The sequence below is a fragment of the Tupaia chinensis genome, unplaced genomic scaffold (assembly GCF_000334495.1).
Source record: "Tupaia chinensis unplaced genomic scaffold, TupChi_1.0 Scaffold147580_1, whole genome shotgun sequence".
Lineage (NCBI taxonomy): Eukaryota > Metazoa > Chordata > Mammalia > Scandentia > Tupaiidae > Tupaia > Tupaia belangeri.
The window spans coordinates 353,048-425,136 of NW_006207432.1; the positions used below are offsets into that span (position 1 = coordinate 353,048).

The 72,089-nt window shown below is 35.2% G+C and overlaps 2 pseudogenes; one reads left to right on the forward strand and one right to left on the reverse strand.

The window, feature by feature from the left end:
- Positions 1–21,134: 21,134 nt before the first annotated feature.
- LOC114006409 (poly(A) RNA polymerase, mitochondrial-like) lies at positions 21,135–40,051 on the reverse strand (annotated as a pseudogene).
- A 14,877-nt stretch (positions 40,052–54,928) lies between these two features.
- Positions 54,929–57,729, forward strand: LOC114006410 (bisphosphoglycerate mutase-like; annotated as a pseudogene).
- The last annotated feature ends 14,360 nt before the right edge of the window (positions 57,730–72,089 follow it).

The following is a 72,089-nucleotide window of genomic DNA, read 5'->3' on the forward strand; positions in this document are numbered from 1 at the left end:
AGCATGGAATTGGCAGGAGAAGCTTTATTGTACTGAGGCTGGTGATGAGTGATAAATTCATTTCAAAACAGATCAGTTCTGTATTATCAATGGCCGTCAAGATGGAGGTAGGATGATCATTTGGGATACTGGATATTGGATATTTGAGATAATGAAATATTTATCATGTTCTGACTTTGGAGAATAATATTTAAGAAAGTGAGAATTCGCAGACAGTAAGAAAAGAATAAAATCTAGAAAAAGTAATGTACAAGAAAATAAATAAAAATAAAAATAAATTCTGAAGCTAGAAATGAAAAGTCACATAGACTAATTTTGTCATTATCATACTCAGTATTTCATTATACTACGTAGTTAGAATGTATTAGGTTTCCTAAAATTTCATGGACTTGATTCCCTAGCATTGCTGGAAGTACATGAAAAGAGCTTGACTCTTTCATACAGAAACAACCAAATTAAGAATACCTTGTCAAGGGGACCAGCAGATGGTGTGGTGGTTAAGGCACTGGACACTCCCACTTGGTCTACCATAATTCAATTCCCGGACTCGGTGGCTTGCTTTCTCACTTTCTCGCTCTCTCTGTCACTCTCTGGTCAAGTTAAAATAAGTGAATGAATAAATAAGATCAAATAAACAAGAAAAGAATTCCTTGTCAAAAATGATTATTATTTTGGGGAACCAGCAGTTAGCGTAATGGCTATGTCGCTGGACGCCTACGTAGTCGACCCTGGTTCCCGTCCCAGACCCAATGGCTTAAAACTCACGCTGGGCGCATGTGCATGCGTGCCCAAGATCCGGAGAGAATGGAGGAGAAGGGATTGTGGCGTGACCATCCCCCCTGGGGGGTGATTTCTCATTTTCTGTCTCTATGTCTCTCTCTGTCTGTCTGGCGAGTGCACACGCCCTATAGCGAAAACCTCTTCAAAAGAAGAAAAAAAATGGTTATTATTTTTAAGGATATGTAAAGCTGATGCTTTCTTAAACCTTAATTTCAAACATGACATGTTGACGTTATTCAGGATTATATGTAAAAACACACTGGAATTTTGTTCATACTATCACCATTATACACACATCCACACACTCTTCATCTGATCATGTGAGATTTGCAATCTGTAGATGTCTGTTTATGATACATGTAATTTCAGAAAGAATGTCCACCCTTTTTTAAGATACATGAATCTGTATCTCTGATTCTATACTAGATTTATGTTTCATATAGTTGGGAGGAAAAATAAAAACAAAGAAAAGCTAAGATGGGACAGAAATTCATCCATAATAAGGTGACAATATTCATAACTGTTACTTCTTATTTACATGGCCCGAAAGTTTTTTTAAAGGTTGTTTGAAACTCCTGGAAAATCAAAAAAGAAAAAAAAAAAAAAAAGGTAATCTGCTTACAAATCTCACAGTGATCATAGAGACATAAATGCAGTCCAGGTAGTAACTCCATTGGTTTAGTCAAATGCGGTAGCCTAATACAGTATAATATATCCTCCATTATAACTCCATGTATTCCTTATTTATCTGACTATGAAACAAATGTGTACTCAACCAATCTCTCTAGTTTAATTCTCAGTTGAACACAAAAATCTGTGCTTATAATTGTTCAGGCATTCAAGATGAATGGCTTTAGCTTGTCTTAAGCTTCTACACCTTGGGATGCATATATTCTGTCCATCAAGGAGGAATTCATGCAGCAAGCCTTAGAAGGAGAGAAGGAAAGACTAGAAATTAAGATACCAGTCTGTTTCAAGTTGAAATAATTTTACAAGTCTGTGAATTTGTAACCTGAACTGCCTTACACATCCTTTAGCAAAGCATTCTTTTCTTAAGTCAAAGAAAAAAGCACATTCCAATTTATTCAAAACTATTTTAAATGTCAGAATACAGAAAATTTGTGTTGGGTATAGATTTAAGTCAACATGACCAATTTACTTACTTATAATAGAATTATAGTAAATTGTTCCTGGCAAATGTTTTAGTACAAACTGCTATGATGCATATACAAATGCTCTGTGGAGAAGCATCTCAATGTTTAACTATAAAGTCTAATTTTATTAATACTATAGGAAAACATACAATCTCTACTTAAGTTTCCTGTACTTTTTAAATTTGCCAAAGCGTATGTGTACTCACTAGAGAGAAACAGTGAAAAGGTGAAAACAACAAAGCACCCCCTATGGGACATAGATATGCCAAAATCCTTGCTTTCAATTCTGTCCATTTGACAGATGAAATCATATAAAATCTCTTTTCTTGAGAATTCCCTATTGAGTATGACCATATATATTTTTCCCCAAGGTTTTTGTCATAGAGTGGGTTCATTTGTCAAAGAGAGAGAGACAAGGAGAGGGAAAATGAGAAATCAACCTCTAGGGGATATAACCACTCTGCGATCCCCTCTCTTCCATTCTCCTCCTGGGATTTCGGCCATGCACATACACATGCCTGACATGATTCCCAAGCCTCCAGGCCTGGGATTCAAACAGCGATCATCCATGTTAGAGTCCAGCATCTTAATCACCACACCATCTGCTAGTCTCAGTATGACAATATTCTGCTATGTTAGGTCCATGTTTGTACTTTTCCCGTTACCAACTATCTTTTCATTACACTTATTTATTTTTCTAATAAGAAAGTGAGAAAAGAGAGTCCTTTCATTTCAAAGATGCATGTGTTTATTCTATCATATTTGCTGCAATTGGTTTTCCATTATTCGATGTTTAATATTTTCCATTAAGTTAAAGGACTATTACGAGAAGCTATGAGTCTTCTATTTAAATATCTCTGTCATTTTTGAAAATACGGTTATTTCAGTAATAAAAAAAACTAAAACTGGATTTGTACATATATAGGATATATAATCATCTTCCAATGAATTTATTCTCACTTTATGAGATTCTATTGCTTGTGTTAACCTGAAAAGAAAGCCTTTAAATGCTTCTCCCAGAGAAAGTGATGAAATGATTGGTTTAAGAAGAATGCTGCAAACTAAGGAGATTTAGGCGAAGTAACATGATTCAGAGTTTGACTATGGAAGTGAGGAGAAACAGCCAAATATAGATACAATATGAAAATTTTGCTGAAATAATCCACACTCACCTCCTCTAAATGTGATGGGATGTATGCCAATGTATTTGCAAAATACTCTGTATCAGAAATAAATCTTGATTCTAATCTATTGCGTAATTCAATGATAAATTGTATTATAATAAACATAGGTCATAGTTCCATCAATGTTTTAGAAAGAAGAATTTAAAATAATCTTTACTAACAGTGATTTTAGTACTCAAAACCACCTCTAACTGGTTATAGCAGCATGAGAATACAATTGTGCAAAAACGCAGTTATATTGCAGATCTGTTCTCTTATTATTGCAGAATTGAAATTGGGCATTTTGACATCTGGGAGATTTTAAAAAAAGGAAATTGATGGGATGTAATGTTAAGAATAATCACAGTGTAAACCAGAGCATTTTATTTTTAATTTTGAAATGAGAACTTTTTTAAAAAAATATTTAAAACAATGATTTATTTGTTATTATTATTATTTTTTCAATTTGCTATAGGGCACATGTGCTCACTGAAGACAGATAGAGAAAGAGAGAGAGAGGGAAAATGAAAAAAGAAGCCACCAGGTCTTGGACTTGAACCATGTGAAGCTACGTGGGAGTCCAGCCTATTAATCACCACACAACTTGCTGACTCTATTAACAAGAGCTTTTATGTGGGTGTCTCCTGCATGTTTATTTAAATGTGTTTAAAAATTATCCACAATAAAATAGTATATCATTGAAATGGATTTTATTGATTGTGAAATCCAAACTAACCTTAAATCACTTTACAGAGTTTTACCATTATCTCTTATGGATCGGATTTTTGGTAGCAAACAAGAGAATTGAGTACATAAATAAGATGGTGGACACCACAAGAATGAGAGACTATGGAAAGAAAAGGTTAAGTGATGAGTAATAATCATTTTATTTTCATTCATGTAAGAAAGGCAACTTGTTTAAAGAAATAATCCTTACAGCTTTGGTATGAATCTGAGCAATAATGTTTGCTTAATCTTATTTTGAGATCCCAAACACTTGATGCATGTAAGTACTTTCATTGTGAATTGTATTTGTTATTCTTTACTCAATAAATCTTATTTACATATATTGGATGCCTTAAAAAATAAGACAGTAAATATGGAAATAAGTTACAGAATTCCTGTGGCTTATATATCTGTCCATAGAATATTAGTGGGAAATGATCATTTAGAAAATCAAGAGTGAGTCACTGAGAAACTATTGCCAGGAAAAGATGAGTATGAGTGATTAATTATCAATATTAAAACCAATGTAATTACAAAGGATTTCTCAAAGTAGTGATTTATTTTAACATTGAGTTAAAGACAGATGATGGAATAAAGCTGAGATAAATTGAAATAAAGTAGACATTAATTGGTTTTCTAAGAAGAATTAAAGTTTACAAATGTTAGAAATATTTGTCAATCTTATTTACACGAAGGATTTCAAGGACCACTTCATTCAAACTGGCTTGGAGAAGACAGAAACTTTTAGTAAAGGAATTCATCATAATTGATTGGAGTTAAAATTAGAAACATGTATTTTGGGAAGAATGAGAGCAACACATGGCACCTGACACAAATCTGGAGTTTAATAAATGGGAAATAATATTAAAGACTGAAAATAGGTGGAGAAAGGCAGATTAAAATTTCATCTGCTTCTGAAAAGTATTTATGGAGTGTCAGATTTTAAATTGCTACTCAAATATAAGATATTTTAATCAATTAATCGACATCTAATTTGATATTTATATCTTACTAGGTACAAATTAAACACCTGTATATACTTCTGAAGGTTAATACATTCATATGAACGCAGGTACAATTTCAGTGTTTATCACATTTTAAGTTAATATAAATAGCACAAAGACTAACTTATTGCATACATTTAAATGAGGCTTTCAGTGTATTGTTATGACTCTTTTTTAATTACCCCATCAGTTAAATGTCCATGTCCTCTAGGCATATGTGCTTGGTAAACAGACAATGAGATAGCATTCACTGGAGAAATCATAAAATTGAAATTAGAAGTTGATTTATACTACATGTGAGAAATGCAAAAAAAATAAGGACTGGAAAATCCTTCATTTAAATAATTAGAAAATTCAAATAAAATGTGAAATGCTCTACTGTGTTTCTCATTCAAAACTTCACAGTGAAAGACAATAAGCTTGGATTTGCATAAATATTTAATTTAAGCATGTGTTTGGGCCTCTCAAATATATGACCATAATTAGAATGACCATAAGTCATATAACTTATGCTCAACTTTGCTTTATTGCACAAACTACACATTTTGATTTTCCAAAGCAAACTTTTCCTAACTTTCAAAGACTAGCTATGGATAATTAAATTCATAGAGCAAATTAAAACTGCCTAGTCAGTTCATTTTATATGGAGAATTCTAAGATACCAGCCTTTGAACAAAACTGTTCACCCCAGCCTCATCAAGTTTCTTTAGGAAAAAAATTCAGAAAGTGCTCACAAATAGTATTTATTGTAGTCTACCTGCATCTAAGTGAGAATATAGACTAAAAAGGATATTCTATATGATATTAAAGTTATCCATATATTTGAATAAATTTCTAGAGAAGTTCATTCTCATGTCCTGAGCATTTCTTTATTGCATGACATTCAACTTCTAGTGATTTAATGGAACCTAAAATAAACAGAGGTAAGTTTAAGATGAAATTATCCTGGAGTAGCAAAGATACTGAACTGAAAGGATATAAATCTAACATAGCTATTAAACATTATCAAATTTACCTCTGAGAGGTTGGACCATCTTATTATAGATCCAAATCTGTAGTGTCTTACAGAGTTTGTTTCTCAACACTTGCCAACTAGCTATCTTTTCTTTTTTTTTTTTTTTTTTATTTTTTCAGAGGGAGGCAGAGGTTTGTTTCTCAACACTTGCCAACTAGCTTTTTTTTTTTTTTTTTTTTTTTGTAATTTGTCAGAGTGAGTGTACTTGTCAGAGAGAGACAGAGAGAAAAAGACGAAGACAGAAAGTGAGAAAGAACCTCCCAGGTGGGTGACCATGTCATAGTCCTTTCTCCTCCATTCTCTTCTTGGAATTTCGGGCAGCACTCACAGTCACTGGTTCTGGGACTCAAACTGCACAGTTGGCTATGAAGGAACCAAATACCTTGACCAGGATGCCACTGGCTGGCCCAAACAGCTAGGTATTTTGGTAGGTGTTAGTTTAATCTTCCAATCTTATAGATAAGGATGATATATCAACTTAGTTTTAATTTGTATTGCTCACATACAAATTTGGTTTTCATTTATTTCTTATATTTTAGCTCCTTGTGATTCATCTGTTCGTGAGTTGTCAGTATCTAATAATACCACAGAAACATTTATTCTTCAGTCTAGCAATCCTCTTATAGATTTTTTGTTTATTTATAGAAATATTAAAATACATAGTTGTATTATATATATATTTATTTTTTCATAATCTTATACAAACAAATAACACTATTAGCACAGCATATTGAAATGTGAATAAGGCAGTCATTTCTTCTTTCACCATGATACTCATCTTTGTATAAAAAGCACAAGCTATAGCAATAAGACAAGGAAAAGAAAAAGCACACATTTGGAAAGGAACAAATAAAATTGTCTTTATTTATAAAAGATGTGAATGTCAATGTAAACTCTCCCCAAACCTCTCCCCAAAATGCATAGCAATAGTATTGAGGATGACAACAACACTTGTCATTAAGAAATTTCAAATTAGGTATTACTATGATACCACTACATACCTATTAGAATGTCTAAATTACAAAGAAAAAAATAAACAATACAAAACACTGGTGGGAGTGTGAGCCATAAGAACACTTGCTTATTGCTGGTGAAAATGCAAAATGTAAGTACAAGAGGGTCACAAGATTCAAGACAAATATACAAGGAAATTCCTTTCCTATAAACCAGCAATAGGTCATTGAAATTTGAAATTAAAAGAAGTATCATTTTTATATTACTAAAATCATATTATAAATTTAACAAAATTTGTATAGAATCTGCATGTGGGAAACTACACAAGAGTCATGAAAGAAATCAAATGTCCAAGTAAATTGTGATAGAGTCTGTATTTATGGGTTAGAAAATTCAATGTTTTTAAGACATCAGTTCTTACCAGTTGATATATAAATTCTATGTAATTGCCTTTAAAATTCGGAAAGATATTTGGAGATAACAAATAAATTCTAAAGTTTATATAGAAGAGTAAAAGACCTGGCATAGCACTTAAAATGAATAAAAAAGAACACACAAGCTGGAAGACTGACACTACCTGATTTACGATAAAGCTACAACAATTAAGACAATGTGATATTGGCAAAGACGTAGAGACACAGATAAATTGAATGGAATGGAGAGCCCATTAATATACTAATCAAAGGGTATCAAAAAAGACAAAACGGATTATTGATAAGCAGAAGCAAGTCACTTAAAAAAGCATATTCTTTATAAAAATGATGCTAGAAAAAAATGAATAATCATATTCAAATAAATGAGACTAGATATAGAAGTTAAAACATTCATGGACAAAAAAATGAATAATAGACCTAAAAGTAAAACTATAAAGCTTCCAGAAGAATACATAGGAGGAAAATTTATGGGACCTCAAGTTTTATAATGAATTTTTAGATATGACAGCAAAGCTATAATTTATAAAAGAAAAACAAAAGTGACATCACTGCTCTGCAAAAGACAATATAAAAATAATAAAAGGAAGCCACAGAGGCCTGCAGGTTGCGTGGTGGTTAAGGTGTTGGACTCCCACATGGTCGACCCTATTTGAGTCTCAGACCTGGCAGTTTGCTTTCTCACTCCCCACCCTCTGCTCCTCTTTGGGCAAATTAAGATAAAGAAATAAATAAAGTTAAATAAAATAATTCTTTTTAAAAATCATTTTAAAAAGAGAAGCCACAGATCAGCAAAAAATATTTGGAAAATATGTGTCTGATTAAAGACATATATTCATATTATAGGTAAATACATTTAAGCTGAACAATAAAAAAACAACCCAATAAAAATGATTAAAATATCTAAATAGATACTTCACTTATATATGAATTGAAAGTAGCATAAGAAAAGATGCTCAACATCACTTACCATTAAGAAATTGCAAGTTAGATATTAATATGATACCATTACATACCCATTACCATGTCTAAAATTAAAAAGTAAATTTAAACAGTGCAAAACCCTGGTGGGAATATGAGCAACAGAACACTCACTTGTTGCTGGTAAAATGCAAAATAATATAGCCCCTTTTGAAGATAGTTTGAAACTTTCTTATAAAGCCAAAGATAATACCCAGCTGTTGCCCTCCTTTGTTTGGCATTTTCTACAGCTAGGCATTTGTCCAATAGAATTAGAAACTTTTGTCTATACACAAATGTGTATGCAAATATTTATAATGGCGGGTATTTTTAATCACAAAAATTGGAACCAACAATAGGTCTTTGAGGAGGTGTTTCAGTCTGCTTTTCTGTCTTAACAATTGAATACAATACTGGGTAATTTTTAAAGAATAGAGGTTTATTTAACTCACAATTTTGGAGGACCATCATCAAGAGGCCCCATCTGATGAAGGTCCTCTTGTCATTGGGGATGTTTTTGCAGAGTCCCAAGGCGCCAGAGGGCATCACATGAAGTTGAAAACAGCAAACCCTGCCTGTGTCTGTATCTGCTCTGTTATTAGGAATCAAATCTCTGGTTATATCCTCTACTACTGGAATATAACTGCTTTTCAGCAATTATAAACCCACTAGAATTCCACCTTGGAGACCCTCCTCTGCCGACATTACCTAATCTTTATCTCTTCTCACAGCCCACCCCCCCCCAACACTTTGGTCATACTAGATTTTCACTCTCTTAATCCCATTACAGTAAAATTTTTCATGTGAATTCTTGGAGGTGCATTTAAACTATAGCAATAAATGAAAGGAAATATGAACTCAGATATAACCAATGAAATATTGCTCATAAAAGGGGTCATCAATACATGAAAAGATGGATGGATTGGTGTATATTGATATGAATAAGTAGCATCTGAAAACTACAAAAAGACATTCAGACATAATTCATGGCCACAATCATGTGCTCATGTACAAGACTGGGGTTTGCAAATGCAAATGTACGAGGCTTAGGCAGGTTGCTTTAAATGCCTGGATCAGGGTAAGTATAAGAACGTAGAGATTGTGGTGTAAATAAAGTATTGGCGAGTTGAGGACTTACATGAGACCATTCTTATTTACTAATTTTAAGACTGTTTTAGAGAAACAAAACATTTGGGAAAATGGTTTAGCCTAAGTGTGCCAGTATAGAACCTCTCTGATAGGATGCACCTTTTTCAAACAGGAAAATATTGTGCTTCTACTTTTTTCTTATTGTCAGAGGGTACATGGAGCTGCTAGAGAAAGAGAGAACAAGAAAGAAGGGGGAAGAGAGACAGAGAAAGCACCTCTCAACAGGGCATGATCATTCCAGTCATTTTTCCTCCATTTTTTCCTTTGCATAACGATTTTGGTCACACATGCACATGCACCTGGCCTAATTTTCGAAGCCATCAGGGCTGGTTTCAAACCATGGTAGGCTATGTGGGATCTGACTCCCAACACACAGCACTTAACTACTACACTACAGGGCCAGTCCTTGACCATTCTTATTCTTTTTAACATCTCCAATGTTCATTCCTGGAATTGATATGCAATAGGTACTCAGTATCTTTGACTGATTGAATAAATAAACAAAAGGAATAGTTCTCTCAGATCTTTCACTAATTATCTCTAGCTGAAACTGCTCTGGCAACGACCATCTGCACTTAACATTATCATGATCTCAATGTTTACGTGGGTCAGACTGACAAGGTAAAGTAATTATATATACACACACAAACACACAAATTGTTCAAAACCAATCAAGAAATATTAAGAATTAGTGTTATTGGATATTTCAAGTATATGAAGTGTTGAAATGCTGTCCTCTTAAGTAAATTTTGTTTTAACTATTAGGTAAATGGAAACCAAATAAAAGTTCCAAAAATGTATGCTATAATTATATGAAAATATATTAATAAATAAAGAAGGCTCAAAATATTTATCGGTTATATATTTTACTTGGTCAAAGTAGGGCAAATATTTTCAATTTTCATCAACAATTGCTGATAGCTATGTCATTTCCAAGAATATCTCACTTTAACTTGTCAAATCTGAACCATTGGGAAGTGTATCATTTTCAATTTTATAGTGTTTTCGAATCCTAAGAAATAATACTTTCTACCATAAATCTCAGAAGCTGTTGATTTCTAAGTTCTTTATGTACACAGGTGTTCACTGCCTAAAATCCAAATGCAAATGGAAATATAATGTCAAACATTCATCTGCATTATAAAAACCTGCTGATAAAAATGGATGGATATACTAAGGGTAAACATTTTGGATTCAGTTTGAAATATAGCTAAATATGAGTCATCATAAGCAAAATAACAATCCTCTTCCTTTGGATGGTTTGAACAAACATTACTGAAGATCAAGCATTTAAAGGTAATCCTTCAAGTTCTCTCCAACTGTTACCATTCTTTGACTTCAATTTCATTGAATAAACTTCCATATGTTCTTATACTGTTGAGAAGAAAAGCTACCACACATTAGTGTTCAGGACTTTTGATACTATCAGAACATATTTTAACACACATTATAAAGCATAACATCAACATGACACGTTTTCTCTTTTTCACAAATATTCACGTAGGGACTGAAGTGAGCAGTATATGGAGAAACATACATGGACTTTCAGTTAATACAATTCCTTCTGACTTCATTGTGAGTCTGATACCAAGAGACCGTATCTCCCCATTACCATCAATAAAGCTATGTATTCTGCTCTCCTGCCAGTTACCAAGAATGAATGAACTCTACATGACTCCACATCAATCCCATCTCTCCACATGGCACTAAGTGCCACCTTATTTCACCCACTTAAGAACATTGTCTCCAGTAGTTTTTCGTCTTTCTTCCAATCCAACATTTTCTTTCTACTGAATCATTCACATTGCTAATCAAACATGTATTTATGTCTTTTATGGAAAAGAAAAAAATATCTCTTGATCACACGTATAAGATGCTATTCACTTTTACAACAAAATTTCTCAAAAGGATTGTCTATACTTGTCCTCAATTTCTCCTCGCCCATATTCTTAGAGCCATTTTTTCTCTGGCTTTTACTCCCAGCACTCCAACCAAATTCTTTTAATGACAAAAGCCAATGTCTCCTACATTACTGAACCCAATACTCAGTTTCTGGATCTCTTTATTTGATCTACCAGCCAATGTTGGGTTGATCATTTTCTCTTCCTTAATACTTTTGTTCACTTGGTTTTCTAAACATGTTTTGTGTTCTGTATTATTTTAGGCAGTTCTTCAGATGGCCTGGGACTGACCCAGTTCATTCCCCTTACTTGTAGTTATTCTCAAGAATAACTGTACAGGGACCAGCAGTTAGCGTAATGGCTATGTCGTTGGATTCCCCCGTAGTCGACCGCGGTTCGCGTACCGGACCCAGTGGCTTAAAACTCACGCCAGGCACCTGTGCGTGCGTGCCCAAGATCCAGAGAGGAGAATGGAGGAGAAGGGATCGCAGCATGGCCATCCCCCCTAGGGGGTGATTTCTCGCTTTCTATCTCTCTGTCTTTCTCTTTCTGTCTGGCGAGCGCATGCGCCCTATAGCAAAGCCCTCTCCAAAAACCTCTCCAAAAAAAAAGAATAACTGTGCAATGTGCTGGGAATGCAGCACCTTGAGAAAAGGGGGATCTGGCTAGAATACACAAACCAGCCCTTCCCCATCTCTCCAAGCCAATTTCTGGGACTCTTTTCCTCAGCACTTTGCTGAATATCCTTGTTACAGTTCCTCAAATCAGGAGATTTTCTTTAGTTTTAGTTTGTTTGTTTGTTTGTTTGTTTGTTTGTTTTTTCACAGCTATAAAGGCCACAAAATTTTGCCAGATATTTTTCTGGCTAATTCTAACTCCATCATCTTCAAGATTTGATCAAATACTACTTGTTTTGGGTTTTCTTTCATCGTTCTCCCTCTTGCTCTTCTCTTCTTTCTTTCTTGCCTTGTTTTTGAAATGCAATTCTCATCTCAACCTTGGTACTCTGAATTTCCCTTACAATTATCTACATTTTTCTTATCCATTTAAAAACTACCTTGTAACATGATGCCGGTATTGTTTATACTGTATTGTTCATTATTTAACCAGAAAGTTCTACAAGTGCAAGACTCTTTATTTGCTAACTCACTGAAATATTCCAGATACCAACAAGTGGCTGGAACACAGCAGTTTCTTTAATAATATTTATTGAATAAATGAACAAAAGTTCCCCTAGCATGACTTTATTTATGTTATGTTCTTATTACCCTAATTGCTCATTTGGCATTTCATGAATTACTCTGTGTGCATGTGTGTTCCTACAATTTGCCTCATGCTTATTATTAATGTACTGCAGTGGTGATGAATTTCTTATTGTGTGTAACCAAGCACAACAGGAAACCAAGTGCTTGCTGTTTTTACCAGCTAGCTGCATTATACAATGATGTATTTGGGGTTCACTTAAAGAACTATTGATTTGTTTTACATAGAATTTTGGTTAACATATACATGTGCTTTGACTCATGCTACAGTAAATTCCAAAAGAAAAACCTTTTTCTATTTCTGTCCTCATCCCGTGCCATAATTTTCTATAGTATTTTTAATATCTTGCTGTGGTTTCTCAACATAGTGGTTAAGTATGCACCCTGGGTATAAATCATTGCTTAAATTCCAGATCTCTTTTTTCTAGTATTATGTCCTAGGACAAGCTGGTCAATACCTCTGTGTTTCCGGAGTCCACATCTGGAAATTCCAGATAATACTTGACTTTCAGTGATTACTAAATGAGTTAAAACATCTAAAACACTTAGAAGAGTGTCTGTCACATAGTGTTATTTTATTTTTATTTTAAGAGAGTTTTTTTTGCTATAGGATGTGTGTGCTCATCAGAGAGAAAGAGACAGAGAGACAGAAAGTGAGAAATAACCTCCCATGGAGGATGGCCACACAATTATCCTCTTAGGTATTTTGGGCATGCACACACACATACCCTGTGTGAGTTTTAAGCCTCCAGGTCTGGGACTTGAACCACAGTCAAATACATGGGAGCCCAGCAACATAACCACTACACCATCTGCTGGTCCCTATAATATTTCTGACATTAAGTTCCTCATGTCATTTATTATCTGCTATAATATTTCTGGCATTAAGTTCCTCATGTCATTTATTATCTGCTGGAACACTTAATTCTTACTGTTCTTTAGATGCTTTTCATTTCATTTCACTTGTTCCCTTCAGGACAGTTCTTTAAAGCGAACCTCTAAGAAGTGAGTCTTCAGAGTTTAAATGATAAAATTTGCTTTCTCTTTGTTAATTAAAAAAAAAAATCACATTTCTGTGGTGTGAGTTTCTCCCTCTATCTCTTCTTCTTGCCCTCATTCCCTCTCAAACCTGAACATTCTGTTCTACAGGCATGGCTTTCTTTCCAGGCATGGTTTTCTTTAGCGCCTAGATACTTAAGTTGTTTTTTTTTTTTTTTAATGTGATTATTTTTCAGATATTGTGGCTATGCTGAGAAATGTCGGCACTTCGACACCTCTTGTGAAATATCACTGGGCTTCTAAGCAGCTGTCACTAAGGACTTTTTTGTTCGATTATGTCATACTTGATATCAGAAAGTTACACTCATGAGCTGTCATGCCACACCACTACAATGGTTTCGAAGTTTCTCTAATCCTTTTTTCAGATAAGATGATAGTTCAATTAACTGCTTTTCAATATAGTACAATAGTCTCAATAACTGGGAGGTTGATAACTCTTTTATTAATGCATAATGTGTTCTCTATGAGGAACTAATATGGCTGAGACCCTGAAAAAGAGAGCTAATATTTGGCACCATTTTTGTAACAAATTCTGAGTTATCATATAGGCTATCTTTGCAATTATTAGCAATAAAGTTAGCTCACATACTTCCCTATCTCTTATCTAGATCATAGTATGTAAAATTAAAGTATGTTCCTTAGGGGCTAAATTTCTTCCCCATTTTATTGTATGTGTTCAATATCTGTCATAGTTCCTGATTGCAAATGGAATCAGTTCAGGCAGACAATGTCCTCTGGAGATTTGGGGGATGCATGCACACTGGTCCATGTGTTTTTCAAGCCACCAGGTCCAGGATTAGAACAGTATTGTATATACTAATTAATATTATTATATATATTAATTATATATTATATATGTTTATTATATATAAATAATACATTATATTACAAATTAACATATTATTCTAATTATATATTCTATTTATTACATTGTATGAACACATTATATATACTCATTATAAATTGCTATATACTAATACATATTAATATACTACATGCATATATAATGTTTCAAGTTGCAAGATGGTGCTTGTGCTTGCCAGAAAGAGACAGAGAGAGAGATACGGAGAATCATTTCCCAGTGAAATGTGGCCATGCCATAATCCCTTCTCCTCCAGTTCTCCATCCTCTCTGGATTTCTCTTGTTTTTGGCATGAACATGAACACATACCTGGTGTATTTTTTCTGGCCGCTACAGCAGAGATTTGAACCGCAGTTTGGCAATGTGGAATCTTAGCCATTCTATGGACCTGGTCTTACATTATTTTTAATGTAGCCAGATTCATTAATATTTCTTTTATGGTTTTATTTATTGTCATGCTTAGTTTATTAAATTTTAGTGTATCATTTTCCTATTCCAACTGTGATTCTCAAATATTTTCAGTTCATTGAGCATTTAAATAGGTTTGAATATTCTCTATCATCCTGATTGAAATCTAATGAGCACTAAAAATATAAATGTTAATGACTAGAATTAAATAGGATATATTATTATGTTTTATGTGGTTTAAATAAACTATCATTATAGTGGTCACTTATGTTCATAAAAACATGATTAATCCATGCCATAATTAGATAAACAGTAGCCACTGGTTTTGATTTGTAATGTTTTATAATATTGATATTTTATTTTTAAAATACATTAATTTTATTGTATAAGAAAATATGGAGTAAATTTATAGTTGCGGAATGATAAAAACTGTTGCTAAGCATCATATAAAAATGTTTGAATAAGTAATTTCTAAACCACAAATCAAAGTGACATAATACTGTTCTCCTTTTTGTTTGAGGGGTTTATAATGCATATCCTGCTATATGTCTTTTTTTTTTTAATTTGTTAAAGGAGGAGTTATGCTTACCTGAGAGAGACAGAAAGAAAGAGAGGGAAAGTATATATAATAATATCACAATCTTGATAGATACGAAGGTATATAGGGGACCTATGAGCTGAAAGCATCATTTATATTTACATAATATTTTCTTATAATAAAAGAAAACTTTCAAAGAGAAATATTTCAAGCTTATTTAAATTTATTTTAAACAATCATTTGACCTTTTCCTAATTTCCTGCTTATCTTCCCAGTATTGACTATGTTTAACAATATTTGTTAATTAAGTTAAAGCGATTTATGCAGGTAACAACTTAAAATGAAAACATGACATTAATTTAATGAACTTATTCTCAGCAATAAAAACTATTCTTAAACAGCAATTATACACAGTCATTATGGTGATTTTATCACTTTTAATGATATATCTTTAAGATATTTTGGGTTTTGATGCTCTAATGTCAAGATCTCTCACACTGAGACCTTTCTAAGGTCTTTTCACTCACAGAAATGGGCACGATACAACATTATAGGCACCTGTATTTTATTTAATTTTTTTGAGAATACTATACATGCCATCATCAATAGATAATAAACCATTTCTGTGCCCTACTAATGCCTTACCTCTCTATTTTTTCTCCCTAATTATCTTCCCTACAATTTTTTTTTAATTTTGCCTCATCCACTTCTAAAAGTTACACCACTATCCCAGCCTGATGGTGAACTCAGTAGGCATAAGATCAACTACAGGTTCAATCTCCAGCTCAGTCTGGAAACATTCAGGAGGCCTTCATGCATGCCCAAGATCCTGGAGGGCTAAGGAAAGGGGATAGTAGAGGGATGACACTCCACACTCCATCAATGGTGATCTCTCTCTCTCCTATGAGGACTTTTGCTCTATCATGAGAAAATTAAGTAAATTTTAACAAAAAGTAGCTACAGTGCTGACACTTGCTTTATTTGCAGCTTAACTCTATATTACTCCATTCTTTACTTATTGTATCAAGGTTCTCTTTCACTGAGGAGGATATCAAACTTTACTTTCTAGTGTCAATACCAACTTCTTCTTTGATAAGGGCTAAGACAATTTACATAGTTCTCGTAACGGTCCTTACTCTATTTTTGTGTGTTGCAGTATTGCCTCATTTTATTGGGATCATAATGTATAGATCGGACTTCCAGTTTCAGCTCTGACAGATAAAATGCTTAGAAGTCATCATTTCCATTGGAACCAGATAAAAGCAAACTGAAAATCAGTAGTTTCTTAAACTCCTCAGAGAATCGAGATTGCAAGGAAAACCACCACCTCAAAAATCTGGAGAGACAGATGACTGCAGGGAAATGCAGGTGACATGAAGGAGACATTGCCAGGTCAATAAACCAGTAAATAGTCATTAAATAATACTTTTTGAAAAATCACTAGACACTAAGTTTGGACTATCTTGAGAGTAAAAGCCTCTCAAAGAAAGACAATTTGAGGGATAGGAGTTTCCCATAATTATTTCTATAAAAATTGCTGTAGTGCATATGCTATAGATGAGTTCTGTAGAGAGACACAAAAAGAGAGAGAAAGAAAGTGAGAAAGCACCCCCATTCCTTCCCACCACTACCAGCATAGGGGATGGCTCTTCTTCATCTTACTCTTGGAATTTTGGGCACACACACACACACACACACACCCCTAGAAGTTTTTTAAGCCACTATGAGATTTAAACCACACAGTTTGTCATGTGGAATCAAGCTGCCCCAATCACCATCCCAGTGGTTGGTCTAGTTCCCATACTTTTAGGGAGCATTTAAATGGCTATGATAATTAAGCTTTGGAAACCCAAAATGTTCCCATGTTAAAGGGTTAAGAATACTCACCTCCTATCTTGGAGGGAATGAAGAACCCTTGTGAAATACACCTGCTATAACAAGTGTGTATTCCCATAAGAGGCCTTTTTTTTCCTGTGAAAAAGAGCTTATTAGAGCTTTATCCCCCACAGACAGAGGCAAAACTACTCAACGCAGGCATTAACTGACCTTCTAATCTCATGTAAGTGGGAGAGAGGAAAAGGGTAAGAAATACTTTTGAAGGTCACAAAGGATGAAGGCCCATTACAAGATAGTCTTAAATGATTTTAAGATACTTACCTTTCTCAACTCCTCATCAGCACTGTGATAGAAAATAACAGGACAAAAAGGTGCCAGGCACATATTCTGTTTTGAAATGAGTTCTTATGGAAATGTAAAGGCAGTAAAAGAGAAAAAAAATAAAGACATTAGAAACATTCGTTGCCTAGACCCTACCGCTCTAGCAAACAATAAACAGTGTAAACCCATCAAAATTGGCAAAAATCTCACAATAACAGCCTTTCTGCCTCACTTTCTCTTACCTGATATATTATGTATAGCTTTCAACAACAACAACAAAATACAATTTAGGATAAAAGGTGGGAAAAAGCACAAATGAAAGCTATAAGGCCAGCGTTAGAATCAGACTCAGCTAGGGTATCAATTTGGGATTATTAAACAGGGAATTTAGAAGACATATAGCTAATATGTTAAGGACTTTACTGTAAAAATTAGATAACTTCCAAAAATAGGTAATATCAACAAAGAAATAGACATTCTAAGAATGAATTAGAATGAAATGATTAGAAAATCAAAAACATTTATAGAAATAAAGAGAGCATTTTAGTGAAGTTAAAAAAATTTAAAAAATGAATTAAATTGGACTTTTCTCCAGAAACCATGCCTGCAAGAGATGAGTTCAGTAAAATATTTAAAATGCTAAAAGAAAAACAATCAACCTAAAATTTATATCCAGTCAAATTGTCCTTTAAAACTGAAACTGAAAAACATTCTCAGAGAAACAAAAAGTAAATGATTTCAACATCAGCAGAGTTTCCTGTAAAAATAAAAATTTTATTATTATTTTATTTTAGGTAGTTTTTTGTTCTTGTTTCTTTGTTTGTTTGTAGCTATAGGGCTTGTGTGTTCATTGGAGAGACAGAGAGAAAATGAGTAACCCCCTTATCCCTCTACTTCTGGAAGGATGGCCATGCCACAATCCTTTCTCCTCCATTCTCCCTCAGGATTTTGGGCACGCATACACAGGCACCCGGTGTGAGGTTCAAGCTGCCAAATCCAGGTCTCAATCCATGGTCAGTCACGTAGGAGTCCAGTGCCTTAACCATTATGCCACCTGCTGGCCCTACCCTGCAAAAATTATTAAAACAAGTTTTTCAAGAACAAGAGATAATATGGTTGAGAATATCTAATCTATGTTTAATAAACAGAACAGTAATTGAAATAGAATAAATAAAGGTAAAATCAAAACATTATATTTTTTATTATTCTTGATTTAGTAAATTGATTTAGTGATATTAGTTAATATTACTAATAGTGAAGTGTTTGATTACAGAGACTGCTGAGATAGAGAAACTATTCTGAGTGCATTGTCAAAATTCAGAAATTTACAGTCAAAACACTAGATATTAATGCATGTAAATTAATGAAATGAATATATTTAGAAAGTTAAGGGTCACCAGGAAGGAATAAAAATTGTAATGAGAGAATAACTGTGTCAAAAATATTTTGTCATCTGGAAAGTCATGATGCTTTTTTTGCATAGAAAAATACTCATAACTTTCCCAACAACCTAACATATAAAAAGACCTCAGTGAAGTGAACAGGAGATAAAGATGCCGACTAAGTACCAGACAGCACATAAGCATTGTACTTTCATTGATAAAGCTTTTTCCTCTGGGAATGGGGCTTAAGAATTCTGAAAATGACACATGTGTACTAGACTTGAACAATCTAGAAATGGATGTTGAAAGTGAGAGCCATGGGCCAGCCCATGGCCTGGTGGTTAAGGTGGCTAGATTCTGCATGGCTGCCCACATGGTTTGAGTCCCTGACAATTTCAGAAACACACTGGACTTGTGTATGTGTGTGGCCAAAATCCTGAAAAAAGGGAGAAATGAAGAAAGGATTGTAGCATGACTATGACCCATAGAAGGTAATTTCTCACTCGCTCTTTCTGTGACAGTAATTGAAATAGAATAAATAAAGGTAAAATCAAAACATTATATTTTTTATTATTCTTGATTTAGTAAATTGATTTAGTGATATTAGTTAATATTACTAATAGTGAAGTGTTTGATTACAGAGACTGCTGAGATAGAGAAACTATTCTGAGTGCATTGTCAAAATTCAGAAATTTACAGTCAAAACACTAGATATTAATGCATGTAAATTAATGAAATGAATATATTTAGAAAGTTAAGGGTCACCAGGAAGGAATAAAAATTGTAATGAGAGAATAACTGTGTCAAAAATATTTTGTCATCTGGAAAGTCATGATGCTTTTTTTGCATAGAAAAATACTCATAACTTTCCCAACAACCTAACATATAAAAAGACCTCAGTGAAGTGAACAGGAGATAAAGATGCCGACTAAGTACCAGACAGCACATAAGCATTGTACTTTCATTGATAAAGCTTTTTCCTCTGGGAATGGGGCTTAAGAATTCTGAAAATGACACATGTGTACTAGACTTGAACAATCTAGAAATGGATGTGGAAAGTGAGAGCCATGGGCCAGCCCATGGCCTGGTGGTTAAGGTGGCTAGATTCTGCATGGCTGCCCACATGGTTTGAGTCCCTGACAATTTCAGAAACACACTGGACTTGTGTATGTGTGTGGCCAAAATCCTGAAAAAAGGGAGAAATGAAGAAAGGATTGTAGCATGACTATGACCCATAGAAGGTAATTTCTCACTCGCTCTTTCTGTGTGTGTGTGTGTGTGTGCGCGTGTGTGTTTCTAGTGAAAGCATATGCCCTCTGGCACATTTAAATAAATAAATAAATAAATATAAAAAGATGGTAGGAATCAGATCTCTCCCAGTTAAAGTGGAAGCTTCCACATACGCCGAAGGCGGTTATAGAAAGATTCAGGTGGCTAATAAGATATGAGGTGGAGACATCAGTTTGAACTTGTATTTAGTATTTAGGTTAATACATATATGTATGTATATACATATATATGTGTGTGTGTGAGTGTATATTTTACACATAGAATTATTTATAGATATGCTTTTTAATATAGGTTTTGCACTCTATTTATGTCTGTGTATGTACTCGACCATGGTTCGAGTCTCGAACCCAGCAGTTTAAAACTCACATCAGGCACGTGTGTATGCATGCCCAAGATCCTAGAGGAAAATGGAGGAAAAGGGATTGCAGCATGGCTATCTCCCTTGAGGGGTGATTTCTAACCTTTTGTCTCTGTCTCTCTCTGGCAAATGCACTCACCCTACTGCAAAAATCTCTCTAAAAACAAAAATATTATTAGAAAAATAATAATAATGAGTTTGTTAATCTGATGACAATCCATTTTGCTTTGGTTTCTTTTTCCCCAATTGAAAATGCATCAGCTATTCAAATGACAATTCATAGTTTTTGCAGTAGTATAACGTTAAATATGTCTTATTCCGTGATCTGTCAAAATTATTTTTACATAATGTTTAATAAATATTAAATCATAACTTATGCTTAGAAGATATGTCATTATACCACCGATTCTACTTTTAACCTACAACTAGAACATAAAGTTCCACTACCATTATTATGTAGAGGCTACTTTCACTGTACTTCTGGATTTCCATGGTCCATGGGGAAAGCTTAAGATATGTGTAATGGTAATATAAATTTTATTGAGCTTTCATCCTCAAGAAATAACCATACTAACTATTTTCTATTGAGTGTACGTGCTAGCTTCATTGTCCCACATATCTTTCCCTGTGAATTCATCACTGAGTAGGTGTAATATTAGCAGTACAGGCATTTTATAAGTTCCTGGATAGCGGTGCTGGTTGGGGTGCTCTGAGTATAGACAAATAAACAAATAACAAAAAACCCACAGACCATAAAATCAGAATATGCATCAAATCCCATGAGGATGACTTTTTTTAATTTAATTTTTATTTATTCATTCATTTACCCTGTCCAGGATAGAGGAGTCAGTGGCAGAACTCAGTTACAGCCCCAGACCCAGTGGATTGAAAATCACACTGGGTACGTGTGCATGCATACCCAAAATCCCTGGGGGAGCATAGAGTCAAGAAGGGACTGTGGTGTGTTCATTCTCTCAGAGGGTGATTTCTCACTTTCTCTCTCATTGTCTCTGTCTGTCTCAGGTGAGCTAACATGCCCTATTGCCAAAAACCTAACTCTCTCTCTCCATATACATATATATAAACAAACAAAAACTAGTCACATTTTTCAACAACTTGAATATTGCGAAATTGTAGAAGTTAGACTGTGACACACCATGCCATGCTGTTAGGCCCACATGTCCTCTCCATCTCTGCCACCATAGTTAATCTATTCCTGTGCCACCATGCCAAATGATGGAACCATCAGATAAGGGAGGTCTAGGAAGAGCCATGTGGATGGGCATGTGCAAGTCATTATAAGATATGAACATTTTTGTAAGAATGATTTATTTTATTTTATTTATTCATTCACTTATTTTAATTTGACCAGAAAGAAACAGAGAGAGAAATTGACAAAGGAAGTCACCATGTCTGGGACTTGAACTGTGGTTGACCATGTGGGACTGTCCAGCACCTTAACCACCACACCACCTGCTGGCCTAGATATGAACATTTTACATTGAGAGCTTAATGCTCATTAGAAAGCACACAGCACGTAAGAGGCACTAAATAAATAGGTGAACACATCACTAAAGCCAGGTGACGTTAAACCACCTTTCTCACTGGCTACACCAGATGCATAAGACAAGCTTGTTTTTCAAGTTGCTGAAATGGGCACTTGAACCCTGGTCAGTCACGTGGGATCCAGCTTCCTCTGCACAGTGCTATGAGATATGCTTCCTCAGAGCAGCACTTAACCATTGCACTGCAAGACTGGCTGGATTTTTGGGACAAAGACATTAGAAGGCTTTAGCAAAAACGAAGTTTTACTTTTCCCCTGAAAAAAAAAAAAAAAAGCTCATCCAAAGATGCATTTTGATGCCTTCTATTTTCATTCCCTGTACATTTATTATCTAAGTGCTTGTAATAATTTTTATCTCAGCTTTTACTTGTTTGATTATCTGAGTGTTAAGGATTTCATGCTGAATTAGAAATTTTATTTTGTCCTTTGAACCCACATATTCTTCAAATACACCTGCTGACTTGGTGTGTTTCAGAATCATTCCTAATTATGTGCAGTTATTGTAAAGAAAGAGTGATTCCTGATTAAACTCTCCACTCACATAAGAAGAATTGTTACAGAGGACAGCTATTTGAAAAGTATACATCTCCATAAACAATTAAGGCATTTTAAATTTAGTTGATAAAGACAAGTTAGAAACAGTGATAGCAAGTTGTGAATGTCAAGATATATGTTTCCCTTTTCATTTATCAAATTTGTCTTTTTATCCTTTCCATTGTTTTGTTCTCCCCAAATGAGATTTTAAATATTAATAGACAACATCAGAGAATATTACCTTTGTTTTAATGTATTACTTCCAGATATTCACTAATGTAAAACAGAGATACAGGATGCACTTTGATCATTTTTACCAACAAAAACAAACAGCAAAAAGAGGCAAAAACACATCCCATGCACTATAGGATCTATTATTTTCCCCATTTTTAAATGAAAATCACTAAGTCAAGTACACTACCTTGTTAAAGATGTGCCTTTTTTCTCCTGATCTCAACACACTCACTCCAGAACTGCAGTTGCTGTTTTTTTCTTTTCTTCCTTTCTTTTAAAATTATACATTATTCGGCCATTTATTGCACTGAAAAGGCAGCAGGTAATGACTTCTGGTGTGCTTGGATTGTGCTTGGCTTCATGAAATACCACACTCCGAATCTGCTACTGGAGGTGATGCCACACTCATTCCATCATGCAGGCTGTGTCCCAGGAACACACTGAGCAGAGCAATGCAATGAAACATCTGTTCATTTTTATCCACCAGATCATGTCAAAACCCATTGATCATTTTTTCAGTGACAACAAATCAATAAGAATACATATCAAAGAAGTCAACCAAGTATCCTTGATGAATAAACAAACATTGGTACCCAGGATGGCATTATGAATATCAGGACAAAACCCATTATGTGAAAAAATCATCAAAAGGTCTTTGTAGAACACCTAAGATATTTGGTCTAAAAAAAATCACTGTTATCCACATAAGATAAATTAACTCAGCTTGCAACGTCTGAAAGCTGTGATGAAGTGCTATATGTATGAAACCCAGAAAACAAGAGAAATGAAAAATTAGTTCAAACAGAGCATTGTAAATCAATCTGAAAGAAGGCAGTGGAAATGACAGGTGCACTAAGCAGAAGTTAAGAAAATTATTTGGCTACCACTAAAAATGTCATGAGTCTAAGAATATTATAATCTTGCTGAATAATGCCAAATAAATTTAGCTGCTGCACAGCTAAATTCAGACTATCTCCCCAAGGTACAATTGATAGTTTTTAATCTCAGAGCTAAGTGTTATAAAGGAAGCAAAATACTTAGAAGTCCATATTTTGGTAACGGTTTCTATTTTTTTTAAGATATTTTTGCTATAAGGCACATGTACGTACACTTGGTGGAGAGATAGGAAGTGAGAAATCACCCTCTGAGAGGATGGCCACACCACAGTCACAGTCACTTCTCTTGTCCTCCATTCTCCCCTTGGGATCTCGGGCAAGCACTCACACATTCCCTGCCAGAGTTTTAAACTCCTGGGTCCAGGACTCAAACCACGGTCAACTACATGGGAGTCCAGCAATATATCCGTTATGCCATCTGCTGGTCCCTTGAAAAAGGCTTCTTAATCTGTCTTCCATTGACTGTTTGGCTCAGATGACTCTTGGTTAATGGGAGTCTGCCCTGGACCTTTTAGCACATTTAGCAGTACCCAGCTTCTATTGACGGCAGGCCAGAAGCAACTCTTAGGCAACGAAAATGTCTTCAGACATTGCCAAACTCACCTGTGAGTTGAGATATCCTGGTTAACAACCACTGCTCTAGGTGAAAAGTTTTTTAAAATCCTTTAAAAAGAATGTGAGGAAGAGGGAAACTAGGGGCCTGACAGTTAAGGCGGCTGGATTCTACATGGCCAACTATGTGACTCAAGTTCTGAACCCAGAGCCTTGAAAAACACACCAGGCACATGTGAATGTGCTCAGAATTCCAAGAGAAGAATAGAGGAGAAGGGATTGTGGTATGGCCATTCTCTGTGGGAGGGTACTTTCTCACTTTTCTTCTCTCTTTGTGTGGTTCTTTTCTTCTCTCTCCAGTGAGTACATGGATGTGTTAGCAATTTTTTAAAGGTGTGTGTGTGTGTGTGTGTGCACGCACGCATGTGTGTGAATTTGCTTCAAATCAATGTCATGTGCTAGAGTCAAGAAATAACTATTTATATCCAGATTATCAATATTATAGCCTTTCTTGATAATTCATAAATTGAGTCTACTTGAATGATCTTGTCATATGTACTTTCTTTTGTACATAATACTATACCAGAACTCCAGATAAACACGTGCTAAGAACAATAAAAACTACCAACTTTTGTGTTAACATGCATGTAACTAGTGCCATATTGTTCCAAATAATAAATTAAAACTTCAGCATACATAAAGAATTTAGACTGTTTCTATATTATTTAAGTACTTAAACTTAACATTTTTAAAAGGTATAATACAACTTTATTATTCTGCCATGAAGATGCTAATATGACCACATCAGTAAAAGATGCCTAAGGTTTTTCAGCAAGTTGTTCTTTCTGAGGCTGAATTAATGGACAGCTCAGAATAATTCATTTGATTCCGGAAGAACACATGGAATGCCAAGTATGTTCCAGATACTTCTATAGATACCAAGAATATCGTGGTGAATAACACAGGGAGAAAGTAATGTTATAACTATGGCAGAGCTTATATTTTATGGAAAGTTGTTTGAACAGACAGAAAATAAATAATAGAAAATAAGCACATACATGTAAAATAGGTCCATATAACTAGATAGTTATTATACATAACTTATGAAGGGAATGAAATAGATAAGGAACAACGCATGGAGTTTGGTTGGTTGCATTGGATAGAGTGTTCACACTAGCCTTTCAGTAGAGGTGGCATTGAACAGTGAGATAAATGATGGAAAGTAGACAGAACTCTGAAGGAAACATATTTCAGCCACAGGAGCAGCGATCGCCAAGTCCCTGAGGTTTAAGAATGTGGCCTATTAGAGTGATAAAAAGCCCACCGGTGTGACTGAAGCTTCCTGGAAAAAGTGGTAGGGGATACATTTTCTTAGACTTTCCATAAAATAATTATTACCTTAAAAAGCTTATGTATTCCATTTAAAAGATGCCATGTTTTTAATTTATTAAGTATTTCTTTTTAAAATAACACACTACAGTTAAATCCCCCCTGCTTGGCCAGCTGCCATGACACAGCACAAAGGCAATGCTCTGTGATGTACAGGCACACAGAAGTTCCCAGGTTCATGTCTTGAGCTCTCTGTGAACACGTCAGGTCGGCGCTGATGATCTGGGCTGGCTGAGGCTGGAGTGGACTGAGGTATAAAGACCCTGTCAGGAGTGCCTCTGTCAAGAAATAAAATAAATATTTTTAAAAGGAAAAGAAATACTCTGTTTTAATGTGAAAGACAGTTTATATCAGGCCATACCATATCTTTCTATATATATTATTTTCAAGAATCCAAAACGTTTGCTGAAACAAAAGCAAAGTGTTCTCTCTCTCTAGGCTGTTGCTTTGCCATTCTACTAATCTGATGCTCTGTCTTCTTTCTTCTGTTAAACATCTCTCACTCTTTTTAGCCACTCTTAAAACCTACCATATGTCCGATCAGACTTTTCTTAAATATTTTTTTTTACATTTAATCAAAGTATATCATCAAGCATACAAAATGAATCTTCCTGGCATGAATACACTTCGTATCAGTCCAGTCAAAGACTTTACCACACATATTCTCAGGGTTTTAAAAATATTATTTGAGAGACTGAAAGAGAAAGACATGTACTCTCAACATGTCTCACTCTGATTTGGCTTCCGCCCTCTCAACTAGCAAGCATAAGCAAGCCCAATATGTTTTATTGACCGGGAACTAAAGCTCAGTCTTCCATTTGGCTTCCAACGTTGCAGAGTGTGGGGCAACCACTGTGCCGATGCAACTGAGTCATATTAATAGGTTAATAGCTGTTCTGACCTGCTTGCTGTACCAGTCATTAGTCCTCTAATTTGGAAAATATCAAATTATTACCACATTAAATTTCTTACATTTGAGAATTATACCATCTATCACATACTTCATTTTCCCATTTATAATCAAGGAAAAGATAAAGGGTCATTAAAGTTGGAGAAAGTTACTTAAATCTGCTAAAAAAAATCACTGTTATCCACATAAGATAAATTAACTCAGCTTGCAACGTCTGAAAGCTGTGATGAAGTGCTATATGTATGAAACCCAGAAAACAAGAGAAATGAAAAATTAGTTCAAACAGAGCATTGTAAATCAATCTGAAAGAAGGCAGTGGAAATGACAGGTGCACTAAGCAGAAGTTAAGAAAATTATTTGGCTACCACTAAAAATGTCATGAGTCTAAGAATATTATAATCTTGCTGAATAATGCCAAATAAATTTAGCTGCTGCACAGCTAAATTCAGACTATCCCCCCAAGGTACAATTGATAGTTTTTAATCTCAGAGCTAAGTGTTATAAAGGAAGCAAAATACTTAGAAGTCCATATTTTGGTAACGGTTTCTATTTTTTTTAAGATATTTTTGCTATAAGGCACATGTACGTACACTTGGTGGAGAGATAGGAAGTGAGAAATCACCCTCTGAGAGGATGGCCACACCACAGTCACAGTCACTTCTCTTGTCCTCCATTCTCCCCTTGGGATCTCGGGCAAGCACTCACACATTCCCTGCCAGAGTTTTAAACTCCTGGGTCCAGGACTCAAACCACGGTCAACTACATGGGAGTCCAGCAATATATCCGTTATGCCATCTGCTGGTCCCTTGAAAAAGGCTTCTTAATCTGTCTTCCATTGACTGTTTGGCTCAGATGACTCTTGGTTAATGGGAGTCTGCCCTGGACCTTTTAGCACATTTAGCAGTACCCAGCTTCTATTGACGGCAGGCCAGAAGCAACTCTTAGGCAACGAAAATGTCTTCAGACATTGCCAAACTCACCTGTGAGTTGAGATATCCTGGTTAACAACCACTGCTCTAGGTGAAAAGTTTTTTAAAATCCTTTAAAAAGAATGTGAGGAAGAGGGAAACTAGGGGCCTGACAGTTAAGGCGGCTGGATTCTACATGGCCAACTATGTGACTCAAGTTCTGAACCCAGAGCCTTGAAAAACACACCAGGCACATGTGAATGTGCTCAGAATTCCAAGAGAAGAATAGAGGAGAAGGGATTGTGGTATGGCCATTCTCTGTGGGAGGGTACTTTCTCACTTTTCTTCTCTCTTTGTGTGGTTCTTTTCTTCTCTCTCCAGTGAGTACATGGATGTGTTAGCAATTTTTTAAAGGTGTGTGTGTGTGTGTGTGTGCACGCACGCATGTGTGTGAATTTGCTTCAAATCAATGTCATGTGCTAGAGTCAAGAAATAACTATTTATATCCAGATTATCAATATTATAGCCTTTCTTGATAATTCATAAATTGAGTCTACTTGAATGATCTTGTCATATGTACTTTCTTTTGTACATAATACTATACCAGAACTCCAGATAAACACGTGCTAAGAACAATAAAAACTACCAACTTTTGTGTTAACATGCATGTAACTAGTGCCATATTGTTCCAAATAATAAATTAAAACTTCAGCATACATAAAGAATTTAGACTGTTTCTATATTATTTAAGTACTTAAACTTAACATTTTTAAAAGGTATAATACAACTTTATTATTCTGCCATGAAGATGCTAATATGACCACATCAGTAAAAGATGCCTAAGGTATTTCAGCAAGTTGTTCTTTCTGAGGCTGAATTAATGGACAGCTCAGAATAATTCATTTGATTCCGGAAGAACACATGGAATGCCAAGTATGTTCCAGATACTTCTATAGATACCAAGAATATCGTGGTGAATAACACAGGGAGAAAGTAATGTTATAACTATGGCAGAGCTTATATTTTATGGAAAGTTGTTTGAACAGACAGAAAATAAATAATAGAAAATAAGCACATACATGTAAAATAGGTCCATATAACTAGATAGTTATTATACATAACTTATGAAGGGAATGAAATAGATAAGGAACAACGCATGGAGTTTGGTTGGTTGCATTGGATAGAGTGTTCACACTAGCCTTTCAGTAGAGGTGGCATTGAACAGTGAGATAAATGATGGAAAGTAGACAGAACTCTGAAGGAAACATATTTCAGCCACAGGAGCAGCGATCGCCAAGTCCCTGAGGTTTAAGAATGTGGCCTATTAGAGTGATAAAAAGCCCACCGGTGTGACTGAAGCTTCCTGGAAAAAGTGGTAGGGGATACATTTTCTTAGACTTTCCATAAAATAATTATTACCTTAAAAAGCTTATGTATTCCATTTAAAAGATGCCATGTTTTTAATTTATTAAGTATTTCTTTTTAAAATAACACACTACAGTTAAATCCACCCTGCTTGGCCAGCTGCCATGACACAGCACAAAGGCAATGCTCTGTGATGTACAGGCACACAGAAGTTCCCAGGTTCATGTCTTGAGCTCTCTGTGAACACGTCAGGTCGGCGCTGATGATCTGGGCTGGCTGAGGCTGGAGTGGACTGAGGTATAAAGACCCTGTCAGGAGTGCCTCTGTCAAGAAATAAAATAAATATTTTTAAAAGGAAAAGAAATACTCTGTTTTAATGTGAAAGACAGTTTATATCAGGCCATACCATATCTTTCTATATATATTATTTTCAAGAATCCAAAACGTTTGCTGAAACAAAAGCAAAGTGTTCTCTCTCTCTAGGCTGTTGCTTTGCCATTCTACTAATCTGATGCTCTGTCTTCTTTCTTCTGTTAAACATCTCTCACTCTTTTTAGCCACTCTTAAAACCTACCATATGTCCGATCAGACTTTTCTTAAATATTTTTTTTTACATTTAATCAAAGTATATCATCAAGCATACAAAACGAATCTTCCTGGCATGAATACACTTCGTATCAGTCCAGTCAAAGACTTTACCACACATATTCTCAGGGTTTTAAAAATATTATTTGAGAGACTGAAAGAGAAAGACATGTACTCTCAACATGTCTCACTCTGATTTGGCTTCCGCCCTCTCAACTAGCAAGCATAAGCAAGCCCAATATGTTTTATTGACCGGGAACTAAAGCTCAGTCTTCCATTTGGCTTCCAACGTTGCAGAGTGTGGGGCAACCACTGTGCCGATGCAACTGAGTCATATTAATAGGTTAATAGCTGTTCTGACCTGCTTGCTGTACCAGTCATTAGTCCTCTAATTTGGAAAATATCAAATTATTACCACATTAAATTTCTTACATTTGAGAATTATACCATCTATCACATACTTCATTTTCCCATTTATAATCAAGGAAAAGATAAAGGGTCATTAAAGTTGGAGAAAGTTACTTAAATCTGCATATGGACCATATAGATCCCTTTAGCAGTTATTTAATAAGTTAGTATTAATATACAGATATTTATTAAATGCCAAAGACTGGGGCCAATAGGTGGCATGGTGGTTAAGGATGCTAGATTCCCCATGGCTGACTGAGGTTTGAGTCCCAGACCTGGTAGCTTGCTTTCTCACTTTCTCTCTCTCTCTCTCTCTCTCTTTGCCGCTCTCTAGTCAATTTAATAAATAAAGTTAAATAAAATAATCCTAAAAAAACAAATGCCAGAGACTGTTCTAAGTTCTTGGAATACATATATAAGTATGGAAGGAAAAAGAAGAGGTGAAACTATCTCTGTTTGCAGATGACATGATTGTATACATAGAAGACCCAATGGTTTCTATGAAAAAATTCCTGGAAGTAATAAATGAATACAGTAAAGTTGCAAGATACAAAATCAACATACAGGAATTTATAGCATTTCTATATATGAACAGCAGGCAGACCAAAATAGAACTGAAAAAAATTATGCCATTTACTATAGCCACAAAAAGTATAAGATACTTAGGAATAAATCTAACCAAAGAAGTTAAAGACCTCCACAAGGAAAACTACAAGAAGCTAAAACACGAAATTGAAAATGGCACAAAAAAGTGGAAGGACATCCTATGTTCCTGGATTGGAAGAATTAATATAATCAAAATGGCAATTCTACCCAAGTTAATCTACATATTTAATGCAATCCCAATAAAAGTGCTGGACACATTCTTCACAGATCTAGAAAAGACAATCATACAATTTGTCTGAAATCACAAAAGACCTTGTATTGCCAAAGCAATCTTGCACAAGAAGAGGGGAGTGGGTGGCATCTCATTTCCTAACCAAAAAATATACTACAAAGCTGTGGTAATCAAAACAGCATGGTATTGGCACAGAAAAGACAGGTGGACCAATGAAACATAATAGAATCTCCAGAAATAAACTCCGAGACATATAGCCAACTGATTTTTGACAAAGGGTGACAATCAATCCAGTGGGGAAAGGAAATCCTCTTCAGCAGATGGTGCTGGAAAAACTGAATAGCCACCTGCAGAAAGGTGAATTTGAACCCCTACCTCTCACCTTTGAAAAAATCAACTCAAAATGGATCAAAGATCTAAACCTAATATCTCAAACTATAAAACTGCTGCTGGAAAACACTGGGGAAATTCTGGGAGACACTGGGGGCAAAGACTTCTTAAATAAGATCCCCAAAGCACAATCAATAATAGCAAAAAATAGACAAATGAAATTATATCAGATTAAGAAGTTTCTGCATGGCAAAAGACACAGTAATTAGTGTGAATTGACAGCCCTCAAAATAGGAACATATTTTTGTAAACTGTGCGTCAGATAAGGGACTGATAACCAGAATACACAAGGAACTCAAGCAGCTGCCTATTGCTCTCTCCCTCTCTCTTTGTGTATGTGTGTGTGTGTGTGTGTGTCTGTGTGTCTGTGTATACATGCACACAGTTCAATAACTTTCTTCAGATGTTCCCGACAGCAGTGAGTTTGACTCCTCTGGGATCAGAATTATTACCACATTAAATTTCTTACATTTGAGAATTATACCATCTATCACATACTTCATTTTCCCATTTATAATCAAGGAAAAGATAAAGGGTCATTAAAGTTGGAGAAAGTTACTTAAATCTGCATATGGACCATATAGATCCCTTTAGCAGTTATTTAATAAGTTAGTATTAATATACAGATATTTATTAAATGCCAAAGACTGGGGCCAATAGGTGGCATGGTGGTTAAGGATGCTAGATTCCCCATGGCTGACTGAGGGTTGAGTCCCAGACCTGGGCGCTTCTCTCTCTCTCTCTCTCTCTCTCTCTCTCTCTCTTTGCCGCTCTCTAGTCAATTTAATAAATAAAGTTAAATAAAATAATCCTAAAAAAACAAATGCCAGAGACTGTTCTAAGTTCTTGGAATACATATATAAGTATGGAAGGAAAAAGAAGAAAAAATCTTGTCTCCATAGTAGTTATTATTATGGCAAAGGGGTGTAAATTAAAAATTGCAATATCTGGGACCAGCAGTTAGCATAATGGCTATGTCACTAGACTCCCATGTAGCCGACCGTGGTTCAAGTCCTGGACCCGGTGGCTTAAAACTCACGCCGGGCGCGTGTGTGTGCATGCCCAAGATCCCAAGAGGAGAATGGAGGAGAAGGGATTGCAGCGTGACCATCCCCCCTGGGGGGTGATTACTTACTTTCTGTCTCTCTGTCTCTCTCTGTCTGGCGAGTGCGCATGCCCTATAGTAAAAACCTCTCCAAAAAAAAGAAAAATGTAGAATTTCCAGTAATTAAATCTTTATTAGCTTATATCAGTAATAAATATTTATATCACATGTGACTTGTGAAATTGAATTAGAAAATTCCAATTTATAAATTTGATAGTAAGAACAGTCTTTTGAGTTTCAAGTGAATAAATGAGCTATCTTAGCCTGTGTTGCAAATCAGGAAGATAATATGTATATTCTTACATTATTAATATATGACAATTTAAGATTTCTTGCTTCTGAGAATTAAAGTTACTAAGAGTTAAAATTCTGGATAATATATAAATGTTGGTTTAAACCAGAGGTTATTTAAGGTTGTTTCCAAAAATAAACTTATAAAAAGGGAAATAAGTTAGAAAGGAAACTGACAAAAAGGAAAGATATGAAAACTATAAGGGTTAAAGATAAATTTCTACTGGGTAAATTTTTGTGCTAATATAAAATAGATGGAATATATATATATATATATAATATATATATATATTTAAATTTTCATTTTAAACCTCCATATTGATGTTAATAATATTAATATTTTATCAATTAAATATGCATAGTTATAAAAGTTACCTGATTTTATGAGTAGTCTGTTCACAACAAAACATTTTCTCATGGTTAGTTGAACCTTTATATGTTGTCCTCAAGTTAATGCTCAAAATCTATGTGCCATTTCCCCAGAGTTGATGTGCATCTTATGCCCATCACAGCTGGTAGTAATAGCATTATCAATGACAATGGAGTCACTTGCTTTGACTGAACATTAGGTCTAAACTATCTAGCAAACTAAAATGACATCTTATCCATTTCTTCATCTCGGATACAATCAACAACAGGCTATTATAGCAATAATTAAGCAGTAACTCTTGACTGAAATGGTATTGTTATTAAATCCAGACAGCAGGGGGAATGTAATAGCACAAGGCTGTAAAGTACAGTGCCTTTAATTACACCAGGTACTATATGTTAAAAGAATATCTAAACTAATCTAGAGGGTCACCAATTCTTCCCTAATGCCAAATCATTTACAAAAGTATTAGCATGAGATAGTTCATGTTCATGTATATTCTTTTAATATTATTTCTAACAAATGTTAATTGCATAATTTGGAAATATTTTCACATGAATGTTTTTGGTCTGTTTTAATCTATTCTGTTGCTTAATCAATAAAGACTGCTTTATTTAGATCACAGTTTTGAAACCCAGGATCAAGAGACCTTCCTCTGGTAAGGTTCCTTTTGTTGTCAAGGTGACGCAGCGTTGCATGGCAAGAGCTTGTGTGTCTGTGTTTCCTTACGAACTTCCTAGTATCCAAACATGGGGACCTGCCTCTGATGAACTGCTCCAGTCCAGTCACCTTTCACAGCTCTGCCTTTCAACACCTTTCAATAAGGTTAAGTCTCCATCCTCTCAGCACCAGACTTGAACTCATGAATAAAGATTACACATTCAAAGTATAGTATGCTGTAATTTGGTTTTAAATCTAGAAAAGTATTACATATGCTGTACATAGTCATTGTTTAACACAGTACTAAACTCTATGGCAGTAATGAAAAAAAAAAAAAAAAGGAAGAAAAGAAAGTATGGGCCCCATGGCCTTCCGGTTGGGAGAGGCTGAATCCCACATACCAGGTCATCAGGAAATTCATGATGCATTTCTGCATTGTCCCACTGGGGAGTGCTTTGTGTCTCTCTATCTCTCTGACTTTCTGTATCTCTCTGGTGAGTGCAATATAATGTAATGACATTAAAGAAAAAAGCCTCCTATACTTTAACAAGTACCACAATCCCCTATCAGTCCGGTTAAATACAATGCTGGACCTCACTCTCAGAGTTTCTGACTCAGTAATTTGGGGGAATTGTCTGAGAATTTGTATTTTTAAAAGCTCCCAGATGGTATGATTTCCATGTTCCTTAGAAACTCGTGTGTTATGATTCATTTGTGAAGGGACTGAGAGGGTGAAAACGGAATCGGACTCTGGTATTGAAAGGTGGGGCCTTTGGGAGGGGATTAGTCACTAGGTTGGAATCTCGGCGACATACATAAATGGTCCCAAAGTGCTGTTCTGCTCTTGCCCACCTGATGTGATGTCTTGGGACTCCGTAAGACCCTATCAGATGTGGCCCTTGAACCTCCAAACCGTGGGCTGAATAAGCCTGTCTTCTGTATTTTCTGTTATTAGCAATGGAATGGGCTAGAATACCAAATGATGTTAATTCTCCTGGTGCTAGGACTGCATTTTGAAAGCCACTACTGAAGAATATTGAACCAGGTAATTACAAGGACCAATTTATAATTTGAAAGTACCCAAAAGTTTATTAGGAAGTAATTAAGTTAAGACCTTAGAGGAGAAAGGACAATTTCTGGTAAAAAGAATAGATATCCTGAAATCTCAAGTGGCAGGGAATTGATTCCTTTTTTGAAACTAAAAAAGGCTGACTAGCCCAAAGTTAGAATAGTGAAAAGGTCGATGCTAAGAGAAGACACAAATATAGGACAAGCAGATGGCATCATGGTTATGTTGCTGGACTCCCACATAGTCGACCGCAGTTTAAGTCCCAGACCTTGTGGTTTAAAATAAAAAAAATGTGCATGCCCCAAATCCCAAGAGGAGACTGGAAGAGAAGGGTTTGTGGTGGGGCCAACCTCCCTGGGTGGTGATTTCTCACTTTCTGTCTCTGTCTCTCTCTGTCCCTCAGGCGAGTGCATGCTCCCTATACAAAAAAAAAAATCTCTCTCTCAAAAAAAAAAAAAAAATATAGAAGATGCAAATGCTGCAGGAATGAGTCACAGGTGGAGCAAGGCTCTTCAGGGCCCTATAGACCATGTTGGCTAAATTGAACCTTATTGTTCAAATATAAAATTCCACTGCATGGCTATAAACAGGGAAATAGCGTGAACGAGATTATTTTAAGTGTTTTAAAAACTATTTATTCACTTATTTATTCCATGAGTAAGACAGACAGAGTGAGACAGAAACATAGTAACCCCTCTTGAACCCCAAGACAGATTTTACACCAGGATCTACCCCAGTCTTAGCCGGCCCAGACCATGGTGTATGTGTGCCGAGAGTACCCTGTGAGGCCTCTGAATGTGGGCTAGCGACTCTCCCATGACAGTCTGCCTTACAGAAAGCTGCCTTTTACACTATGCCACTGTCTGCCACCTATTTTAAGTGTTTAAGGGGTAAACAGAACCTACAAGGAACTTGTAAACTGAAAGAAAGAATAAAGAATGGGAAACAAATCCATTTCTGACCAAGTTTTGTAATCCCAGCTTCACATGTACCCGTACAAAAGAGTATTGATAACACTAAGAATCCACGCTTTTGTAGTCCCCTGAAATTTGCAATGTATTTCATATACACACGTAACTGACTTACAAGTACATCTGTAGTAGACAGAAGGTAATAACTCCCATGAGAATATAAAAAGATAGTTTTCAATGAAATGAACTGAATTCTCGATGCTTTTATCAGATAGATTTGGAAAACATCTTGGAAATATCCTGAAGCCTAAACACAAAGGAGTTAAATCTTATCAATTGTTAGCACAACATAGCCCAAAAGCAGAATACAGAAACCTTTAGAACAGAATCCACAAAATAAGTAGTTCCCCCAAAAGCATTGATAAGTATGTCACAGATCATGTAAACTGGCTTTCTAGATCATATAATCAGGAATTAACGAAAGACAAAAAGGGAAGACTTTGGTTTGGTTGAAGAGGGAAAGAAGACTAAGAAAGTAAAAGATGTACACAAATATCTTTGGTCCAAACAGTGAAATAATGAAAAGATCTCATTGGAAAAGAAGTGTGTACCTCTTTCACTGGCCCTGTCGCACTGGGTTCATAGTTCACATGCAACAGGCAGAGACAGAGTTAGAACACCGGCATGACTGAAGTAATAGCAATTTTAAGATTAGGGCAAAGGGTTTGGGGTTGAGTATTATATCACTTAGGAACATGTTAAGGCAGGGATTTAGGGTTATTTAGCAAAGACAGTAGGAATGTTAATCACTCTGTTTAGGCAGAAGGAGAAAGCATGTTTCCAATATAGAGAGGAGTTCCAAAGGAGGTATTCTGGCTTCACTGCTTCCATACAAGGATTGCATTGAATCTGGAGATGACTTTGAGTAACTGACATCTTAACAATCTTAAAATTTCTAACTCATAAATGTTGCATGTCTTATTATTTATTTATGTTTTCTTGAATTTCCTAGAGAAATGGTTTGTAAATTTTTTTTTTCTATTTTCGGAGGGGGTATTTGTTCACCAGAGAGAGACAGAGAAAGACAGAGGAAGAGAAATACAGAGGTAGAAAGCACACACCCAGTGAAGCACGGCCATTGTCTTCAATATCTCCATCCTGTTAGGGTTTGGGGCATGCATGCACATCCGGAATGTTTTTCAAACCAGGACTGAGATTCAAACTGTGGTTGGCCAGCTGGGATCTGGATCCCTTAATTACTAGGTAATAGGGCTGACTCTGATTTGTGCTTATTATTGTACAAAACTTTCACCTCCTTAGTCAAGGTAATTCCCAAGTATCTTACTCCTTTTTCCGCTATTATAATGAAAATTATTTTCTAATTTTTAGTGGCTATTTTTTGTTATGTAAATGCAAGTAGTTTATGTTTATTACTTTGTATCCTGCTATTTTGCTCAATTTGTTGAATAGTTCTAGGTTTTGAGTCTGTGTGTGTAATCTTTAGAATTTTCTACATATAAGATCATATCAACTGTCAACAGAGAAAACTTTCTTTTAAAATCCTTTTAAATTTAATTTTTTTTCTAATTGCATTGGCAAGGAATTTGAAGCCTAATTTGAATAAGAAGGGTGAAATCAGGCATTCTCACCTTGCTCCTAATCATAGAAGAAAAATTTTCAGTTTTTCATCACTGAATAGGACAGTCACTGTAGGGCTTTTATAAAAGACCACCAATTTAAGGCTTTGTCATTTATCTTATCCACAAGGTAGGTTGAAATACAGATCTTTTTCTTGCTTTATTTAATTTGCCAGAGGGTACATGCACTCATCAGAGAGACACCCCAAGAGAGGAAATGTGAGCCTAATACCTATGGGAAATTTTACACCCCAAACCCTTATCCATTTCCCCTTTGCTTAGAGATTTGGGTAAGTATGTATATGTGCTCAGGGTGATGTGCTTAGGGTGTTTCCCAAGTCCTGAGTCCAGGTCTTGAACCACATAGTCGGCTATGTGGAAACCAGCCACCTTAATAACCATTCCACTGGTTCATCACAGTAACAGATTTTTAAATGTTGAACCATCCTTGTATTCCAAGAATAAATATCTTTGATCACATTGTATTATTCTTTAACTATACTGCAGAATGCTGTGCACTAGTATTTGGTGAGAATTTTTACATCAGTGATTATAAGAGACATTAGTTTCTAGTTTTCTGCTCTTCCAGTGCCTGCAGGTGTATATCAGGGCAATGCTGGCCTTATAGAATATCTTCCCTCTTAAATTTTTTGGAAAATTTCAAAGTTTAAGTTTTTCATCACTGAATAAGACAGTAGCTGCAGGTTTTTTTTTTCTCTTAAATTTTTTAGAAAATTTAAGAATTGGTGTTAATTCTTGATTAAAATGACATATTTCTTAGAATTCACCAGTGTAGCTATCAGATCTAAGATGTTTCTTTATTAAGGGATTTTTTTCCCTTTGATTACTGATTTAATCTTACTATTATAAATCTTATTCAGATTTTTAAAATCTCCTTGTAATTTGGTCTTGGTAGGTTTTGCGTTTTTAGGAATCTGTTCATTTCATCGAGTTTATGCAATTTTTTGGTATCATAGTACAATTCAATAGCTAACTTTCATCTGGTGATGCCTCATTCAGAAATTCTGGCTTGGAAACCCAGTTTAGATCCCAGATAAACAGATACAAGTGCCAGCTAGATTATTAGGCCACCTGCTATGACTGAATTCTGCAAGGAGACCCTAAGTGAAAATCATCTACCTCAGCTCAGTAAATACACTGGACCGTAAGAAAGGTTAATTTGGGCTATTTTTAAGGCTAAAATAAATAAATAGCAAACACCTCAGTTTGAAATTAAAAAGTCTTTCATTAAATGAGTTAATGAAGTAGCCTCAGAAGGTCTATGGAACTTTCTACGGACTTTGGAATGCTGAATGTTATATTCTGTATTCTGTTCTAAATGATGTTAGTTATGAGAGAGAGTAAAAGCTAAATAGTTCAAAACTCTGAAAGCTATCCCCTAAATGAATGGCCTAAGAAGACCCTTCTAGGTATATTCAGAGGGAATGGAATATCTTTATCTTTCACAAGTTGCCCTAACAACCACACCCCCAAATTTATTTTGTAAAAAATACATCTCTCAACCTTCCTAAGTACAAAATTTTCTCTTCTTCGTCAAATTTGGAAGCTTTATTGTATTTATTGCCTACATTTACACATAACTAGAAGTTCTTTAAATGTTTTCCAATCAGAGACTGATGTGAATACCAGAAAAGTTTTGAGTCTAAAAATGATTTTTCTATTTGTTTCATGTATTTAGTTAAAGTACCTTCCAATCTTCTTTCACTTGTCCCTTATGGCTAATGTTTTAATACATGCCACTGAGAATTTATCAGAGTGATCAGATTGCAAATGTTCCAGAACTTCAAACCAAGACAAAGGTGCCAATGGAGAGGTCATAAAGTGACATCAGATCAAAGTTGAAACCTGTAAAAGTGTCACACCAGTCTTCCAGGTAGTCTATAGACCATTTTATAATATAAAACTTGTTCTTAAAGCAAAGTAATGGCCATTATGGCTGGGTTCTAGTTGTTTTTTTGTTTTGTTTTGTTTTGTTTTGTTTTGTTTTGTTTTTCCCCACTGGTGTTTGTGAAATTTTCTTTACTGTTACCTTTTATGAACTTTAACAAGATTTTAATTATTTCACTTGCAGGGTTTTCCCTTTTCTTCCTAATAAAATTTACTACTGTGTTCACCACAGTAGGAATTCCATCCCACCTGAGCTGATTACTTGATGAAGAAGGTCCATCTTTATCTTCCTTGTTTTTTTTTTGTTTTGTTTTGTTTTGTTTTGTTTTTCCCCACTGGTGTTTGTGAAATTTTCTTTACTGTTACCTTTTATGAACTTTAACAAGATTTTAATTATTTCACTTGCAGGGTTTTCCCTTTTCTTCCTAATAAAATTTACTACTGTGTTCACCACAGTAGGAATTCCATCCCACCTGAGCTGATTACTTGATGAAGAAGGTCCATCTTTATCTTCCTATTGTAAAATCCAGGTACTTTCTCTGGCCAAATCTACACACTTTGGCAGTTGGCTTTGACTAATGTTTTTGCTCATGTTGAGAGATGTTTCAAAAGGATTCTGAATAGGGAGAGGAGAAGAATCAGGTTTTGTTTTCTTTTGTTTTCCTTTTCCTGTCAAATATTTATGAAAATTTTTTGTGAAAGCAAAATTGCCAAAATTTTCCGAAAATTCTTTCAGCACTTATTCTAGTGTTTCTGTGTTTCCTGAAGACTTTATTCTATTCAAGTCACAACTGTACAGTTGTTTTTTCTTCTATTATACATTTATCTTCTGCATCTGGTAAGGCCTTTAGGAATTCTAGTGTTAGACGAATAGGGAGTGATCTCTCTGGAGAAAAGATGACTATCATTGTAAGGGAGAAATCTGTAATCTAAGCACCAGGAATACTACTTGTTAATAAATGTGCTCGAGCCCAACATTATAGAGTGTTGCCTCCTATGTGATATTTTGCAGACTGTAGGCGACTATTGTGACTTGTAGCAATGGAAATAAATACAAATACAGCATGTTTCCTTGTGCACTTCCTGCGTGTCAGTCATGGGACTGAAGCCTTTCTTTACTTCATGTCCTTTCGTCTTTACCACAAGAATAATTTATATCTAAAGAGAGAGAGAGACTTCTAGCCATTTAGACATTCTCCAAGACCACAGACTTGCAAATGCTAAAGCTTTAGTAGAGATGGTTAAATGCATAAATGTAGAAGTTTCGTGGCTGTGGACAGTCAGGAAGCTTCAGAACTAAGGGTAAACCATCATCTTCTTTCCATTTAGAAATTTTGGTCACTGAGCTCTGATTCCTTCAGTGTAATATTTTCATTATTAGATATCCTAATAATCAAGATTTCTGCACCTACTTCTTTTGATTATTTGTAAGTTTTATTTATTTTATTTATGACAGAGAGTACATGTGTGCACAAGACAGACAAAGACAGAGAAGCATTTCTGAGAAGATCCTGTCATGCTGTGATCTCCTTACACAGTCCATCAGCTTGTCAGGATCTTGGCACTCATGTACACAGCTGGCATGTTTTTGGCTGGCCAAAGGATCAGAACCCATGGCCAGCATTGTGGTTTCCGGCTCTGCAGTTCAGCTCACTACATACTGCACCACCAGGCTGGGACCTCCTCAGATTTTTAGCAAAAATGTTCAGGCCCTCGTGATTGAGCTTATGCTGTCCTCTCAGTGACTGCACATTCTTGCTCGTTAGAAGATATTCATTCAGGCTCAGCAGGTTGCATGGAAGTTAAAGTGCTGGATCCTGTCAGGCCAACTATGTGGTTTGAGTCCCAGACCTGGTAGCTTGAAAATTGCGCCAGGAGTGAGATCATATGGGCGCAAAATCCCAGAAAGAGAATGGAGGAGTAGAGTTTGTGGTGTGCCCATCCTCCCCTGGGGAGTGATTTCTCACTTTCCTTCTCTGTGTCTTTCTGCTAAATGTTTCTGCCCTATCACAAGAACAAAACAAAACAAAAAATCTATCTAGCTCATTGTTGTTCACAGTGGAATGTCATCTCATTAAGCAAAATATTTTGCTGTCACTATCACCCCTCAACAATTACAAGTTCTTCTTTTCATGAGTTTTCCTCTTTTCATCACAATTGAACATTCCATTTAATTTCTCATTTAGATTATTGGTTCAGGAAACTACACGGATATTGTTGATAACAGAAGCTGCATCCCGAAAGGGGTTTTGTCAACTATAGACATCTGAAAACTCAGCGATTACATCTGAATCTCATAAAATAAACCTCTTTTTCATGGAACATTTTGCATAAAATATGTTTTCTTCAAAAATACAAGATAATCATCACTAATTTCATATGTTAATTTGCCACAGTGCTGCATTATTTCAAAGTAATAATGGGAATTTTTATTCTTTCTTTTTTAAAATGTCTATAAACTTATTAATCAATTATAAGCCCCTTAACTGAATATGTCTTATATTTGGTAGGAGAGTTATCTAAAAGATAGCTAGCTATCTCATTAAAAACAATTGTTTCCAGAATTTTATTTTCCATTTTAATTATATGCCTCAGATACCAGGAGATTAATTAAACAATGCAACCTGGGCAGTGACTACCTTGTGATTACTGCACACCACTGGAGTAATACAGCGCTGAATTATATGACACAGGAGACAAGCAAAGTTTTCTAAAATCCAAGAGAGGTGATTATGTCATAATAAATGTTCTAAAATAAAATTATTTTAGAGGTAGAAGATAGATGTTATTCCTTTTTAAAAGCCAATAAAATGTACTTCTTTTGGCTTAGTGTCCTATTATTTGTTATAACCATCTGGAATTTGAACACATTTTATATCCTATTATTTTCAGAGGAATAATTATTTGGGAGTATTTGTATCCCTGAGGTGCTCTAATGCTTAGTTACATCAGAAAAGTATTCCAATAAGCTATTGAAATTAACCTGCTGATGGTAGCTAATCATATTTTATTTGTCATCTGTAAAGAGTTACTACAAGTAAGAGAGTGAAGCCAGACTGAAGCTTTGAAACTTATACTTAAAATTTTTGGAATTTAGGATGAAAATGCAGAGTACTGTCACAACCATATTTAACTTAATTTTATCCAAACATTGTAACAACGTAAGTACACATTGGAGAATGTGCTATCAATATTGATAGCATGTTAACTTTGAACGCTTTGTGTCTTTTCAAAGTGTTCAGAAAAAAAAAAGAATGTTTAGATAATTGGACCTTTTAAAATTGAAATTCTCTAAAATTATAAATAAACTTATTACCATAATTTTGAAAATATACAAAAGAAAAGTGTGATTGAGAGGAAATACAAATGATATTAGAGTCTCTGGAGTTAAAATTATTTTCACTTTGTCAATGCTGATAAAATAAATAAGAAAATGTTTCTATGTTCCTAGGACCCCTCCCAGGACTTTGAGCATGTAAAGTATTAAATTATCTAACATAACCTTCCAATGTGCCAAGAAGTGGCATGAATGTTTCTGCATATTATCTCATGTAACAGTTACAATAACTCTGTGAAGAAATAGTAAGTCTGAGATGAGTTATTTTATTACTGATCCAGTGAGAACTGGTATACCCCAGCTAGTCACAAAGAAGTTGATTTCTCCACCTTATTGTCATATCAAAAAAGGTCTAGAAAACAAGCACACAATGGTCCATGTTAAGGAATATGTCTAGATACTTTCAGGTTGAGTGATCCGATGATTGAATATTATTATTCTATTTGTTTTGACATCTTCAAGTTACATAAATAAATTTTGCTCAAATGTATTCATTGAACTTTAACATCATGATATATTAGTCCCTTTGCTAGACCAAGATCTAAGACCTACAGGGAAACAGGCATTCCTAAAACTGGGTTTTCATTATAGAAGAAAAGTGCCATTAAAAATTAAATAAATAATTAATTGAAAAATAAAGACATACAGAGAAGCCACTCATTATCTGCAGAGGATACATTCTAAGCCCTCTTGTAGATGCCTAAAACTGTATCTATACTGCTTTTTCCTATGTATACATACCTAAGACAAAGATTAATCAATAAATTAGGCACAGTAAGAGGTAAATACTAATAATAAACTGAAACAATTATAACAATATACTATAGTAAAAGTTAAAAAAAAAAAAAAAGTAAGAGTGCCATTGACCATGAAATTGCACATTATGGGGACCAGCAGTTGGGGTAATGACTATGTCGCTGGACTCCCATGTAGTTGACCACAGTTCGAGTTCTGCACCTGGTGGCTTAAACTCACGCCTCGCACATGTGCATGCGTGCCCAAGATCCTGAGAGGAGAATGGAGAAGGAGGGTTAAAGCATGGCCATTCCCTCGGGGGATGATTTCTCGCTTTCCGTCTCTCTCTGTCTTTCTGGTGAGCGCATGCGCCCTATAGCAAAAACCTCTCGAAAGAAAGAAAGAAAGAAAGAAAGAAAGAAAGAAAGAAAGAAAGAAAGAAAGAAAGAAAGAAAGAAAGAAATTGCACATCATGTGTATTCAGCGTTAGAAAAGCAGGTAAGTCAGTGTTGGAGGAGAAATTCTCAGCTAAAGAGCAGTAGAAATATTGGTCAAAATTTGCGTCCTTTAAAACAACATAGTGTTCACTAGGACAGTTATGAAAATTGCTGAGGCTATAATCTTTATTGCCAATAAAGCCAGCAAATAAATAAGAATTCTGTTGTCCTGATAGGATTATGACCTGAACTTACATGAAATTTTCTTAGAAACTTTAGAGCTTGAATTGAAAGTGAGCTTAGAAAATTAACTTTATTAAAAAGGTATAAATTTCCTTTTTTCTACCAGATAAGCTAAAGTCAAATTCACAGCATGTACGTTTTTATACTAAGAACTTGCACCAAGTTTCTCATGGAGTGCTCTCTACCCATCCTTTACAATTCAGAACAAATTAAGATTTGAAAAAGGAATTGAAATTATCTTTTACTTTTCTTTTGAGAAAATTAAACTAGATAAGATAGAGAAAATGGGGAGTTCACAGAGACAGCATTTCTATTAGCAAAGTTCTTAAGAAAGAAAAATGCAAATAAGATGCAATTGTTAGGAATTTTTAGCATCGACTATATAATCTTCAGAGCAACTGAAGATGCCCAAGAATAAAATAAATTATACAACGTGAGTGAAAATGATAGACTCTTTCCATTCATTCATCATTAAAAATTATATAATTTCAAAACAAAATAATATTTAATGTGGTTTTTAAACATATTCACTGCAGACAAATGCATCAAAATAACATAATTTGTAATAGATAAAAGTTCCAGATAGCCATTCTAGTTTAATTGCCAAACCAGTGAATTATATTTTGGATAATTATTTGTGATAGGTAGATATGTTAATTTATTTTAATGAACTATGTAACTAATTATTTTATACAAAAATATATGCTACATACTTGCCATTAAAACAGCATGATTCTTTTTTTTTTTTGCTTTGATCTTTGTTTTTGTTTCATTCATTCATGATAAACTATATACAGGAAAGAGAGAAAAAGGAGGGAAGCAATAAAAGAGAAATGGCCCCCAATGGAATTTCATCCTTTACCGATCTCCATCCTCAAGTCCTCCTTCTTATAAGGATTCTGACCTATAAGCATGTCCCCAACATGTCCCTGGCCCCCGAGGCAGAGATTCGAACTGGCTGGCCTGTGTCTTCCAGTTCTACCATCCAGCAGGCTGACAATTAAGCTATCAGGAGGGCAGTGCCTTGATTTTCCTTTTGCATAAATTCTTATTTTGAGAATTGATTGATCATTTGAAAGATTTTGTATTACTAACCCTACAGTCATCCCCTCTTGCATAATTGTGAGGACTCAGTGATGGCCTCTTTCAGGGAAGCACGTGCTCTCCAGTGTATCACAGTTCTTTTCCCTCCCCAAGAGCTTGCCTGCTTCATCTCCATGGGCATCTGAGTGTCTGACTGTTATCTTGCACACATGCAGACATTAGCTCAGCACAAATGATTGGATCAAATGATAAAACAGAGATACATCTTACTATAAAGTATATGTCTATGCTTTATGATAATGTAGATGTGATTAACAAATGCAGACTATGTAAAACAAAGAATTCTAAGTCTTAAGAAAAAGCTTTTTCATGCTTCTTAGAAGCTTCCAGATACTTTATCATTTATAATCTTTTCTTTTTTCTTTTTTTGCACACCCACCATCCACTACACACTCTCTGCCAACTGCTTTCCCCCCTTGTCACTAACATCCACAAAGACCCTCTCTGCCGTCACATCTTTAGATTTCTCAACCTCTGCATTTTAACTGAAGATAGCACAACTCAAGAAGCTCTTATTAATTCCTATTAGTGCAGTTTGGTGCTGAAGTATTTGATGTGACTTCTGACCACCAGTAGACTATACCTGATTATACCAGAGTTATGCATACAAGGGTATGAAAAAAGAATTTGTAAAACAAAAATATAAAATATAATTTCTAAATAATAGTGTCATTGAAAATTATACTTTCCTGGGACCAGCAGTTAGTGTAATGTCTATGTCACCAAACTCCCATGTAGTTGACTGTGGTTAGAGTCCTGGACCCAGTGGCTTAAACTCACACCGGACGCATGTGCATGCGTGCCCAAGATCCCAAGAGGAGAAAGAAGGAGAAGGAATTGCAGCGTGGCCATCCCCTGGGGGGTGATTTCTCGCTTTCTGTCTCTGTCTCTCTCTGTATTTCTGGCGAGCGCATGTGCCCTATAGCAAAAACTTCTAAAAATATATATACTTTCCTTCAGAGAAATTAGAAACTGTTTAAAGGTTGACAAAATCTTTGTCTCAAATATAAACAGGGTTTTATTATTGAAGATCTGAATGGGTAAAATAAAAGACCATTCTGAACAAAGAAAAAGAATGTGTAGATCTTCCAAACAGGCTAGAAGATGACAAATAGTATTGTTTGTTATCTTTTAGGTCAAACAATGATATTAGAAGATAAGTAAAGAGGATTAAACCATAACCCAGAGAAGAAGACACCAGTTGTTTCATATTGTATAAATCGCAATAAGTTTAACTCTGTTTCAGGAACAATCCCAGATCCTACCAACTTAAAGAATTAGCTTTATGGTTTGCTTATACACACATCGTGGGTTTGTTTCATGTCATCGTAGTTCTCGCAAGCTGTAGGCCACTCAGGAAGGAGAAAGAAGCTCAGTGAACACATACTTACCCTTTAATGATTCCATTAGTCTCTCACATTTCTGCATGATATTTGGAACTGCATTGATAGCTAAGTTCAGGTTGTTAGTATAAGCACATATTTAAGGGGAGTAAAGTTTAGCAGTTTCTTCCTCCTTAGAGATGCTCCAGGGTAGTGAAGATAAAGACATTCCTCTTTTCCTTTCTGGAGAGGATTAGCTTACATAAGAGAGAATAAAGATAACGTCTTTCCAGAAGGGAAGATGCAGGTGTTATCAGCATCCCTATATAAGATTCGAGTTTCCCAAAAGCAAAGTTCCTCTTCTATCCTATACTCCAGTATGGGCACAAACAACATCTAACACTCCTGATGTCATCCTGTGTGGATTGGGGCTTAGAAATAAATTTTATGACATTATTCTGACAGCTGCTTCTTTTAAGTACTGAACTATTTCTGACTCAGAGGCTTCAATTTTCTCTTATTGTATACACCAAACTTTGGCATGCTAACGTGTTGACTTGCAAGTGGAGTAAAATCTCAGAAACTTCGGTTTCTGAACTAATTCTAAGTTTAAGGAGTCAGGGAAGTACAATTTTAATATATGCCTAGAAAGAAGAGATCTGGGAAGACCAGTAAATCACAATAATGAATCTCACATCTGGAAAAGCAATTGGCATGATTCTGTTGGTACCTCACTATTTTATGGTTAGGGCAACCCTGTACTTACATTTAATAGTTCAGTTAGACCCAGATAACAGATGACCTTATAAGCCCCAATCCTTAGTAAATCCTATATATCACAAATGAAAATATATAAATATTTAAGGAAAATTTGTAGACATGTTATGTGGTACTCAGCATTAAAATGACGCTCACTGATAAGCATAATTTCCATTCTTGGTCTAAAACAACTTAGTTCTCAAGGTAACACTTTTCTATCTCTCTCTTGCACGAAGCAAAAGTTGCCTTGATCTAAATGCTGTGAGTATGGCTGGGTTCTGATACTAGTAATGTTAGAAACACTACTTTAGGTATAAGAAATATTTTTCAAGAAAAGTGTTTACGTAAATGTGGTAGGGCATTTGGCATGGTCCTTCCATGACAAAAGAGACTTTTAAAAGTGTAATTGAGTTAAGGACTTTCAACTAAGGAGAGTACCCTGATTATCTAGGTGGGTCCAAAGTAATCACCTGAGTCCTTGAAAACAGAGACTCTTCCCCACCTATGATCAAAGAGAGAGATACCTATGGTAAAAGATTCAGAATGCTGCAAAGATACTGTCTTTAGTGATGGAGGAAGGAGACTTGAGTCAAGAAAGCCTGATGGCCTCTAGAGGGAAAAGGCAAAGAAAAGAATTCTCCACTCTGAATGCCTCTAGGGGGGAAAGGCAAGGACAGGAATTCTCCACCCAAGCTCTGCAAAAAGAATCAAATCCGGCCAACATTTTGATTTTAGCGCTATTAGATGATTAAAACCCTGTTGGATGTCTGCTCTACAGAACTGCAAGATGAATTGGTGACCCAGCCTGGTGGCAGACTTTGTAGCAATTTGAACCATACATAGAGCTGCAGGCCATGGGGCTGACTGCAGGTTCCCATTCGTGGGTCAGTTTAAAAACCCAAGTGGACCTGGAACCCAGAGGAGTTGAAGGGAGGAAAAGGGAGAGCAGGGCATGACAAGGCCTTGTCTAGGGGACTTCTTTTTCTCTCTGTCTCTCTCTTTCTCACACAAAAGCAAACACACTCTATACAATGAATAAAATAAGCTTTAAAAAAAGATAATAAATTATCTTATTTGAAGTCAGTAAGTTTGTGTTAATTATGAGGACAAAAACATAAAATTAATGCAATAAGAGAAAAGAATCATTAGTGAATATGCCACATCCTTCCTCTAGAATAAAACGGATGTGAATGACTTACATAACACAGTATCATTTCCTATTTCTATTGAGCAGCTATTTCTCTGTTTCTTTTGCAGTTCCAATTTCTGGATTCACACCATATCAAAGATTTGCACATGGTAGCTCAGAAATATTTTGAGGTATTAAAGAAGTCATAGTAGTTTTAAATATCTTTTATCAGTCTAGACACAATATCTGTAAGTATGATGCCAATACTTCTACTGGCTACTAAATGTGTTTTGATACTAAAACCATGAACATATTTTTAATATCTAACATGATTTTATTATAATAAAATAAATAATTTAATATTTAGTCAAAGAAGTTTAGTTGAAATTTGTATATTTATCAATTTTAATTTATCTTTTACATTTTAGTATACTAAATGACTTTATATTTTAAAGATTAACTAAAATCATATTTATACTTGCTTTACAGTTTGAAGAACATATTAAAATCTGTTAACTTAGAATAAAATGACGGAAAAGCAAATGGCTTAGCAGTTACGTCTCTGGACTCCCACATGGCTGACGGCAGCTCGAGTCCCATATCCAGCGGCTTCAAAATCACTCCAGGAATGTGAGCTTGCTATGCCCACGATCCCAGGAGTAGAATAGAGAAGAAGGGATTGCAGCATGGCCATCCCCTCTGGGGGATGATTTCAATAAACAATTATGCATTTCTTCACTTATTAGTCATTTAAATATTGCTGGCCCATTAAGAGTACTCTAAAGTACGTGCAAAAATAAATTCAATATTCTTGGTATTTTGCCAAATCGTAATTGTATACAAATTGCTTCACTTACTTTGTAATGTTTTTCTTTATGAGATCATAATTGTCAAATAGAATGATAGAATATTTTATATTCCACAACTTATTAGCATATAACTTTTAAATAGACATAATAGACATAATGTTCAAAGGTTTTTCGTTTGTACCCCTGTGCAGTCTTTGCAAATACTAGAGGGACTCCTAAAGTGAGTGACGCCAAGATTTTAAGTAGTTGCCATTAACCTCACACACATGACCCAATTGACAACTGTTCTTACTGCTGTCATTGTAGGATTAACTTTGATATTTCATCTTGGTTCTTCATCTGTCAGGGTTATTTACCATTTTACATAGGTCCAATAAGAATGCATCAGCCTTAGAACAAAGATTATTGTCTGTATTAGAGGTCTAGAAACAAACTAATAGAGAAGAAGTTAAATATGTGAGAAGTGAAGATTTGTTATTGAAGAAACAAGTGCTATACCATGTTATTTTTTGAATAACCAAGTGTTTTATAAGACCTTAGGGAAAAAAAAAAACAATTCCACACATAGATAAATCTGTGTTAGAGTTTGGTACTGCAATACATTTGAATTTTGAAAGTAAAATGAATGAATAAATAAATATCCTGAAGAATTTTTTATTTATGCATGTGTAATAACAAAATCTGTATTTCTAAAAAACAATCTTTAAATAAGTATGAATTATGAATTCTGCATGATACAAAATTATTGGTTAATAATTTAAATAATACTGGGGATTTTTTTCTTGTTTTTTTTCCTCATCGTTTTATTAAATAACAAAGCATCTCATAATCAATGGCATGTTAGTTAGATGGAATATGATAAATCATAATCAAACAGAGTTATTCTAGGAATGTAGAGAAGCTTTGGTGTAGAAAATTAATGCAATGCACTATTTTAATGGGTGAAAGAGGAAAGTTGTGAAGAGCATATTAACAAATGTAGAAAGAGCATTAGGCAAAAATTCATCTATCTTTTATTATACAAACTTAGCAAAACAAGCCCATAAGAAAACTTCTGCATCTATTAAAAATCATCAGAAAACAAATGCAACTTATTGGACGCTTCCTAGAATCCATCCATTCTATCAGAGGACAGATCAATAAATCTACGAGCACCACTATTTTTCAATATTGGAAGACAGTTCAATGAGTTTGTGGCCATTTTTGATCTTCCACAAACTATGACAATAATCTTAAACTAGAAGTAGTCAAATAAAATAAAAACCACAATGAGATCATATTTAGACAACGTCATATTGGTCAGAGGTTTGAACTCTGAAAATTCCAAGTGTTGATGAAGAGGTAAGAAGTAAATCTTGGGCTGGCAGGTGGTATGGTGGTTAAGGGTACTGGACCCCCACAGAGCCGACTGTGGTTTGAGTCCTGGACCTGTCAGTTTACTTTCTTACTTTCTCTCTCTCTCTCTGTCCCTTTCTGGTCAAATTAAAGCAAGTAAATGCATAAATAAATAAAAAAATAAAGTTAAATAAAATAATTATTTTTTAAAAAAGAAAATCTCATACACTCCTGAGTGAGTATACATGCGTCTAAGCTGCTGGAGTGCAGTGTTAACCAAAAAATGCTCAAAACTCCTGGCTTGGTAATGCCACTTCTATGCGCATAACCTAGAAAATCTCGCAAACATATGTAATTCATTCTATCAGTAATTGTTCATAGTAACAAAAACATGAAAGCTACTCAATTGACATTCCTCCCGGAAAGAAAAATTGAAAAGTGAAAGAGAAAAATGGAACCTTATTTGTATCTTTAAAAATCAAAGTTATTTCATATTTGATACAGTTTTTAAATTTCATCTACTGTGAATAGAGTAAAATTTTAAAATTTCCTGAAGCCTGGGCAATTTTGATATAGCTGTCCATTATCTTATGATTTTATTTTTAGTAAATAAAATAAACCTTACAATTTTTTATAAGAGCACCTTGAATAAATTTCAAGATACACAGAATTCTGTAATTTAGAGTTGTTGTACAGAAAGATGCTCATGTTTATTAAAAATAGTTACAACAATTTTTATTCAGAATTTTTTCTTTGATGAAGCCCTTAATCCAAATTTCGATTAACATCTGCATCTTAAATAGATCAGAAAAAAATAGAAAAATGATTCTTACTTAATGTTTGATGTCTGCATATAAAAGTATGATATATATAACATTTTCAAACATTAATCTATTTATACAAATTGAAGCAGATTATCAGTATAGTAGAATCAGAGGCAATGTTTATAAAAATTAAAATTTGTATGTTGTGCCTACTTTAATATGAGTCTACTTCTAATGTTATTGAAAGTAATACAAGCATGAATAATGCAAAGCATTGTTTCAAAATATTATAGCTATAATCTCCAAATGTTAGCATATATTTTTGCAGATACAAATCTAGTGTTCCTCAGAAATTTGTTCTTTTGTTTTCTTTTTTCTGTTTGAAGTTTTTAGTAATTTATTTTTTCCCTGATAGAGAATGACAGAGAGAAAGAAAGAGAAAACAGTCTTAGCTGACCTTGATCACTGGCATGGTCTGATGGACCCAGTGTGCTCAGGAAGGTCCCAGAAAATGGACCCAGGACTGTTCTTGTGGGAGTCCAGTTGTATTGCCAGCAGACCACCACCTAATCCCTTGTTTTTTAATCTTAAAGTAAATGATCTTGTGTTTGTTATCTTCATCTTGTTGACTTTCAACTAAATTATCTGGTGGTTATAACAAGTAATCTGGATTCTGTTAAACTTTCATATTTCCTGAAGAGTGTCTCTACCAGTTAATGAGTAATTTTCAAATATATCCCTGGTTTGCTTTAGGAATTACGCATTCTCCAGGTCTTGGAATCATTCTTTATACATATGTATTAGGACAAGTGTAAGAACTGTCTATATTTTACTGAATTTCTGTCTACCTGATCTGTCCTCTACTGAGTGGATACTTTTAAGCCTTCATTGGATGGTAATCAGATTAATTTTTCCTTATAGTCCTGTTAAGCTTTGTGTTTTATATTTGAAACTAGTTTATGAAGGATATATATTTTTAAGTATTATTTCAGCTTGACTAATGAAAATTCTGCCATTTTGCAGTATTTTTTTTTTTTTTTTTTTTTTTTGCTTATAATGCTTTCCCTTTCAGTATTTTTATCTGACATTAATGTTTTGTTAAAACTGCTATTTGGTTGGACCAGCCCAGTAGTGTGATGGTTAAGGAAGCAGGATCCCAAATGGCAAACTGCTTGATTTGAGTACTAACCCAGCAGTTTGAAAAATCACACTGAGCATGTGGGCATGGGTGCCAAGTCTAAATAGAAGAATGGAGGAGGAGGGATTGTGGTGTGGCCATTCCCTGATCCCAGAGGGTGATTTCTCTCTTTCTCTTTCTCTCTGGTATCACATGGGCCCTATAGCAAAAATAAAAATATAAAAAATAAGTAAAAAAACGGATATTTGGTTAAAGAAGGCATAGTTCTTTCCACCATTTCATTTCAAATATTTACTATGGCATTATGTTTCATGTTTGTGTCTAATAAAAACTGCTTATAATGGAAAATTTTCAAGTATTTTATGGAGAGTTTAGTCATATAATTTCAGAGATTTTTAAATTCCAATCTACTGCATTATTTTTGGTTTCTATTTTTCTTTCTTTTTTTTTTTTTAGCCTGTTTTTCTTTTTAGTCAATTTCAGAAAATTTTTATTCCATTTTCCCTTTAACTACTTGGAAAATTGCACATTACATTTTTATTTTTTCAGCAGTAATTCTATAGATTTAAATATGCATATTTATAATAATAATATCCAGTTAATGATATTTTAATTAATCACTCAAAGAATATTAAATTGCTATTATTTCTGGCATCTTGCCTCTCAGTTGACAGGCTTTTCTTGTCCATTACTTTAATTTTATATTTTAAGCTCAACAAATATAAATTGCTATTACTTATTTTTTTAAAGTTTTAATCATAGGGCATGTGCACTCACCAGAGAGAGAGAGTGAGGGATAAAGTGAGAAACACCTCACAGGAGACGGCCGCACCACAATCCCTTTTTCTCTATTCTTCTCTTGAGTTTTTGGGCATTCACTTACACATGCCTACCCTGATATCAAATCGCCAGATCTGGAACACAAACTGATGTTGGCTATGGGGGAGTCCAGTGCCCTAACCATCAAGCCATCTATTTTGCTCTTCCATTTTCCCTGTAGGTTCCTTCCTTATTTTGTAGATTGTTTTATTTAGTAGATTGTTTTCAGAAGTTAAGACTTACAGGAAAAAAGTATGTACAAAGCACGTAATCAATCTGAGTACAAACAATAATAATAATTTACACTTGGTGTGTTTAAAACAAAAACTAATAGACAAGGAAGGCCTGTCAGCTGAGAAGAAAGATACATGACTGACCATGGTTTGAATCCTGGACTCAGCAGCTTGAAACATACCTGCGCATGTGCATGTATGCCCAAAATACTGACAGGAGAATGGAGCGGGGTAGCCATCCCCTTCTGGGAGATAATTTCTCACTTTCACTCTGTCTCTCTCTTGGGCACACATGCACACAGTCCTGTCATGAGTTTTAAGCCACTGGGTGTAGGACTCAAACCGTCATCAACTACATGAGAGTCCAGGAACATAACCATTACACCATCTGCTGATCCCAGTGTAATTTTTTTAATTATTACATTTGATTGATGTCAATTAGGTATTCACCAGTTTTTCTTTTTACTAGCTATGCAAATAGAAATTAAATGATCTTTAAACATCAGGCTGCTCCCTTAGCCCTGTTCTTAGTGAGGATATAGTATAATAATACATAATTTAGCATCATGCTGAAATACTGTAAGTACTTAGTCAATATGGGGGTGTAATGATCATTGTCAAAGATAGACAACTCCAATCTAGTAAAAATAATATGATACCCTGGCTCTGGAATCAAGAATAGAAAAGGACAATTGAATATTTTGTAACCTTTAATGTATAACTTTCCTTTAAAGCATATACCATATGGAGAATAAATAATTAGAATCTAATTAGAAAGAAATCTTGTTTAGAAACCTCTGATTCTTGGGGCCAGCAGGTGTCTTGGTGGTGAAGGCACTGGATGCCCACATGGTTAACTGCATTTGAGTCTTGGATCTGGTGGCTTGCTTTCTCACTTGCCCTCTCTTTCTCTGCCTGTCTCATAAGCAACATGTGCCCTATAGCAAATTAAAATAATAATAATAATAATAATAAATAAAATTTAATAAATAATTGGAAAAAGAAACCTCTGATTCTTATTTGTTTAATGTCTCTTACTAGTCACTTGTTAAAGTGCTTTTTATATTTATCTTTATACAAAGATAACATTGCTAATGTAATATATGAGTTTTTGCTAAATTAGAAAACTGATTAGGAAAATACAACAACGTATAGCTTTATCCACAATTTGCTCTAGTATTGCACATTAAAAAAAAAAAAGTCTATGTAATCATATCTTTCCAAATATTGTGTAACTTGCTGTTACTCATATTTTAGAGATGCAAAATATTTTTCCAGGTGTGGGTAATGACCTATGACTACCCCTATGATCTTCTTTTTCAATTTATAGCTTCTATACCAATGAAAAGTGAAGAATGAAAAATAACCTCATTATCTTTATGCAATCACAATGCCTGGGTTTTTCTCCAGCCTTTTTCATCATGTATTTCATCAACGACCTGTTTCTCCTTATTGAATATTTATGGGTATTGCTTGAAAAATTGGCTACTTTAACATTCTTACATTCACAGAGTTTATGAAGACAGAATGGTTTTTTACAAAACTATCACTGAGGATGAGTCTTAGTGGGTGCTGGCTGCTCGGTGATACCAAGGTGCAGCAGCTGCTGCTGAGGGCCTCTCTGCAGGTGTATTGCAATCCTGGAATACTAGCCATTTGATGATGCCAGGGAACTCAACCCATCAGTATGGCCAAGAACAAACTTATATTAAGATGTGGAAAGGGTGCTTGGAATACAGAGAACTGTTTTTGTTGCTGGGTGTATCAGACATAACACATAACAGTGAAAGAATAAAGGAAGCTAAGAATTATTGGGGAAAAAACTCAAAGCAGCAAACTTCAAGTTTGTTCTTGTTTCACTTTCACATCCATCCTTCTCTGGTCTATCCACACATAGCCTGTCTTATCCTGGAAAGGTGGGGCTGGAATGGGTTCCCATAGAAAGTTTCTGGTGTCTAAATGAGCGTCACTATGGAGCTTTGGTCTTGGCTGGGATAAAATGGCTTCACATCATGGTGGAGAACAAGGGAGGCTCTGGAGAAGAAGCTACAATGTAACCCTGCCTCCTGTCGATGAGCTTTATCCTAACTACCAAGAGACCTACAACACTGAAGGTGTGAAGTGTGCAGTGTCACCTGCGATCAACTGCTGTGATAGAAAAAGTGAAAGGATGTTTTAGAGAGACTAGTGCCCTATTAGAATGAAAGGATTGGCCCTGAAGTGTTAAAGACAAAACCAGTGGGCAGTAGGTGGCTTAGGGGTTACACCACTAGATTCCCACATGGTCGACCACAGTTCAAGTCCTGGACCCAGTGGCATGAAAATCATGCTGACTGTGTGTGTGTGCATGCCCCAAATCCCAGGAGGAGAATGGAAGAAAAGGGATTGCAGAGTGGCCATCCCACTTGGAAGTAATTTCTCATTTTCCCTGTCACTGTCTCTCTCTCTGGCAAGCATAAGCGTATAATGGGGGAAAAAAGGCAAAACCATTCTGATATCTGCTCATGGAACATCTGGAAGGTATTTCAGATAAAAAATAAAATAAAATAACACTTTTCTTCCTACCAGAGTCCCATTCTCCTGGACCTGAACAAAACCTTACAAGTTCTTGAGTAACAAAGAGACTATCCAAGCAGCCCCAAAGAAAGTAGAAGATCGAGAAAAGGTAAAAGGAGATGGAAAATAATGGTTTTTCCCAAATGCTAACTAGGAATAGATGAAAAAAGAGAGGCACACATTGTTTTATGGGTGTTGATCTCTCTTTTTTCCTGATTTTCCAGATTTTTCCCATGGTAGGGTATGGGGATCTTTTCCATAGTAACTTGGTACTTAATCTTAGCCCAGAGAAGGCTTTAGGATGCCTGAGTGCTCATGTCATAAGCGTTGTGATCTAGCTTTCCTGCTAGCCTTGTTTAAATTATCTTCCAAACTAGTAATCGGTGAGCTTTAATCAAGATCATAAATTTCGGAGATGGGAGAATAACAAAGAGAGATGAAGTTTAAGGTACCCACCATTTAGTAAATCATTACTGAGTCACCATTGGCAAGCACTAGTACAATATGCAGTCACTTTGATATGTAATGAGATTTTTCTGGGGTGATAGTAAAGAATATTAGTCTTTTCCTCTGGGAAAAAGGCTGCTTTGACAATAGGACCAAAATCCCATTAAACGGGAAAGTAACAGGTGGGCTCCTTCCAGAAAACCCCGTAATCACTCCACAGTGACAGCAACAACAAAGCTCTTAAACATGTCTCTTTCAAGAGACATCTTTTATTTGACATTTAGGAGAATTCCCTTTTGATCATTAGAGTGAGCAGCATATAGACAACTATAGCTGTTTATGTTCTCTTTAATATTTTATTACTTTATTAATTAATTCATTTATTCTTTAGGTTTTTTTTTTGTTGTTGTTGTTGTTGTTGTTTTTGTCTTTGGGTGCCTGTGATTGCTGGAGAGAGACAGAGAGAGAGAGAGAAATCACTCTCCAGGGGAAGGGTACGTCACAACCCCTTCTCCTCCATTCTCCTCTCACGATGTTGGGCACGCATGTACACACCCTCAGAATGATTTTCAAGCTGCTGGGTCCTGCAATTGAACCATGGTCAATTAAGTGGGTATCCAATGCTTTAACCACCAAGCCACCTGCTGGACCCTGTTTTTGTTTTTTGAACTTTAATCTGTGAGTACTTAGAGTTGGTTTAAAAATAAAGTTCTGTGACTGCTAATTAAAAAAAGAGCTATCATCAATGCATAAAGAAATTACATCAAATTCCTAAGAAATTAAAAATAAAATAAATTTCACAGTAGAAGAAAACACCAAATAGTTGACCTGATCCTTTGTTAACATAAGAAAAAGTTGAATATAGTGATACAAAAAAATGATAAGACATGTTTTATTATGTATTTTGGATGCTGGTTATTGATGTTATAAAAAAATTTTAAAAAGATGCTAAATATAAGATCACTTTGTTCTTGTATTACACATCTATATGATAAAAGTTAATCAGTGTGCTAGTAGGATGATTATATACAATATAAAGATTATTTTTCATCTTTACCGCTCTTAAATATAAGGTGTGTTTTTAAAAGTCGTTCATTTTATTTATAAAATTTAAATCTCTGAAATAGAGGTTATAAAATGATGAATCGAGAACTAGATCTGGCTGACAGAGGTTATCTTTCACAATCCCTCCCCCACCCCTTTACTCAAATGGCCAGGAATTTAAAAAATGAACTTGAGTTAGCAATTTAAGTAAAACTTAGGTGCTTCTATGTAAGAGTACAGGCTTCCAGTCTCTCCTCACATTTTAGAAAAATTGGACATGTCAGCACGTTCACAGTTTCCTGGAGCCAAGCTGCTACTGTGATTTTGGATAGGGAACAGAGGCCAGTTCGCCGCGTTCTGCACCACTCCCTGCTGTCAGAGCAGCTCTTAGGTCAAGCAGCAGAAACTGTCAGCATCACCCTTCTTGTGTTCTTCTCATAGTAGAGCTAAGAGGAGGGCAAATAGCTACTTGTACCCTTATCTATTTCACACCTGGGAAAAGTAAAAATTGACCCAGAGGGCTACATATTTCAAGAAAAGATAAGGAGCGCCTCTTCTCCTCCAGTAAGTGAAGACTTTTTTCTACCTGTCATATTTCAAACGTCCACATTACCGACCTACCCCCATAGGCATTTGACTTTGCAAATCCTGCTTTAAGCAGGAACTCTGAGTAACAGGAAGAAGTACGCCATAAATATTCTCAAAACTTCATCATTATATATCTTGCTCCTGAGAGAAGTAGAAGTGATAAAAGATTGTATTAGGGGAGATAGGAGCACTTCTTTCCTCTGTTCAGTGAATGCTATTTTTATTTTTTCCCCAAATTGAATAAAACCTATAGTGTATGAATACCCAAAAATATAAAATCTGATAGCAAAATTCTCCAGAATATTCAAAATTATCACTTAAAGGAATGTTTCACTCAGTTTCTTTGGGAATCTGGTAACTTAATAATCTGCCTACCACCTACCATTAAAGACAGACTTAAACTGCCTATGGATTTCCAGCCTGTGTTAACATGATTGATTAATCACATGTTCATCACATGATTTATTTTTTTTCACATGCTCCCCTCCATACCTACTCACAATAATAAATTAGGGAACAAAAATTACATGAAAATGTTATAGTCAAATTGTCTGTTGCTATAACAGGTGTGCCATAGACTGGGTAGTTTTTTTTTTTTTTTTTTTTTAAAGTTTATTTAGCTCATGATATTAGAGGCGTGAATTCTAAGATTGTAAAAGCATGGCGGCACCCTCAACTGGAAAGGGCCTTCTTGCTATGTCATAACAAAGTGGAGGCCATCATATGGAAAGAAGAGATCTCACTTTTATAACCAAACCGCTCTGAGAGTAAGAGACCATTTTCATGACAGTGACATCAGTCCATTCAGAGCTGACAATTCATTCATGAGGGTAGAGTGATTAATTTTTTAACACATAAGCTTTAGGGGGACACATTCAACTTATAACATAAGGACACACATATTCCAATAAAATGGCAATAAAATCCTGTAGTACAACCTAATGCCATAAAAATGTATAGAAAATCATAAGGGCCTAGGGACCAGCAGATGGTGTAATGGTTAAGTTGTGGGACCTCTATGTAGTCGACCATGGTTCAAGTCATTTGTGGCTTGAAACATACCAGGCATGTGTGTATATGTGCCCAAAATCCCAAGAGGAGAATGGAGAAGGGATTGTGGCATGACCATCCTCCATGGGGGGCGATTTCTCACTTTCTGTGTCTCTGACACTCTCTCTGTCTCCCCAGCAAGTGCTCACACCCTATAGCAAAAATCTCTCTTAATAAGAAATAAAAGTCCGTAGAGGTAAAGTCATCATCAAATGACTAGCAAAGTATTTACATTGTGGTTTCATGTTTATCACAGAGTCTTCAGAATTGTTGTGGTCTTCTAAGTAGTTTAGAGACAGTAGTTTCCCTGCTAATTTAATTAAATATAATTTTGTTTTAATGAACATTATAAAGCTAGTTAATATGTGAGTATAGGCATCTCTGCAGTTCTTGATAAAATTAGTGTCCTCAAACTAAACATCTGAAGAGAATCTCAAACACAGTAATATCACAAAATTGTAGACACCTTGGAAATCTGAAATATCTTCTATTTCTTTGTTCACTTAATAAACATTTGTGTCCTCTGCCAAGCATTCTCCTAAGCACCAGATTATAGAGACAGAGAAGGGGTTGGGGTGTCTGTTCCGAAGACTTATGCAATGTTGTGAAAGAAGACATGCAGAATAAAGTCTCATCCATTAATCAGCTAGAAAAAAAAAATCTAGTTCAAGGGTTCTCAAACTAGAGTGCATACTGTAATCACCTGGAGACACTTAAAATTTGCCAGTCTAGATTTTATCCCTAAAGATTTCTCGGGTTAGAGCTGAATATTTGGCTATAAGAACTCCAATGTGACTCAAATGTACAGGCAAGGACAGCACTCACTTGTCTAGAGAAATATGTTAATCCAGGGGATGAAAACTGGAAAATGTCATATAAAATGACTGGATAGAGTAGTCAGAGTAGAATGTATTTAAACCGACAACTTACTGACAAGAACCAGCCATCAAAAGATGAAGGAAAGAGCACTCCAGGCAGGGGACATGGACTGAGCAAGAAAGAGCTCAGCGTCTTTGAGGGATGAAAGGAAGTCCGGAACAGCTGGAGTAAAGGAATATGTATGTATGTCATGATATGAGAGTCAAGAAATAAGCAAGGATATGAGTATAACTAGAAATGTGACCTTTTTCTCAATTTATTAAAAATATTTTGCAGATTTATATATAGTGACATCAGTTTGATTTGCAATGTTTTAAACACTATTTTTTTTTTAAATATTTCTTGTCATAGGATACGTGCACTTGCTGGAGTAAGAAAGAGAGAGAGAGAGTGAAAATCCACATGCACCCCAACCCCGCAATCCTTTCTCCATTCTCCTTTCAGGATTTTGGGCATGAATACACACATGCTTAGCATGATTTTCAGTCCACCAGGTCCGGGACTCAAACTGTAGTCAGTCATGTGATAGTCCAAAGCCATCAGCACTACGCCACCGGCTAACCTTGCACTAATTTAACTTGAAGATGGATCCTAAAAATAACTCTAAGTCAATTTTGTCTTTCAATTTAAAAAACACTGCTGTGTCTTAGATTCCCACAATTCAGTTGAAACAAGGGTCATGTTATTAGTAATGATTAAACAACAACAAAAATTATTCAGCATGAATATCATAATTAAGATGCAGTGTATCAGACTATCAGAAGAAATATCAATTTTTGTATTTCTAAAGCAAGCTGGATGTTCCAAACATCATTCTAAAATTTGTGGAAGGCTCTCCAGAATTGAACATGTCAAAACTTGAGTAAAGAAGGGATGAAATTGAATAGAAATGCAAAGACTGTTTGGAGGAAGATTAAAGAGTTCAAAGATGGTTTGTGAGAGATTAAAACAATGTCTAAAGATCCTGAGAATGAAATTAAGAACTGAAAATGCCCACATGTCAAAAACAAACATATGAGCTACAATCGATTGAAGGAAGAGACTGAAAATGCGTAGAATTTTAGTGAGCACTGAATAAGGTGAAAAACATTGAAATGCTAAAGAATTGTAAAGACCTCCTTAAACAAAATACTGGGATTACATTGTTTTAGCTCTTGTCATTATATATCTGTATCAATTTGGATATTTTATATATGTACCATCTTTTATTAATATTGGTATTTTCCTTGGCCAACTTTACTGCTTGATACTCTTCTGAATATTCTTCAAGTGCCTATATCTACATAGCAAACTCCAATAAGCAATTTCAGATCAACTCCATTGGATACTTGAGGTTCTTATATAACAAAAATAAAATTTTCCTCTGGGTTATATCTAGGATAGTTTTTTGTTTGTTTATCTTTATTTTTTATTTATTTATTATTTTTATTTTTAATTTGCCAGAAGGCACATGTGCTTGTGAGAGAGAGAGGGAAAGTGAGGAAGTATCCTTTCTGGGGCATAGTCTTGCTGAAATCTCTTCTCCATTTTTACACCTTTCAGGATCTGGAACACACACACATACACACACACTCAATCATCTGACATAGTTTTCAAGCTGCTAGGTCCAAGACTGGAACCATACAGTTGTCCATGTGAGATAGAGTCACCTGAACCACAATACCACTGGTTGGTACAGAAGATGGATTTTTGGCGTGCTCATTTGTTTTATAGGTTTTTAGGTTTTTGCCTCAGGGCACATGTGCTTGTTAGAGAGACAGAGATAGTGAGAGGGAAAGTGAGAGATCACCACCCCACCCAGGGCAGATGGTCACTCTGTATTCCCTTCTCCTCTCTTCTCTTCCCTGGATCTTGGGCATGCACACACACACACAACTAGTGTGATTTTTCAAGCCTCTGGGTTCAGAACTCAAAAGATGGTCAGCCATGTGAGAATCCAGTGATATAACCACAACACCATCTGCTAGTCCTAAAGATTGTTTTTTATAATAGATAAAACATAATAAACTATATAATGGCACCTATAATTTTTCTTACCCGTTGAACTTTGAGATGCAAATAAATGAGTATTATGTTAATAATTAATTTTGGGGTCTAGCCATGGTGGTGCATATGTAGTGCCACTATTTGAGGTTGGAGACCACGTGGAAACCTGGATCTGCTTTCTGGACAACCTGAAAACTGTATGTCTATAATCCTAGCTACTTGGGAGGCTGATGCAAGGGGATTGCAGCATGGTGAGACCCTATCAAAAATGCCTGTCTCAGTTTCTCTCCCTTTTCCTCTTTCTCTTACTCTCTCTCACTGAAAACAAACAAAAAAAATCATCTGTTGGTTAATAGATATAAAATTATAGTTAGATAAGATATAAAGGTCTAGTGTTATATGGTACAGAACGTATAATAATTTATTGTTAATAATAGCCAATGATAATTTCTTGTATATTTTAGATTAGCTAAAAGGGAAAATTTTTAATGTTTCCAATACAAAACAATAACAAATATCTGGGATAATGGACATGCCGGTTACAACAATTTGAACATTGTATGTTATATTCATGGACGGAAAAATCACGTTGGGCCCTCCAAACAAGTACAATTATTGTGTCTCAATTTAAAAATTAATTTTAAGCAGAGAAAGAGCAATGTGGTATATAATCATAAAAAGCATGGTTTCTAAAGCAAAGGTTTTTATGTCGAAAGTTTGTCCAGAATTCTGCTATAGATAAGATAGATAAGACCACCAGCAAGGTAATTAATGTATCTGAAGATTTCAGGTGAACAGTGGCACAAATAAAGGCAAGCAATAAGTTCTATAATTTGTTCTGTATTATTTCACAGTAAGTTCTACTAGGATGATGTTTCACATTTTTATGACGTATTCGACTTAGGACATTTTAACACAAATCCATGGAAAACAACAAAATATTAAGAGTTCAACTTAAATTCTAAAATACACACTTGAAATGTGACACTCTACCATTGGTTGATTTCTAGTCACTAAATCTTAGTTCTGTACTTCACATTTTTATTTATTTATTTATTTATTTTTGCTATAGGGCGCATGCACTCACCAGAAATACAGAGAGAGACAGAGAGACAGAAAGTGAAAAAATCACTCTCCAGGGGAGATAGCCACACTGCAATCCCCTCTCCTCCATTCTCCTCTCAGGATCTTGGGCACACACGCACATGTGCCCAGCGTGAGTTTAAGCCACCAGGTCCGGGACTTGAACCGTGGTCGACTACATGTGAGTCAGCGACACAGCCATGACGCTAACTGCTGGTCCCCCGTACTTCACAATTTCAGTGGGAATACATTAACTAGCCAATGTAAAATCAGTTATTTAAGATTTAAAGGACAGAGAGCAGACTTTTCCATGATTATCTTCACAATATAGTCATTTGCTAAAATGGACAAGATATTGAAATAGGCGAACATAATCAGGCAATTTATTTATCTGGCATGTAGCCACCACAATAGAGTTACAATCACTTGGCAGAATTGTTAAATTTCCAGGGTCATATAAATAAGTTTAAATCATTGTTGATTTCCTTCACTCTATACTTTATAGAAACAAAAGTGGTTAATTGTAAATAAATGAACTTCTTTATGAAACTGGAAGTTCATACATTTTTCCAAAACTTTTTTTTAAAGTATGATTACATGTTAACTAAAATAAGTAAAAAGTGTTTATACATATTACCTTGTTTTGGTGCTAACTTTTAGTGGGGCTAAAGAAATAAATGTGTCAAAGAACAGTTTAGATCCTAGTCCTGTGTCCATTGTTCTTTGTTTCTATGTCTAATAATTTCCACTGAAAAAAATCATAGGTTTGTAAACATACCACAGGGTCATAAGTTTTTTGTTGTTGTTGCTTTTTCCATTTTAGGTATGAAAAATCCCTTTTGCTTTAGGCCAACAGATGGCAGGGAGGTTAACTCTATGTGGGGTTCAAGTTTTGGACCAAGAAGCAAATGACACAGTAATTAGTGTGAAGCAACAGCCCTCAGAATGGTAAAATACTTTTGTAAACTATGCATCAGATAAGGGACTGATAACCAGAATACACAGGGAACTCAACTGCTTTTTTCCCAAAAAAAAGATGATCAACCCAACTAAAAGATGGGAGAATGAGTAGAAAAAATCCTGCTCTAAGGAAGACATATGAATAACCAAAAGGCATATGAAAAAATGATCAACATCTCTCATTATAAAGGAGATGCAGATCAAAATTACAATGAGATGCCACCTAACCCCAGTCAGAATGACTAAGATTAAAAAAACAAAAAGTGAAACAAAAAATGATAAGTGCTTGCAGGGATGTGGTGAAAGGGGAACTCTCTTACACTGCTGATGAGAATGTAAATTGGTCCAGACAGCTACTGTGAAGAACGGAGATTCTCAAAGATCTATAAATAGAACTAGTACATGATCCAGCAATCTCACTCCTTGGTATCTACTCGAAGGACAGAAGAATGCTTAGATGGAAAAATGCTTGCACATCGATGTTTATTGTGGCATTATTCACAATTGCTAAGACATGGAACTAACCCAAATGCCCACCAACAGATGGATGGATTGAAAAAGTGTGGCACATATACTTTATGGAATACTACTCAGCCATAAAAAACAAGACCTTGGCTTTTGACAAAGAGTGGATGAATATGGAAGATTTACTGCTGAGTGAAGCAAGCCAGGCTATAAAGGAGAGACATTGTATATTTCCGCTTAATATATATACTAAGTGTTCACACTCTATAGCTGAAACTGAATGACCAGAGGATATAGAAACATAGAAAATGGTTATAAATACCAGGTACAGTGTAGGAAGAGAGTGAGTGAAGGAGGAGAGTGTGAGGAAGGACATTAGGGAGAAAAAAAATATAGAGGCAAGGCATTTATGGAACAAATAAATGGGTTATTATCTGTTGAAAATAACATGTCTAGTATTCTCAACTGGACTGGTGAGAAATATGTAGATGCTGGAATATTCACTTTGCAAGCTAAATGACATATGTGATTAAATGTATAAAAGAAGTTGAAATTAAAAAAAAAATCATGCCAGGTGGATGTGCATGTGTGCAAAAATCCTCAGAGGAGATTGGAGGAGATGGGATTGTGGTGTGCCCATCCCCCTGTAGTGTGATTTCTCATTTTCTCTCATACTCTGCCTCTCTTCCAGCATGTGCATGCACTGTATGGTAAAGAAACAACAACTTTAAGTTTATTCCTCAGACAGTATTATAACTTGTACTTTCAGCTGACATGCTCTCTGAGAGGGCATCACCAAGCTCTCTACTCTCCTCAGGGGTTTACTTGGTCCATTTCCTGCAATAAAGTTAGCAAATGCAGTGTTAGAATTTTATCCCTAAACTCGGTAACACTGAACCCACTGTACTAAATGACATACTTGCATTTTTATATTAATAAAAATAATAAATTTATTTCCCCACTTACAAAAAGGAAAAAGAATTTTTTAGATAGAAACTGGAATTCCCTAAGTACTTTCTTGGCCAGAAATATTGGCTAGGACTCAAATAAAACTACATTGTTCTGACTTAAAATTTCTGTTTTATATTCCTGAGTATGGTTAGGTTCAAATTTGAGATCCAGTACTATTTAAAAACTTCAGTAAAAGTTACAGATTATTTCGGAGCTCCATTTTATTAAAGTCAAAGGGTAATTTTCTCAAGGTTCCAAATATACAAAAATTACTTAACAATCACAATGTGATAATGGCTTTTCCCCTCTGGGAACAGATATGGGACTATGCAGCTCATTACAAATCCTCAGAGATTCTATCCTCCCAGCAGGATGACATTCTGCAAAATTTATAAATATGCAAAGCCTTTCCAAATATTTGTCGTTGGTTAATAAATTATGCTGGTTAATATCATATCTAATAAAATATTTATTTCAAACATCAGGAGGCATGGTTTCGGCTAAGACTTTAGTTAAAAATCTATGGGTCATAGCTTGATATATTCTCTTTAATCAAAAAGAATAATGGATTGAGTCACACGCAGTAGGACACAGGTTGAAAACCTGCAGTGAAAGTATCTTAATTTGTCCAGCCCTTATGCTATTAGCCTAATTACCATACAATTTAAAGTTAATAATAAATACAGGCTTCGATGAGATCAAACAAAAATGTGGGCAATTATGCCAAGAACTTTAATAGAAGACACAATGAGTTTTATCAATTAATTTCAATTCTATTTGACTTCCTCTGAAACCTTTAAATTCAAATAGATTGAATCTCAAATTAAAGAGTATGGAATTTTTGATAAAGTCCACATGAGTACAATAAGGTAAATCACCCCATCTTGTTGCCACAATATAGTTCTCATGAAGAGAAATTTCTAGAACAGTTTGAGTTTAAGGTCATGAAGTATTATCATAATGTAAAACAGAGAACGGATAAGATTTATTTCCTGAACAATAAAGTTTTAGACCCTTATTGCAAAACAACAGCAGATACCAGCCTTATTTTCTATAAAACTTTGTTTGGTTTCCTAGACAAAGTCTACTATACTCAGCACTAAAGATTACATATGAACAATTCCAGTACTTTTAGTCTGCGAACAACTGGTGGAAGTAAAATTGCAGAGTTTTTTTATGGATATCAGCAAACAGAATATGGCTCCCACTCCATTTTTCTTTCAAATTCAGGCTGTTTACAAATGACTACCTAAAACTGAAAATATGTAGAATTCTTAAGAACCACATGCAAAAAGTATACTGACATGTTTTCAAATGAAAGAGGAACAATTAATAGAAATACTTGAAAAATAAATGCATGCATCTAGCTGAGATCTAGCCAGGGAATATGGAAGCTCTGGGGACAATGTCTTGAAGTGGATTTTTCTAGTGCTTAATTATTAACTGCTTACTTTGAAGGGCCATTATTAAAATGACTTTCCTTCTGATATCATTAGCTCCACGACGAACACATTTTGAGTTAGTAGTTTAACATACATTTAATCTTCAACTCATTATCACAGTGTATATTTCTAGGAAACAGACCTAGGAACAGTTCAGAAAACTCTTAACAAGCAATCACAGATGACTGTGAAAAACGAATATGAAAAAGAGAATGTCAAACAATCACAAAATAAAGTATGTTTGAAAACCAGAAGGGTAGAAGGGTCATCACCTATTTTATACTTCAATTTTCTCATCTTAGTACTAGAGTTTTTGTTTTGTTTTGAACGTCTTAGAAATTCTCAATCAGCTATTGTAAATATAAGCCTCTCGTTTAAAGCTAATTATTTAATGAGCTATTATGGGCTTCATTTCTCTGAGTTATAGGGAAAAAAGTGTTCTATGGCAACTTTATTAGTTTTCTACTGCCATGCTACATATCATCACAACTTTAGAGGATAGAGAACAACATCAATTGCTGTCACAGATTCAACAGGTCCAAGTTTAGTCACTGGGAACTCAGGTCTCAGAAGGCTGAAATTCAGGTCAGAGGGCTGTGTTCTCAGCAAGAGCTCCAGGAGATCCTCTCAGCTTATTCGCATTGTACTGGTATTTCAGCTCCTATAACACTGGTCTCCGTGTTCTTGCTAGCTGTGGGCCAGCAGTTGCTCTCCCTTCTTAGAGGTCACACTCAGGAATGGACCTCTCAAATCCGGGCAGTTTATTTCTTTCAAAGGCAGCAGGAGAATGCCTCTTTCACACTTCAAATCTTTTCCATCAGAGGGGCCCAGTTCCCTTGAAGACCTTACCTAATTAGGTCAGCCTCCCTCACACCAAATCTGATTTTTGATCAACTAAATTTCATTGAATTGGGGGCCTTACTACATCTGTAAATCCTTTCACTTTTCTCATATAACATAATCGAACTTGAGTGTGAAACCATCTAGCCTCTGTCCTGCCTATACAAAGAGGAGAGGATTTTACAGTGTATGAACACCAAGAGAGTAGGGTTTTGAGGACCACTCAACCTACTGCCTACTACAGCAATTTATAATAATATTAATACAAGAATTTTGGAAATTCATAGATGTGGGACCAGCAGATGGGGTAATGATAATGTCATTGAACTCCCATGTTTGAGTCCCCAATTAGCAGCTCAAAATCTTGAGAGGAGAATAGAGGAGAAGCTATTGTGGGGTGCCCACCCCCCAGGGAGTGATTTCTCACTGTCTCTCTGTCTCTCTCTGTCTCTTTGGTGAGCACATATGCCCTGTAGCAAAAAGCCTCTCTCTAAAAAATAATAATAGAGCTTAAATTGTCCTCATTATTTTTTGTACTTAGAAAAAATATTCATTTTCTTTAACTGAAGAAATGACTTTATCTGTTTTGCTTATCAGGTGTTATTATAAAATTTCCTTTGAAGAACAGGATTTAAAAATGATTGATTTCAATCTGTTCCTGAGAATGTAGAGATGGGAGGTAACTGAGTTGCCCAGGGTGACTATGCTGAACGATGGCCAGGCTGGGATCATGCCCATACCTCTCACCTCAGTGATGCTCACAGGTCTTTCTGCATGCCACAGGTCTCTGTAACTGCCATGTGCACAACAAGACTTGACAATTCACAGCTCCCAGATTTACAAATCAGAAACCTGAAAGTCACACGTAACTTCGGAGTAGTTCAAGTACATATTCTGGTCTGAACTTCAGCTCTGTTACTTAATCATTATGTGAATTCTGGCGAATTTCTGAATTCCCAGAAGTTTCAGCGTATTCACACTGTTTTTTTTTTTTTAAGAATTATTTTATTTAGCTTTATTTATTTATTTATTCATTTGTTTATTTTAATTTGACCAGAGAGGGATAGAGAGAGAGAGAGAAAGCTGCCAGGTCCAGGACTCAAACCATAGACGGTCATGTGGGAATCCAGTGCCCTTAACCACCACGCCACCTGCCAGCCCCATTCATACTGTTTTAACAATGAAAACAGTAGTTCTCTACCCATGAGGAATTGACATGATTATAGAAAAAATATATGTGTAAAGCGTTTGGAAATTTCACTCACCTTTAAAAACTGTATTATTTTTTGTTATCATTGTAATTATTAACACTTAATAGCTATTCATTTTCATCATATTTCAATTATTCCTAGGTTAATAAAGATAATAGATGAAAGTTTGTGTTTAGAACTTAGGGAAAAATATGAAGTATATGTGTCATGAGGATAAAACTACAAGGACAATAATTTTTATTTTTTCATTATTATGTTAGTTTATTGCCACATTCCCTGTCTACAGAACAGTGCCTACTATATTTTGGAATGAATAAATCACATAAAAGAAAACCATGCAAATACAAATGTACCTATCCTGACTTACAAAATTATACCTAAAGAAAACTTTTTGCTTACAGTTTGATAAAGCAGGGAATTCATTTTTCTTCATTAAAATAACCAAAATTATACATTTTCAAGCTAAGTTGTTGGCATCCACTAAAATCTAATGCTTCTCTTTTCTTCCTTCATTATGCCTCAATAGTAGTGAGATCCTACTGTCATTTATTGATAATTTAAATAACATACTCACTTCAATTATTTTATTTGTAAAACTAAATAAAAACAGCCATTTAGATGAAGTTCACAAATGGTTATGAATTGTCCTACTACCTACTACTTCCTGTCTCTGTGAATTTACCTATGTTAGTTATTACATACAGGTGGAAGCGTACAGTGTTTTCTTTTCATGTCTGGCTTATTTCATGTCTGGCTTATTTCAAATTGCATAACGTTCTCAAGGTTCATTCATGTTGTTGTATGTGTCAGAAATTTATTTATTTTTTGGGAACCAGCAGTTAGTGTAATGGCTATGTCGCTGGACTCCCACGTAGTCAACCGTGGTTCGCATCCTGGACCCGGTGGCTTAAAACTCACACCAGGCGCATGTGCGTGCGTGCCCAAGATCTGAAGATGAGAATGGAGGAGAAGGGATTGCGGCGTCACCATCCCCCCTGGGGGGTGATTTCTTGCTTTCTGTCTCTCTGTCTCTCTCTGTCTGTCTGGCGAGTGCACATGCCCTATAGTGAAAATCTCTCCAAAAAGAAAAAAAGAAATTTATTTATTTTTTGATGGATAAGTGATACTCCATTTTGTGTAGATGCCACTTTTATTTATCCAGTCTTTTTTGACAGACACTTGAGTTGTTACCACTTTTGTGTGTGTGTGTGTGAATAATACTGCTGTGAATATTGCATATAGGCATCTGTGTGAATCCCCGTTTTCAATTATTTAGCCATATGCCTAAATATGCAGAATTGATAGATACTGTTTTTCTATGGAGAAAACATAGTTTTTCCTTGTATATACTCTCAACAGAGATTATGACTGTGATCCCAAATGGATGAGGGTTTCTTCCCACAAACAAACACATTATTTAGTCATATGCCTAGGAGCAGAATTGATAGATACTGTTTTTCTATGGAGAAAACATAGTTTTTCCTTGTATATACTCTCAACAGAGATTATGACTGTGATCCCAAATGGATGAGGGTTTCTTCCCACAAACAAACACTAAATAAATGTGTGGAATATGTGTTTCTCCTGCCATATCTACTTAAATCTCCACTGAAGAGGGTCTCCTGCTCTGCTCCAGACTCCTTCATGGTGACCATGAAACTATATCCTCATGCTCGTGTCAGTAGAAACTCAGGAATGGCTGGTTGGTGTCACTTCCGGCACCTGCTGCAAACGTACTCTGTTGTATTCTAGTGGAAGCTAGTGTCTGCTGATATGAAGTGGTGATTCTTCCCTGTGCTACAGAATGATGCTGGCATCTGTAGATCAGTCCATGCTTCCATTGCCTCACTTTCCAGGGCTACACTCTCTGTAGACTCCTCACCTCAAGCGTCTTCAGTCTGTGCAGCAGTCCAAACCAGAAACCCTACGTACACTGTCCACATAGACTCCAGAAACTTCCTGATGCTTTTCAGATTCTAGGCTATTGCAATTTTCTCTAGGCTTTCGTGAGAGTTTTCAAATGTGACTATTCTCAGGATTCCTGTTGTTGTTGAATTTGTTGCCAGGAAAAATTAAAGTCTGCTCTGAAAAGGTGGTCCTGTGCTGGCCCTTGATTGTAGTGGTTAAGCCCTGTGCACTGAAAGCCATATCCCATATAGTTGACTATGGTTGGAATCCCAGACTCACTCACATGCGTGAAAAACATGACAGGCACATAAGATTGCATGCACAAAATCCTGATGGAATTGAGAAATGGAAAGAACTGTAGTGTAACCATATTCCATTTGGCTCTGTATCTTTATGGATTGCTCCTGCACACACTGGCATTAAAAAAAAAAAAAAATAAGGCAGCTAGATCTCACATGAATGGCTACAGAGTTGGAGTTCTGGACCCAGCAGTTCAAAAAATTCATCTGGTGCATGTGCATGTATATCCCAGTTTCCTAAGGAAGAGAGAAGTAGAAGAGAAGGGATTATTGTGATGTGCCCATCCTCCATGAGAGGTATTTCATCATTCTCCTTCCACTCTCCTTTTCTTTGTCAGGTGAATGCATGTACACTGTAGCAAAAATTAAAAATAAAAAATGGCCTTTCTCTAGACTCTGTAAGACCCACCAGTTCTCAGTTTCCTCTGAAATCTGTAGCTGCCCTAGTTCCCAGCTCACAAACCTGACCACCTAATACATGTGGTACTACTGTTTGGAATTTTGATTTTATATAGCTTTTGAACCATACAAAATACTAAAATATTATCTTATATCATTAATAATAATTTATATTTTTCTACAGACATTTCAATTTGTCTTATTTTAAAATAAATCTCCAACTTTCTATGGGTATCCAGTTTCTAATTAAGAATATCTTTTTATATTTCCTTTCATGGCCCTTCAAAAAACAAACAAAATGAGTGAGTTAGTAATTTATAGCATCACTAAATACATACATAAATAATTTATTTGAATAATGACAATGAATAATTTCTTTTTGCCAGTAAAATTAATTCATAACTAAGGAAATAATATTTATTTTCCAATAAATGGTTGAAATATTATCCATTTCTTTAGAAACGTTGTCCAAAAAAGCATCACTAACCACATACTCCTAGCATTCATGCTTAATTAATGTTAATTTTGTGTCATTTATCACATTTCATTACAACTCAAAAGTACAAGCTTACTCACCAGATTCAGAACTCATTGCTTAAGACCAGTCATGATTACTAAGTAGATGATAATCCATAAATATGTATTTATGATGGAATAGATTAAAAACCTATAGACTGATTTTTTATAAAGTTTTGTTTTTGTTTCCATTTTTCTTTTTGCCATAGGGTGTGTGCACTCAC